This window comes from Engystomops pustulosus, unplaced genomic scaffold (assembly GCF_040894005.1).
Source record: "Engystomops pustulosus unplaced genomic scaffold, aEngPut4.maternal MAT_SCAFFOLD_88, whole genome shotgun sequence".
NCBI classification, from domain to species: domain Eukaryota; kingdom Metazoa; phylum Chordata; class Amphibia; order Anura; family Leptodactylidae; genus Engystomops; species Engystomops pustulosus.
This window is the reverse complement of record NW_027284976.1, coordinates 354,203-419,124: the sequence shown is the minus strand read 5'-3', so window position 1 is coordinate 419,124 and position 64,922 is coordinate 354,203. Positions and strand designations below refer to the sequence as shown.

At 50.6% G+C, this 64,922-nt stretch overlaps 1 protein-coding gene across 2 annotated transcripts; it reads left to right on the top strand.

Moving 5' to 3' along the window:
* Positions 1-21,009: 21,009 nt before the first annotated feature.
* LOC140106921 (helix-loop-helix protein 2-like) lies at positions 21,010-28,533 on the top strand. 2 transcript variants are annotated; one of them, XM_072131559.1, is made up of 2 exons: positions 21,010-21,303; positions 24,308-28,533. In XM_072131559.1, the coding sequence occupies exon 2, from the start codon at positions 24,326-24,328 to the stop codon at positions 24,686-24,688; it is 363 nt and encodes a 120-aa protein (XP_071987660.1). In that variant the 5' UTR covers positions 21,010-21,303; positions 24,308-24,325; the 3' UTR covers positions 24,689-28,533. The 2 variants fall into 2 exon arrangements, with proteins under 2 accessions (XP_071987660.1, XP_071987659.1); XM_072131558.1 differs by lacking the exon at positions 21,010-21,303 and adding an exon at positions 21,429-21,739.
* The last annotated feature ends 36,389 nt before the right edge of the window (positions 28,534-64,922 follow it).

Below are 64,922 nucleotides of genomic sequence, written 5' to 3'. Positions count from 1 at the left end.
TTATGTACACTGACTTCCTGCCAAACCGATCTGATAATTGTCCAAATAAGACGACCCCCACCAGGACCCCTCCGAAGTAGACGGAGCTGGCAGCACCGATCTTGTAAGCCTGAGCACCCACTAGAGACCACTGGGGGAGGAGACACCAGGACAAAAGGTTGTCACAGCTCTGCCCACATCTCACCTCAGCCCGACCCCCGCTGTGCAGCCCCGCCCCCGCTGTGCAGCCCCGCCCCATCTTACTTCAGAGCTGATGGATGTGAAGTTCCCCTCAAATTCCAGGTGTCCATGTTCCCCGGTGATATTGTGGCCTGTAGTTAGGGGGTCATCGTACACCCAGTGATGCGGAGGGGTGACCCCCAGGATGGTAATGAGCACCACCTCTGTGGCCACATAGAGCTGCAAGACAGAGGGGGGCACATACTTATCACCTGTATATGAGGGGGGGCACATACTTCTCACCTGTATATGAGGGGGGGGGCACATACTTCTCACCTGTATATGAGGGGGGGGGCACATACTTCTCACCTGTATATGAGGGGGGGGGCACATACTTCTCACCTGTATATGAGGGGGGGGGCACATACTTCTCACCTGTATATGAGGGGGGGGGGCACATACTTCTCACCTGTATATGAGGGGGGGGGGCACATACTTCTCACCTGTATATGAGGGGGGGGGGCACATACTTCTCACCTGTATATGAGGGGGGGGGGCACATACTTCTCACCTGTATATGAGGGGGGGGGCACATACTTCTCACCTGTATATGAGGGGGGGGGGCACATACTTCTCACCTGTATATGAGGGGGGGGGGCACATACTTATCACCTGTATATGAGGGGGGGGGAACATACTTATCACCTGTATATGAGGGGGGGGGGCACATACTTATCACCTGTATATGAGGGGGGGGGGCACATACTTATCACCTGTATATGAGGGGGGGGGGCACATACTTCTCACCTGTATATGAGGGGGGGGGCACATACTTCTCACCTGTATATGAGGGGGGGCACATACTTCTCACCTGTATATGAGGGGGGGCACATACTTCTCACCTGTATATGAGGGGGGGGGCACATACTTCTCACCTGTATATGAGGGGGGGGGGCACATACTTCTCACCTGTATATGAGGGGGGGGCACATACTTCTCACCTGTATATGAGGGGGGGGCACATACTTATCACCTGTATATGAGGGGGGGGCACATACTTATCACCTGTATATGAGGGGGGGGGCACATACTTCTCACCTGTATATGAGGGGGGGCACATACTTCTCACCTGTATATGAGGGGGGGGCACATACTTATCACCTGTATATGAGGGGGGGGCACATACTTCTCACCTGTATATGAGGGGGGGCACATACTTCTCACCTGTATATGAGGGGGGGGGGCACATACTTCTCACCTGTATATGAGGGGGGGCACATACTTCTCACCTGTATATGAGGGGGGGGCACATACTTCTCACCTGTATATGAGGGGGGGGCACATACTTCTCACCTGTATATGAGGGGGGGGCACATACTTCTGACCTGTATATGAGGGGGGGGCACATACTTCTGACCTGTATATGAGGGGGGGCACATACTTCTCACCTGTATATGAGGGGGGGGCACATACTTATCACCTGTATATGAGGGGGGGGGCACATACTTATCACCTGTATATGAGGGGGGGGGCACATACTTCTCACCTGTATATGAGGGGGGGGGCACATACTTCTCACCTGTATATGAGGGGGGGCACATACTTCTCACCTGTATATGAGGGGGGGCACATACTTCTCACCTGTATATGAGGGGGGGCACATACTTCTCACCTGTATATGAGGGGGGGCACTCACCTGTAATAAGACCCCCAGGAGGAGGCACAGGAACACCTGGTAGACCCCCATCTCCCCCACCAGCTTCAGGGCGTCCTCCACCTCCATGTGTCCCCCGATATCTCCCTGCGCCCCCGACAACTGCAAGACAAGATCACAGAATCCACAGCAGCCCAGAGATATACAGGAGGAGGGGAGGTATATACAGGAGGAGGGGAGGTATATACAGGAGGAGGGGAGGTATATACAGGAGGAGGGCAGTATATACAGGAGGAGGGGAGGTATATACAGGAGGAGGGCAGTATATACAGGAGGAGGGGAGGTATATACAGGAGGAGGGGAGGTATATACAGGAGGAGGGGGGTATATACAGGAGGAGGGGAGGTATATACAGGAGGAGGGGAGGTATATACAGGAGGAGGGGAGGTATATACAGGGGGAGGGCAGTATATACAGGAGGAGGGAGGTATATACAGGAGGAGGGGAGGTATATACAGGAGGAGGGGAGGTATATACAGGAGGAGGGGAGGTATATACAGGAGGAGGAGAGGTATATACAGGAGGAGGAGAGGTATATACAGGAGGAGGGGAGGTATATACAGGAGGAGGGCGGTATATACAGGAGGAGGGGAGGTATATACAGGAGGAGGGGAGGTATATACAGGAGGAGGGGAGGTATATACAGGAGGAGGGGAGGTATATACAGGAGGGGGGGTATATACAGGAGGAGGGCAGTATATACCGAAGGAGGAAGGTATATACAGGAGTAGGGGAGGTATATACAGGAGTAGGGGAGGTATATACAGGAGTAGGGGAGGTATATACAGGAGTAGGGGAGGTATATACAGGAGCAGGGGAGGTATATACAGGAGGAGGGGAGGTATATACAGGAGGAGGGGAGGTATATACAGGAGGAGGGGAGGTATATACAGGAGGAGGGGAGGTATATACAGGAGGAGGGGAGGTATATACAGGAGGAGGGGAGGTATATACAGGAGGAGGGGAGGTAAATACAGGAGGAGGGGAGGTATATACAGGAAGGGAGGTATATACAGGAGGAGGGCAGTATATACAGAAGGAGGAAGGTATATACAGGAGTAGGGGAGGTATATACAGGAGGAGGGAGGTATATACAGGAGGAGGGCGGTATATACAGGAGGAGAGGAGGTATATACAGGAGGAGAGGAGGTATATACAGGAGGAGAGGAGGTATATACAGGAGGAGGGGAGGTATATACAGGAGGAGGGGAGGTATATACAGGAAGAGGGGAGGTATATACAGGAGGAGGGGAGGTATATACAGGAGGAGGGGAGGTATATACAGGAGGAGGGCAGTATATACAGGAGGAGGGGAGGTATATACAGGAGGAGGGGAGGTATATACAGGAGGAGGGCAGTATATACAGGAGAAGGGGAGGTATATACAGGAGGAGGGGAGCTATATACAGGAGGAGGGGAGGTATATACAGGAGGAGGGCGGTATATACAGGAGGAGGGGAGGTATATACAGGAGGAGGGGAGGTATATACAGGAGAAGGGCAGTATATACAGGAGGAGGGGAGGTATATACTGGAGGATGGCGGTAGATTCTGGAGGACGGGAGGTAAATACAGGAGGAGGGCAGTATATACAGGAGGAGGGGAGGTATATACAGGAGGAGGGGAGGTATATACAGGAGGAGGGGAGGTATATACAGGAGGAGGGCAGTATATACAGGAGGAGAGGAGGTATATACAGGAGGAGAGGAGGTATATACAGGAGGAGGGGAGGTATATACAGGAGGAGGGGAGGTATATACAGGAGGAGAGGAGGTATATACAGGAGGAGGGGAGGTATATACAGGAGGAGGGGAGGTATATACAGGAGGAGGGCAGTATATACAGAAGGAGGAAGGTATATACAGGAGGAGGGGAGGTATATACAGGAGGAGGGGAGGTATATACAGGAGGAGGGGAGGTATATACAGGAGGAGGGCAGTATATACAGAAGGAGGAAGGTATATACAGGAGTAGGGGAGGTATATACACGAGGAGGGCAGTATATACAGGAGTAGGAGGCCGTATATACAGGAGGAGGGGAGGTATATACAGGAGGAGGGGAGGTATATACAGGAGGAGGGGAGGTATATACAGGAGGAGGGGAGGTATATACAGGAGGAGGGGAGGTATATACTGGAGGATGGCGGTATATTCTGGAGGACGGGAGGTATATACAGGAGGAGGGCAGTATATATAGGAGGAGGGGAGGTATATACAGGAGGAGGGGAGGTATATACAGGAGGAGGGGAGGTATATACAGGAGGAGGGCAGTATATACAGGAGGAGGGGAGGTATATACAGGAGGAGGGCAGTATATACAGAAGGAGAAAGGTATATACAGGAGGAGGGAGGTATATACAGGAGGAGGGGAGGTATATACAGGAGGAGGGGAGGTATATACAGGAGGAGGGGAGGTATATACAGGAGGAGGGGAGGTATATACAGGAGGAGGGGAGGTATATACAGGAGGAGGGGAGGTATATACAGGAGGAGGGCGGTATATACAGGAGGGGAGGTATATACAGGAGGAGGGCAGTATATACAGAAGGAGGAAGGTATATACAGGAGGAGGGGAGGTATATACAGGAGGAGGGCGGTATATACAGGAGGAGAGGAGGTATATACAGGAGGAGGGCAGTATATACAGGAGGAGGGGAGGTATATACAGGAGGAGGGGAGGTATATACAGGAGGAGGGGAGGTATATACAGGAGGAGGGGAGGTATATACAGGAGTAGGAGGCAGTATATATAGGAGGAGGGGAGGTATATACAGGAGGAGGGGAGGTATATACAGGAGGAGGGGAGGTATATACAGGAGGAGGGGAGGTATATACAGGAGGAGGGGAGGTATATACAGGAGGAGGGGAGGTATATACAGGAGGAGGGGAGGTATATACAGGAGGAGGGCAGTATATACAGGAGGAGAGGAGGTATATACAGGAGGAGAGGAGGTATATACAGGAGGAGGGGAGGTATATACAGGAGGAGGGGAGGTATATACAGGAGGAGAGGAGGTATATACAGGAGGAGGGGAGGTATATACAGGAGGAGGGGAGGTATATACAGGAGGAGGGCAGTATATACAGAAGGAGGAAGGTATATACAGGAGGAGGGGAGGTATATACAGGAGGAGGGGAGGTATATACAGGAGGAGGGGAGGTATATACAGGAGGAGGGCAGTATATACAGAAGGAGGAAGGTATATACAGGAGTAGGGGAGGTATATACACGAGGAGGGCAGTATATACAGGAGTAGGAGGCCGTATATACAGGAGGAGGGGAGGTATATACAGGAGGAGGGGAGGTATATACAGGAGGAGGGGAGGTATATACAGGAGGAGGGGAGGTATATACAGGAGGAGGGGAGGTATATACAGGAGGAGGGGAGGTATATACAGGAGGAGGGGAGGTATATACAGGAGGAGAGGAGGTATATACTGGAGGATGGCGGTATATTCTGGAGGACGGGAGGTATATACAGGAGGAGGGCAGTATATATAGGAGGAGGGGAGGTATATACAGGAGGAGGGGAGGCATATACAGGAGGAGGGCAGTATATACAGAAGGAGGAAGTTATATACAGGAGGAGGGGAGGTATATACAGGAGGAGGGGAGGTATATACAGGAGGAGGGGAGGTATATACAGGAGGAGGGGAGGTATATACAGGAGGAGGGGAGGTATATACAGGAGGAGGGGAGGTATATACAGGAGGAGGGCGGTATATACAGGAGGGGAGGTATATACAGGAGGAGGGCAGTATATACAGAAGGAGGAAGGTATATACAGGAGGAGGGGAGGTATATACAGGAGGAGGGCGGTATATACAGGAGGAGAGGAGGTATATACAGGAGGAGGGCAGTATATACAGGAGGAGGGGAGGTATATACAGGAGGAGGGGAGGTATATACAGGAGGAGGGGAGGTATATACAGGAGGAGGGGAGGTATATACAGGAGGAGGGGAGGTATATACAGGAGTAGGAGGCAGTATATATAGGAGGAGGGGAGGTATATACAGGAGGAGGGGAGGTATATACAGGAGGGGAGGTATATACAGGAGGAGGGCAGTATATACAGAAGGAGGAAGGTATATACAGGAGGAGGGGAGGTATATACAGGAGGAGGGGAGGTATATACAGGAGGAGGGGAGGTATATACAGGAGGAGGGGAGGTATATACAGGAGGAGGGGAGGTATATACAGGAGGAGGGGAGGTATATACAGGAGGAGGGGAGGTATATACAGGAGGGGAGGTATATACAGGAGGAGGGCAGTATATACAGGAGGAGGGCAGTATATACAGAAGGAGGAAGGTATATACAGGAGTAGGGGAGGTATATACAGGAGGAGGGGAGGTATATACAGGAGGAGGGGAGGTATATACAGGAGGAGGGGAGGTATATACAGGAGGAGGGCAGTATATACAGAAGGAGGAAGGTATATACAGGAGTAGGGGAGGTATATACAGGAGGAGGGCAGTATATACAGGAGGAGGGCAGTATATACAGGAGGAGGGGAGGTATATACAGGAGGACGGGAGGTATATACAGGAGGAGGGGAGGTATATACAGGAGGAGGGGAGGTATATACAGGAGGAGGGGAGGTATATACAGGAGGAGGGGAGGTATATACTGGAGGATGGCGGTATATTCTGGAGGACGGGAGGTATATACAGGAGGAGGGCAGTATATACAGGAGGAGGGGAGGTATATACAGGAGGAGGGGAGGTATATACAGGAGGAGGGGAGGTATATACAGGAGGAGGGCAGTATATACAGAAGGAGGAAGGTATATACAGGAGTAGGGGAGGTATATACAGGAGGAGGGGAGGTATATACAGGAGGAGGGCAGTATATACAGGAGGAGGGGAGGTATATACAGGAGGAGGGGAGGTATATACAGGAGGAGGGGAGGTATATACAGGAGGAGGGCAGTATATACAGGAGGAGGGGAGGTATATACAGGAGGAGGGCAGGTATATACAGGAGTAGGGGAGGTATATACAGGAGGAGGGGAGGTATATACAGGAGGAGGGGAGGTATATACAGGAGGAGGGGAGGTATACACAGGAGGAGGGGAGGTATATACAGGAGGAGGGCGGTATATACAGGAGGAGGGCAGTATATACAGAAGGAGGAAGGTATATACAGGAGGAGGGGAGGTATATACAGGAGGAGGGGAGGTATATACAGGAGGAGGGGAGGTATATACAGGAGGAGGGGAGGTATATACAGGAGGAGGGCGGTATATACAGGAGGAGGGCGGTATATACAGGAGGAGAGGAGATATATACAGGAGGAGGGCAGTATATACAGGAGGAGGGGAGGTATATAGAGGAGGAGGGGAGGTATATACAGGAGGAGGGGAGGTATATACAGGAGGAGGGGAGGTATATACAGGAGGAGAGGAGGTATATACAGGAGGAGGGGAGGTATATACAGGAGGAGGGCGGTATATACAGGAGGGGAGGTATATACAGGAGGAGGGCAGTATATACAGAAGGAGGAAGGTATATACAGGAGTAGGGGAGGTATATACAGGAGGAGGGGAGGTATATACAGGAGGAGGGCGGTATATACAGGAGGAGAGGAGGTATATACAGGAGGAGGGCAGTATATACAGGAGGAGGGGAGGTATATACAGGAGGAGGGGAGGTATATACAGGAGGAGGGGAGGTATATACAGGAGGAGGGGGGTATATACAGGAGGAGGGGGGTATATACAGGAGGAGGGGAGGTATATACAGGAGGAGGGGCAGTATATACAGGAGGAGGGGCAGTATATACAGGAGGAGGGGAGGTATATACAGGAGGAGGGGAGGTATATACAGGAGGAGGGGAGGTATATACTGGAGGATGGCGGTATATTCTGGAGGACGGGAGGTATATACAGGAGGAGGGGAGGTATATACAGGAGGAGGGGAGGTATATACAGGAGGAGGGGAGGTATATACAGGAGGAGGGCAGTATATACAGAAGGAGGAAGGTATATACAGGAGGAGGGGAGGTATATACAGGAGGAGGGGAGGTATATACAGGAGGAGGGGAGGTATATACAGGAGGAGGGGAGGTATATACAGGAGGAGGGGAGGTATATACAGGAGGAGGGCGGTATATACAGGAGGGGAGGTATATACAGGAGGAGGGCAGTATATACAGAAGGAGGAAGGTATATACAGGAGTAGGGGAGGTATATACAGGAGGAGGGGAGGTATATACAGGAGGAGGGCGGTATACACAGGAGGAGAGGAGGTATATACAGGAGGGCAGTATATACAGGAGGAGGGGAGGTATATACAGGAGGAGGGGAGGTATATACAGGAGGAGGGGAGGTATATACAGGAGGAGGGCAGTATATACAGGAGGAGAGGAGGTATATACAGGAGGAGGGGAGGTATATACAGGAGGAGGGGAGGTATATACAGGAGGAGGGGAGGTATATACAGGAGGAGGGGAGGTATATACAGGAGGAGAGGAGGTATATACAGGAGGAGGGGAGGTATATACAGGAGGAGGGGAGGTATATACAGGAGGAGGGGAGGTATATACAGGAGGAGGGCAGTATATACAGAAGGAGGAAGGTATATACAGGAGTAGGGGAGGTATATACACGAGGAGGGCAGTATATACAGGAGTAGGAGGCAGTATGATAAAAGTTATATTCCTGTACATGGGGGGCAGTATATAGAGCTGAATACTGGGGTGTATACCGAGGTGTATATAGGGCTGTATAAAGGGATGTATATAGGACTGTATAACGGAGTGTGTATGGAGCTGTACATGGCGCTGTATACCGGGGCGTATATGGGGCTGTATACCGGGGCGTATATGGGGCTGTATACCGGGGAGTATATGGGGCTGTATACCGGGGAGTATATGGGGCTGTATACCGGGGAGTATATGGGGCTGTATACCGGGGAGTATATGGGGCTGTATACCGGGGAGTATATGGGGCTGTATACCGGGGCGTATATGGGGCTGTATACGGGGCTGTATACCGGGGCTGTATACCGGGGCTGTATACCGAGGTGTATATAGGGCTGTATAAAGGGATGTATATAGGACTGTATAACGGAGTGTGTATGGAGCTGTACATGGCGCTGTATACCGGGGCGTATATGGGGCTGTATACCGGGGCGTATATGGGGCTGTATACCGGGGCGTATATGGGGCTGTATACCGGGGCGTATATGGGGCTGTATACCGGGGCGTATATGGGGCTGTATACCGGGGCGTATATGGGGCTGTATACCGGGGCGTATATGGGGCTGTATACCGGGGCGTATATGGGGCTGTATACCGGGGCGTTTATGGGGCTGTATACCGGGGCGTATATGGGGCTGTATACCGGGGCGTATATGGGGCTGTATACCGGGGAGTATATGGGGCTGTATACCGGGGAGTATATGGGGCTGTATACCGGGGAGTATATGGGGCTGTATACCGGGGAGTATATGGGGCTGTATACCGGGGAGTATATGGGGCTGTATACCGGGGAGTATATGGGGCTGTATACCGGGGCGTATATGGGGCTGTATACCGGGGAGTATATGGGGCTGTATACCGGGGCGTATATGGGGCTGTATACCGGGGCGTATATGGGGCTGTATACCGGGGCGTATATGGGGCTGTATACCGGGGCGTATATGGGGCTGTATACCGGGGCGTATATGGGGCTGTATACTGGGGTGTATATGTAGCTGTATACTGGGGTGTATATAGGGCTGTATGTGTAGCTATATACTGGGGTGTATATAGGGCTGTATGTGCAGCTATATACTGAGGTGTATATAGGGCTGTATATGTAGCTGTATACTGGGGTGTATATAGGGATGTATGTGTAGCTGTATATAGGGCTGTATCTGTAGCTATATACTGGGGTGTATATATAGAGCTGTATATGTAGCTGTATATAGGGCTGTATATGTAGCTGTATACCGGGGTGTATATAGGGCTGTATCTGTAGCTATATACTGGGGTGTATATATAGAGCTGTATATAGGGCTGTATGTGTAGCTGTATACTGGGGTGTATATAGGGCTGTATGTGTAGCTGTATACTGGGGTGTATATAGGGCTGTATACTGGGGTGTATATGTAGCTGTATACTGGGGTGTATATAGGGCTGTATACTGGGGTGTATATGTAGCTGTATACTGGGGTGTATATAGGGCTGTATGTGTAGCTATATACTGGGGTGTATATATAGAGCTGTATGTGTAGCTATATACTGGGGTGTATATATAGAGCTGTATGTGTAGCTATATACTGGGGTGTATATATAGAGCTGTATGTGTAGCTATATACTGGGGTGTATATATAGAGCTGTATGTGTAGCTATATACTGGGGTGTATATATAGAGCTGTATGTGTAGCTATATACTGGGGTGTATATATAGAGCTGTATGTGTAGCTATATACTGGGGTGTATATATAGAGCTGTATGTGTAGTTATATACTGAGGTGTATATAGGGCTGTATATGTAGCTGTATACTGGGGTGTATATAGGGATGTATGTGTAGCTGTATATAGGGCTGTATCTGTAGCTATATACTGGGGTGTATATATAGAGCTGTATATGTAGCTGTATATAGGGCTGTATATGTAGCTGTATACCGGGGTGTATATAGGGCTGTATCTGTAGCTATATACTGGGGTGTATATATAGAGCTGTATATAGGGCTGTATGTGTAGCTGTATACTGGGGTGTATATAGGGCTGTATGTGTAGCTGTATACTGGGGTGTATATAGGGCTGTATACCGGGGTGTATATGTAGCTGTATACTGGGGTATATATAGGGCTGTATACTGGGGTGTATATGTAGCTGTATACTGGGGTGTATATAGGGCTGTATGTGTAGCTATATACTGGGGTGTATATATAGAGCTGTATGTGTAGCTATATACTGGGGTGTATATATAGAGCTGTATGTGTAGCTATATACTGGGGTGTATATATAGAGCTGTATGTGTAGCTATATACTGGGGTGTATATATAGAGCTGTATGTGTAGCTATATACTGGGGTGTATATATAGAGCTGTATGTGTAGCTATATACTGGGGTGTATATACAGAGCTGTATGTGTAGCTATATACTGGGGTGTATATATAGAGCTGTATATAGGGCTGTATATGTAGCTGTATACCGGGGTGTATATAGGGCTGTATCTGTAGCTATATACTGGGGTGTATATATAGAGCTGTATATAGGGCTGTATGTGTAGCTGTATACTGGGGTGTATATAGGGCTGTATGTGTAGCTGTATACTGGGGTGTATATAGGGCTGTATACTGGGGTGTATATAGGGCTGTATACTGGGGTGTATATAGGGCTGTATGTGTAGCTATATACTGGGGTGTATATAGGGCTGTATGTGTAGCTATATACTGGGGTGTATATATAGAGCTGTATGTGTAGCTATATACTGGGGTGTATATATAGAGCTGTATATGTAGCTGTATATAGAGCTGTATATAGGGCTGTATGTGTAGCTGTATACTGGGGTGTATATAGGGCTGTATACTGGGGTGTATATGTAGCTGTATACTGGGGTGTATATAGGGCTGTATCTGTAGCTATATACTGGGGTGTATATAGGGCTGTATGTGTAGCTATATACTGGGGTGTATATAGAGCTGTATGTGTAGCTATATACTGGGGTGTATATATAGAGCTGTATGTGTAGCTATATACTGGGGTGTATATATAGAGCTGTATGTGTAGCTATATACTGGGGTGTATATAGGGCTGTATGTGTAGCTGTATATAGGGCTGTATGTGTAGCTGTATACCGGGGTGTATATAGGGCTGTATATGTAGCTGTATACCGGGGTGTATATAGGGCTGTATGTGTAGCTGTATATATAGCTGTATCTGTAGCTATATACCGGGGGAGCTGTATATAGAGCTGTATGTGTAGTTATATACTGGGGTGTATATAGGGCTGTATGTGTAGCTGTATATAGGGCTGTATCTGTAGCTATATACCGGGGGAGCTGTATATAGGGCTGTATATAGAGCTGTATGTGTAGTTATATACTGGGGTGTATATAGGGCTGTATGTGTAGCTATATACTGGGGTGTATATAGGGCTGTATATAGGGCTGTATGTGTAGCTGTATATAGGGCTGTATGTGTAGCTGTATATAGGGCTGTATGTGTAGCTGTATACTGGGGTGTATATAGGGCTGTATGTGTAGCTGTATACTGGGGTGTATATAGGGCTGTATGTGTAGCTGTATACCGGGGTGTATATAGGGCTGTATATAGGGCTGTATGTGTAGCTGTATACTGGGGTGTATATAGGGCTGTATGTGTAGCTGTATATAGGGCTGTATGTGTAGCTGTATACCGGGGGACCTGTATATAGAGCTGTATGTGTAGTTATATACTGGGGTGTATATAGGGCTGTATGTGTAGCTGTATATAGGGCTGTATGTGTAGCTGTATACCGGGGTGTATATAGGGCTGTATGTGTAGCTATATACTGGGGTGTATATAGGGCTGTATGTGTAGCTGTATATAGGGCTGTATGTGTAGCTGTATACCGGGGGAGCTGTATATAGGGCTGTATGTGTAGCTGTATATAGGGCTGTATGTGTAGCTGTATACCGGGGGAGCTGTATATAGGGCTGTATGTGTAGCTGTATATAGGGCTGTATGTGTAGCTGTATATAGGGCTGTATGTGTAGCTGTATATAGGGCTGTATGTGTAGCTGTATACCGGGGTGTATATAGGGCTGTATGTGTAGCTGTATATAGGGCTGTATGTGTAGCTGTATATAGGGCTGTATATGTAGCTGTATACCGGGGGACCTGTATATATGAGGCTCTCGGGGTTCCGGATGTTTTTACCTTCCGGTTTCTCTTCCTCTTCCACGTTGTTCATCTTTCCTGAGTGGGAGGAGCCATTTAATGGGCGGGGACTGTGGAGGCGGGACCAGGAAGTTCTCCTCCTATTAGATGAGGACAACAAAGTAACAGCTGAAAGAGGAAACACTGCAGAGCATCTCACCCCAAACACCTGTGCTGCTGCAGAGCATTCCTCCCGACCTGTCCTCCTTTTCTCCTCCTGCAGAGCATTCCTCCTGACCTGTCCTCCTGCAGAGCATTCCTCCCGTCCTGTCCTCCTCCTCTCCTCCTGCAGAGCATTCCTCCTGACCTCTTCTCCTCCTGCAGAGCATTCCTCCTGACCTGTCCTCCTGCAGAGCATTCCTCCTGACCTGTCCTCCTGCAGAGCATTCCTCCTGACCTCTTCTCCTCCTGCAGAGCATTCCTCCAGACCTGTCCTCCTGCAGAGCATTCCTCCTGACCTGTCCTCCTCCTCTCCTCCTGCAGAGCATTCCTCCTGACCTGTCCTCCTGCAGAGCATTCCTCCTGACCTGTCCTCCTCCTCTCCTCCTGCAGAGCATTCCTCCTGACCTGTCCTCCTCCTCTCCTCCTGCAGAGCATTCCTCCTGACCTGTCCTCCTGCAGAGCATTCCTCCTGACCTGTCCTCCTCCTCTCCTCCTGCAGAGCATTCCTCCTGACCTGTCCTCCTCCTCTCCTCCTGCAGAGCATTCCTCCTGGCCTCTCCTCCTCCTCTCCTTCTGCAGAGCATTCCTCCTGACCTCTCCTCCTCTCCTCCTGCAGAGCATTCCTCCTGACCTGTCTTCTTCTCCTCCTGCAGAGCATTCATCCTGACCTCTCCTCCTGCAGAGCATTCCTCCTGACCTGTCCTCCTCCTCTCCTCCTGCAGAGCATTCCTCCTGACCTGTCCTCCTCCTCTCCTCCTGCAGAGCATTTCTCCTGACCTGTCCTCCTGCAGAGCATTCCTCCTGACCTGTCCTCCTCCTCTCCTCCTGCAGAGCATTCCTCCTGACCTGTCCTCCTGCAGAGCATTCCTCCTGACCTGTCCTCCTCTCCTCCTGCAGAGCATTCCTCCTGACCTGTCCTCCTGCAGAGCATTCCTCCTGACCTGTCCTCCTGCAGAGCATTTCTCCTGACCTGTCCTCCTCCTCTCCTCCTGCAGAGCATTCCTCCTGACCTCTCCTCCTCTCCTCCTGCTGAGCATTCCTCCTGACCTGTCCTCCTGCAGAGCATTCCTCCTGACCTGTCCTCCTGCAGAGCATTCCTCCTGACCTGTCCTCCTCCTCTCCTCCTGCAGAGCATTCCTCCTGACCTGTCCTCCTCCTCTCCTCCTGCAGAGCATTCCTCCTGACCTGTCCTCCTGCAGAGCATTCCTCCTGACCTGTCTTCCTGCAGAGCATTCCTCCTGACTTGTCCTCCTCTCCTCCTGCAGAGCATTCCTCCTGACCTCTCCTTCTTTCCTCCTGCAGAGCATTCCTCCTGACCTGTCCTCCTCTCCTCCTGCAGAGCATTCCTCCTGACCTGTCCTCCTCTCCTCCTGCAGAGCATTCCTCCTGACCTGTCCTCCTCTCCTCCTGCAGAGCATTCCTCCTGACCTCTCCTTCTTTCCTCCTGCAGAGCATTCCTCCTGACCTCTCCTGACCTCTCCTCCTGCAGAGCATTCCTCCTGACCTCTCCTTCTTTCCTCCTGCAGAGCATTCCTCCTGACCTGTCCTCCTCTCCTCCTGCAGAGCATTCCTCCTGACCTGTCCTCCTCTCCTCCTGCAGAGCATTCCTCCTGACCTCTCCTCCTCTCCTCCTGCAGAGCATTCCTCCTGACCTCTCCTCCTCTCCTCCTGCAGAGCATTCCTCCTGACCTCTCCTCCTGCAGAGCATTCCTCCTGACCTCTCCTCCTGCAGAGCATTCCTCCTGACCTGTCCTCCTCCTCTCCTCCTGCAGAGCATTCCTCCTGACCTCTCCTCCTGCAGAGCATTCCTCCTGACCTGTCCTCCTCTCCTCCCGCAGAGCATTCCTCCTGACCTGTCCTCCTCTCCTCCCGCAGAGCATTCCTCCTGACCTCTCCTCCTCTCCTCCTGCAGAGCATTCCTCCTGACCTCTCCTCCTCTCCTCCTGCAGAGCATTCCTCCTGACCTCTCCTCCTCTCCTCCTGCAGAGCATTCCTCCTGACCTGTCCTCCTCCTCTCCTCCTGCAGAGCATTCCTCCTGACCTGTCCTCCTCCTCTCCTCCTGCAGAGCATTCCTCCTGACCTGTCCTCCTGCAGAGCATTCCTCCTGACCTGTCTTCCTGCAGAGCATTCCTCCTGACCTGTCCTCCTCTCCTCCTGCAGAGCATTCCTCCTGACCTGTCCTCCTCCTCTCCTCCTGCAGAGCATTCCTCCTGACCGGTCCTCCTCCTCTCCTCCTGCAGAGCATTCATCCTGACCTCTCCTCCTGCAGAGCATTCCTCCTGACCTGTCCTCCTCCTCTCCTCCTGCAGAGCATTCCTCCTGACCGGTCCTCCTCCTCTCCTCCTGCAGAGCATTCCTCCTGACCTCTCCTCCTCTCCTCCTGCAGAGCATTCCTCCTGACCTCTCCTCCTTTCCTCCTGCAGAGCATTCCTCCTGACCTCTCCTCCTCTCCTCCTGCAGAGCATTCCTCCTGACCTCTCCTCCTGCAGAGCATTCCTCCTGACCTGTCCTCCTCCTGCAGAGCATTCCTCCTGACCTCTCCTCCTCCAGAGCATTCCTCCTGACCTGTCCTCCTCTCCTCCTGCAGAGCATTCCTCCTGACCTGTCCTCCTCCTCTCTTCCTGCAGAGCATTCCTCCTGACCTGTCCTCCTCTCCTCCTACAGAGCATTCCTCCTGACCTGTCCTCCTCTCCTCCTGCAGAGCATTCCTCCTGACCTGTCCTCCTCTCCTCCTGCAGAGCATTCCTCCTGACCTGTCCTCCTCTCCTCCTGCAGAGCATTCCTCCTGACCTGTCCTCCTCTCCTCCTGCAGAGCATTCCTCCTGTGTCTTCTCCTGGGAGTGACATCAGATGGTGACGAGTCCAGTGACTGACTGCTGGAACGAGCAATAGGAGGCATCCACTACGGGAAGGGGCGGAGTCATGTGACGGATGACGGAGCTGCCTGTTACCATGGAGACAAGGTGATGCTTCATGTGACAAATCTGCAGTTTTGGGAGAGACGAAAGACCCCCGATACAGGAGACGTCTCCGAGACCCCCGATACAGGAGACGTCACCGAGACCCCCGATACACGAGACGTCACCGAGACCCCCGATACACGGGACGTCACCGAGACCCCCGATACACGGGACGTCACCGAGACCCCCGATACACGGGACGTCACCGAGACCCCCGATACACGGGACGTCACCGAGACCCCCGATACACGAGACGTCACCGAGACCCCCGATACACGGGACGTCACCGAGACCCCCGATACACGGGACGTCACCGAGACCCCCGATACACGAGACGTCACCGAGACCCCCGATACACGGGACGTCACCGAGACCCCCGATACACGGGACGTCACCGAGACCCCCGATACACGAGACGTCACCGAGACCCCCGATACACGGGACGTCACCGAGACCCCCGATACACGAGACGTCACCGAGACCCCCGATACACGGGACGTCACCGAGACCCCCGATACACGGGACGTCACCGAGACCCCCGATACACGGGACGTCACCGAGACCCCCGATACACGGGACGTCACCGAGACCCCCGATACACGGGACGTCACCGAGACCCCCGATACACGAGACGTCACCGAGACCCCCGATACACGGGACGTCACCGAGACCCCCGATACACGGGACGTCACCGAGACCCCCGATACACGGGACGTCACCGAGACCCCCGATACACGAGACGTCACCGAGACCCCCGATACACGAGACGTCACCGAGATACACGAGACGTCACCGAGACCCTCGATACACGAGACGTCACCGAGATACACGAGACGTCACCGAGACCCCCGATACACGGGACGTCACCGAGACCCCCGATACACGGGACGTCACCGAGACCCCCGATACACGGGACGTCACCGAGACCCCCGATACACGGGACGTCACCGAGACCCCCGATACACGGGACGTCACCGAGACCCCCGATACAGGAGACGTCACCGAGACCCCCGATACACGAGACGTCACCGAGACCCCCGATACACGAGACGTCACCGAGATACACGAGACGTCACCGAGACCCCCGATACACGAGACGTCACCGAGACCCCCGATACACGAGACGTCACCGAGACCCCCGATACACGAGACGTCACCGAGACCCCCGATACACGAGACGTCACCGAGACCCCCGATACACGAGACGTCACCGAGACCCCCGATACACGAGACGTCACCGAGACCCCTGATACACGGGACGTCACCGAGACTTCCTGTGATGTCATGCATGGTCTCCTCCAGTAAGGGGCAGTCTTCCTGTGATGTCATGCATGGTCTCCTCCAGTATTGGGCAGTCTTCCTGTGAGGTCATACATGGTCTCCTCCAGTAGGAGCAGTCTTCCTGTGAGGTCATACATGGTCTCCTCCAGTAGGGGGCAGTCTTCCTGTGATGTCATACATGGTCTCCTCCAGTAGGGGCAGTCTTCCTGTGATGTCATACATGGTCTCCTCCAGTAGGGGGCAGTCTTCCTGTGATGTCATGCATGGTCTCCTCCAGTAGGGGCAGTCTTCCTGTGATGTCATGCATGGTCTCCTCCAGTAGGGGCAGTCTTCCTGTGATGTCACGCATGGTCTCCTCCAGTAGGGGGCAGTCTTCCTGTGATGTCATGCATGGTCTCCTCCAGTAGGGAGCAGTCTTCCTGTGATGTCATGCATGGTCTCCTCCAGTAGGGAGCAGTCTTCCTGTGATGTCATACATTGTCTCCTCCAGTATTGGGCAGTCTTCCTGTGATGTCATACATGGTCTCCTCCAGTAGGGGGCAGTCTTCCTGTGATGTCATACATGGTCTCCTCCAGTAGGGAGCAGTCTTCCTGTGATGTCATACATGGTCTCCTCCAGTAGGGGCAGTCTTCCTGTGATGTCATGCATGGTCTCCTCCAGTAGGGAGCAGTCTTCCTGTGATGTCACACATGGTCTCCTCCAGTAGGGGGCAGTCTTCCTGTGATGTCATACATGGTCTCCTCCAGTAGGGGGCAGTCTTCCTGTGATGTCATGCATGGTCTCCTCCAGTAGGGGGCAGTCTTCCTGTGAGGTCATACATGGTCTCCTCCAGAAGGGGGCAGTCTTCCTGTGATGTCACACATGGTCTCCTCCAGTCCTCCTGTGAGGTCATACATGGTCTCCTCCAGTAGGGGGCAGTCTTTCTGTGATGTCTTACATGGTGTCCTCCAGTAGGGGGCAGTCTTCCTGTGAGGTCATACATGGTCTCCTCCAGTTGGGGGCAGTCTTCCTGTGATGTCATACATGGTCTCCTCCAGTAGGGGGCAGTCTTCCTGTGATGTCATACATGGTCTCCTCCAGTAGGGGGCAGTCTTCCTGTGATGTCATACATGGTCTCCTCCAGTAGGGGGCAGTCTTCCTGTGATTTCACACATGGTCTCCTCCAGTAAGGAGCAGTCTTCCTGTGATGTCATACATGGTCTCCTCCAGTAGGGGCAGTCTTCCTGTTAGGTCATACATGGTCTCCTCCAGTAGGGGGCAGTCTTCCTGTGATGTCATACATGGTCTCCTCCAGTAGGGGGCAGCCTTCCTGTGATGTCACACATGGTCTCCTCCAGTAGGGGGCAGTCTTCCTGTGATGTCATACATGGTCTCCTCCAGTAGGGGGCAGTCTTCCTGTGATGTCATACATGGTCTCCTCCAGTAGGGGCAGTCTTCCTGTTAGGTCATACATGGTCTCCTCCAGTAGGGGGCAGTCTTCCTGTGATGTCATACATGGTCTCCTCCAGTAGGGGGCAGCCTTCCTGTGATGTCACACATGGTCTCCTCCAGTAGGGAGCAGTCTTCCAATGATGTCACACATGGTCTCCTCCAGTAGGGAGCAGTCTTCCTGTGATGTCATACATGGTTTCCTCCAGTAGGGGCAGTCTTCCTGTGAGGTCATACATGGTCTCCTCCAGTAGGAGCATTCTTCCTGTGATGTCATACATGGTCTCCTCCAGTAGGGGCAGTCTTCCTGGTAGGTCATACATGGTCTCCTCCAGTAGGGGGCAGTCTTCCTGTGAGGTCACACATGGTCTCTTCCAGTAGGGGCAGTCTTCCTGTGAGGTCATACATGGTCTCCTCCAGTAGGAGCATTCTTCCTGTGATGTCATACATGGTTTCCTCCAGTAGGGGCAGTCTTCCTGTTAGGTCATACATGGTCTCCTCCAGTAGGGGGCAGTCTTCCTGTGAGGTCACACATGGTCTCTTCCAGTAGGGGCAGTCTTCCTGTGAGGTCATACATGGTCTCCTCCAGTAGGAGCATTCTTCCTGTGATGTCATACATGGTCTCCTCCAGTAGGGGGCAGTCTTCCTGTGAGGTCACACATGTTCTCCTCCAGTAGGGGGCAGTCCTCCTGTGAGGTCATACATGGTCTCCTCCAGTAGGGAGCAGTCTTCCTGTGAGGTCATACATGGTCTCCTCCAGTAGGAGCAGTCTTCCTGTGATGTCATACATGGTCTCCTCCAGTAGGGGGCAGTCTTCCTGTGATGTCATACATGGTCTCCTCCAGTAGGGGGCAGTCTTCCTGTGATGTCATGCATTGTCTCCTCCAGTATTGGGCAGTCTTCCTGTGATGTCATACATGGTCTCCTCCAGTAGGGAGCAGTCTTCCTGTGATGTCATGCATGGTCTCCTCCAGTAGGGGCAGTCTTCCTGTGATGTCATACATGGTCTCCTCCAGTAGGAGCAGTCTTCCTGTGATGTCATACATGGTCTCCTCCAGTAGGAGCAGTCTTCCTGTGATGTCCTACATGGTCTCCTCCAGTAGGGGGCAGTTTTCCTGTGAGGTCATACATGGTCTCCTCCAGTAGGGAGCAGTCTTCCTGTGAGGTCATACATGGTCTCCTCCAGTAGGAGCAGTCTTCCTGTGATGTCATACATGGTCTCCTCCAGTAGGGGGCAGTCTTCCTGTGATGTCATACATGGTCTCCTCCAGTAGGGGGCAGTCTTCCTGTGATGTCATACATGGTCTCCTCCAGTAGGGGGCAGTCTTCCTGTGATGTCATGCATGGTCTCCTCCAGTAGGGGGCAGTCTTCCTGTGATGTCATACATGGTCTCCTCCAGTAGGGGGCAGTCTTCCTGTGATGTCATATATGGTCTCCTCCAGTAGGAGCAGTCTTCCTGTGATGTCATACATGGTCTCCTCCAGTAGGGGGCAGTTTTCCTGTGAGGTCATACATGGTCTCCTCCAGTAGGGGGCAGTTTTCCTGTGAGGTCATACATGGTCTCCTCCAGTAGGGAGCAGTCTTCCTGTGAGGTCATACATGGTCTCCTCCAGTAGGGGGCAGTCTTCCTGTGATGTCATACATGGTCTCCTCCAGTAGGGGGCAGTCTTCCTGTGATGTCATACATGGTCTCCTCCAGTAGGAGCAGTCTACCTGTGATGTCATACATGGTCTCCTCCAGTAGGAGCAGTCTTCCTGTGATGTCATACATGGTCTCCTCCAGTAGGGAGCAGTCTTCCTGTGAGGTCATACATGGTCTCTTCCATTAAGGAGTAGTCTTCCTGTGAGGTCATACATGGTCTCCTCCAGTAGGGAGCAGTCTTCCTGTGAGGTCATACATGGTCTCTTCCATTAAGGAGCAGTCTTCCTGTGAGGTCATACATGGTCTCCTCCAGTAGGGGCAGTCTTCCTGTGATGTCATGCATGGTCTCCTCCAGTAGGGGGCAGTCTTCCTGTGATGTCATACATGGTCTCCTCCAGTAGGGGGCAGTCTTCCTGTGATGTCATACATGGTCTCCTCCAGTAAGGAGCAGTCTTCCTGTGATGTCATACATGGTCTCCTCCAGTAGGGGGCAGTCTTCCTGTGAGGTCATACATGGTCTCCTCCAGTAAGGAGCAGTCTTCCTGTGATGTCATACATGGTCTCCTCCAGTAGGGGCAGTCTTCCTGTGATGTCATACATGGTCTCCTCCAGTAGGAGCAGTCTTCCTGTGATGTCATACATGGTCTCCTCCAGTAGGGAGCAGTCTTTCTGTGATGTCATACATGGTCACCTCCAGTAGGGGGCAGTCTTCCTGTGATGTCATACATGGTCTCCTCCAGTAGGGGGCAGTCCTCCTGTGATGTCATACATGGTCCTTGGTGATGGGTTGTGTCCTGGAGATCCCTCCCCTCGTCCTCCTCTTTGCGTTGTGTAGGTGTCATGGCGTCTTTGGGGCCTTGATCTCCTTAATTTCGGTTGTTATTACTGTCTCCTTGGGCTGTGGTTCTTGACCCAATTCTGATCCTCAGGCTGAAGAGCTGACAATCTATGGTCTCTGCCTCCATCCGCTATGGACATGCTGGGGTAGAGATGGTTAAACCAGAGACCTGCGCAAATTCTACATCCAACATGGCGGCTGGTGGAGGGCAGAGAGCGGGGTAGGAGGAGGCCGCAGCTGTGAGACGCAGCCCGGGGTCACGGTGAGACCTTGTGTATATGGCAGAGACCTCCCTCTATATTAGGGGGGGGGTAGTAGGTCTCAGCTGTGCGGTGCTGCGAGGCGGCGTGGGGGGGGGAGGTCTCAGCTGTGCGGTGCTACGAGGCGGCGGGGGGGGGGGTTATTGGGCTGCGGGCGCCTTCACATCAGGATTGTCCTAGAAGTAGTGACAGATGTCTCCAGCGCTGACCACTGCCGCCCATTAGAGGGGCTTCTCTCCGTGCTGGTGCCCAGGGGACGGGGCTCATCTGCTGTGTCCCTCCCCCTCCTCCTCCATCACCACCTCATCCACAGCTTCTCCATGTCATCTCCTGGACGGCAGGGCAGACGCTCGGCTCCCCGGGACGACTTCCAGGTGAGGTGGTCTCCATCCCGCTGGATCATACCTACATGAATGAGGCCCCCAGGACCATCGCCAGGTGAGTGACCCCAGGGACAGGCCGGGGACAGACGTTCTCATCAATCCATGGTCTGTAATGAGTATGGATGGATCTGCATGAGGCGCCGCCCTTCTGTACCTCATTCAGGGAGGGTAGAGTATGTCAAGGGGTTAAACACTGGTGGGGAGGTCTATTGTGTGACCATCCACGAGACTTCCGTGGTCAGGAGCCTGGTGCGTCCTGGTAAGACACCGCCGAACATAAGGAGCAGCTCCAACCACAGGCAGATGAGCCCAGAGGTGCCGCAAGACCCCCAGGTGATGCCCCCTCCCCACCCCCACAGTAAAGTGTGCTGAATACTCATCACCGGGGGCTGAATACTCATCACCGGGGGCCGAACACTCATCACCGGGGGGCGAACACCCATCACCGGGGGGCGAACACCCATCACCGGGGGGCGAACACCCATCACCGGGGGGCGAACACCCATCACCGGGGGGCGAACACCCATCACCGGGGGGCGAACACCCATCACCGGGGGGCGAACACCCATCACCGGGGGCCGAATACTCATCACCGGGGGCCAAATACTCATGATTTTCAGTTCTTTCGGCTCCTCCTCCAGGATGATGCTACTATTACTAAGCGTAGAGATCACTTACCTCCCCAAGACTCACCTCATATAAGGACCAAACATCAAACTACGGAATGTCAAAGTCCTCAATAAACTTCTTCTTCTTCTTCTCGGTCTCCACTTTTGGCTTTTTGCGGGAACCCAAACCTTGAGCTCCCAGAAGAAGTTGATGGACAACCTCCAGACATTAATGGGAATCCCGCCCCCTCTCCATAGACTTCTCTGTGATGTGACGCCTCAGATCTTCCGTCTTCCCCCTAGCAGGACAGAATTCAGCGGAGAGATGAGACGCCTCCATCAGATGTTCCTCGGGTTCCTGTCCTCTCTTCTTCTAGTCATTTCCATGAGTTTCTGACCATCGGAATAGAAAGTAAACGTGTACATAAATCTCTGATTTTCCTGTAAAAATGTAACCACAACCTATATTAAGAGAAAACAAATCCCACGTCTACCGAGACGCGTCCGAGCTCCTGGACACCATTACACTCTGCGAGGACCTTCAATGCTCGGGTGGCTGAGGTGGTGGATCTTCTACCCTTGGGATTCTGTCCTCCGAGCTCCTGGACGCCGTTACACTCTGCGAGGACCTTCAGTGCTCGGGTGGCTGAGGTGGTGGATCTTCTACCCTTGGGATTCTGTCCTCCGAGCTCCTGGACGCCGTTACACTCTGCGAGGACCTTCAGTGCTCGGGTGGCTGAGGTGGTGGCTCTTCTACCCTTCGGATTCTGTCCTCCGAGCTCCTGGACGCCGTTACACTCTGCGAGGACCTTCAGTGCTCGGGTGGCTGAGGTGGTGGATCTTCTACCCTTCGGATTCTGTCCTCCGAGCTCCTGGACACCGTTACACTCTGCGAGGATCTTCAGTGCTCGGGCGGCTGAGGTGGTGGATCTTCTACCCTTCGGATTCTGTCCTCCGAGCTCCTGGACGCCGTTACACTCTGCGAGGATCTTCAGTGCTCGCGTGGCTGAGGTGGTGGATCTTCTACCCTTCGGATTCTGTCCTCCGAGCTCCTGGACACCGTTACACTCTGCGAGGATCTTCAGTGCTCGGGCGGCTGAGGTGGTGGATCTTCTACCCTTCGGATTCTGTCCTCCGAGCTCCTGGACGCCGTTACACTCTGCGAGGACCTTCAGTGCTCGGGTGGCTGAGGTGGTGGATCTTCTACCCTTCGGATTCTGTCCTCCGAGCTCCTGGACGCCGTTACACTCTGCGAGGACCTTCAGTGCTCGGGTGGCTGAGGTGGTGGATCTTCTACCCTTCGGATTCTGTCCTCCGAGCTCCTGGACGCCGTTACACTCTGCGAGGACCTTCAGTGCTCGGGTGGCTGAGGTGGTGGATCTTCTACCCTTCGGATTCTGTCCTCCGAGCTCCTGGACGCCGTTACACTCTGCGAGGATCTTCAGTGCTCGGGTGGCTGAGGTGGTGGATCTTCTACCCTTCGGATTCTGTCCTCCGAGCTCCTGGACGCCGTTACACTCTGCGAGGATCTTCAATGCTCGGGTGGCTGAGGTGGTGGATCTTCTACCCTTCGGATTCTGTCCTCCGAGCTCCTGGACACCGTTACACTCTGCGAGGATCTTCAATGCTCGGGTGGCTGAGGTGGTGGATCTTCTACCCTTCGGATTCTGTCCTCCGAGCTTCTGGTTGGGATGTGGAGTTGGACGAGTCTAGGAACAGGAGCTTCGGTCCCAGTTGATTTGTACTGGAGCCTCCGCATGACCACAGGTAAGTACTCCTCCCAAGAGGTGGACGGATTCCCCTGGGGACCCAGAGGTCAGGTCCTAGATCCGAGGATCCATCTCAGTCCAGTCATGCTGTGGCCCCAGGACCTCAGAGAGGAGAGAGGCCACATTGGGGGGTGGGGAGTGCGGTTGCTGGGGGGGAGAGCGAGGATCCTTCGATCACTTGAGGGGGGGGGGGGGGATGAGGTCGCACATTGTGTAACGTCTTCTCCTCGTCTTCCTTGGTTCCAGGTGCATTGAGCGTCCAGGATGATGCTGGGTCCAGAGCAGGCGGATTCGGAGCAGCCATCGGGGCACTCGGAGTCGGACTCTGCGGTCAGCGAGACGTTGGGGGGCAGCGTTTCTGAAGCAGAAGGAGAAGCTCGTCGGACTCCACGCCTTCCACCACAATTGAGCCGCGAGGAGAAGAGGAGGAGAAGACGAGCCACGGCAAAGTATAGATCGGCGCATGCGACACGAGAGCGGATCCGCGTGGAGGCCTTCAATGTGGCGTTTACTGAGCTCCGCCGACTTCTGCCCACCCTCCCCCCCGACAAGAAACTGTCAAAGATTGAGATCCTGCGGCTGGCCATCTGCTACATCTCCTACCTCAACCACGTGCTGGACGTCTAGAGGCTGCACATACAGGGGGGGGCATTGTGGGGCATTAACCCCTTGTGCCCAGAGCCCCGGGCAGTAGGTAGCAGTACAAGCAGTGCGCATTCATTCTATAATAACTAGACATTGGACCACAGGTGACGGTTTGTGTTCTGTGTAACAGTGCCCCCGGAGGCACCTGGGTGTATCACGTGTTTGGTAGTCCCCCTCCCCCCATCAGTCAGGTGCGTTCTCCTTCTGAATGGTTCCTGGAAACACAAGCTTTCTGCCCCTTTAGACGGGGTACGGGGGGGCTGCAGGTCCTAGCCGTGGTCTGCTGCCCCCTACAGAAGCACAATAATCCCTTCTACATTCTATAGTCTCCATGATGGAAAGACTCCAACTACAACACGCGGCAGTGAGAGCTACAGTCCTCCAGGGACCGGCCTGATGTCTGCATCCTGACTGATCTCCACTATCACAGGGGTCACACGGGTAATCTGAGGTCATCCTCCTCATGTGGTGATAGATAATCTGAGGTCATCCTCCTCATGTGGTGATAGATAATCTGAGGTCATCCTCCTCATGTGGTGATAGATAATCTGAGGTCATCCTCATGTGGTGATAGATAATCTGGGGTCATCCTCCTCATGTGGTGATAGATAATCTGAGGTCATCCTCCATACTTGGTGATAGATAATCTGAGGTCATCCTCCTCATGTGGTGATAGATAATCTGAGGTCATCCTCCTCATGTGGTGATAGATAATCTAAGGTCATCCTCCATATGTGGTGATAGATAATCTGAGGTCATCCTCCATATGTGGTGATAGATAATCTGGGGTCATCCTCCATATGTGGTGATGGATAATCTGAGGTCATCCTCCTCATGTGGTGATAGATAATCTAAGGTCATCCTCCATATGTGGTGATAGATAATCTGGGGTCATCCTCCATATGTGGTGATGGATAATCTGAGGTCATCCTCCTCATGTGGTGATAGATAATCTGAGGTCATCCTCCTCATGTGGTGATAGATAATCTGAGGTCATCCTCCTCATGTGGTGATAGATAATCTGAGGTCATCCTCCATATGTGGTGATGGATAATCTGAGGTCATCCTCCTCATGTGGTGATAGATAATCTGAGGTCATCCTCCATATGTGGTGATAGATAATCTGGGTTCATCCTCCTCATGTGGTGATAGATAATCTGGGGTCATCCTCCTCATGTGGTGATAGATAATCTAAGGTCATCCTCCATATGTGTTGATAGATAATCTGGGGTCATTCTCTTCATGTGGTGAAAGATAATCTGGGGTCATCCTCCATATGTGGTGATAGATAATCTGGGGTCATCCTCCATATGTGGTGATAGATAATCTGGGGTCATCCTCCATATGTGGTGATAGATAATCTGGGGTCATCCTCCTCATGTGGTGATGGATAATCTGGGGTCATCCTCCTCATGTGGTGATAGATAATCTGGGGTCATCCTCCTCATGTGGTGATAGATAATCTAAGGTCATCCTCCATATGTGGTGATAGATAATCTGGGGTCATTCTCTTCATGTGGTGAAAGATAATCTGGGGTTATCCTCCATATGTGGTGATAGATAATCTGGGGTCATCCTCCATATGTGGTGATAGATAATCTGGGGTCATCCTCCATATGTGGTGATAGATAATCTGGGGTCATCCTCCTCATGTGGTGATGGATAATCTGGGGTCATCCTCCTCATGTGGTGATAGATAATCTGGGGTCATCCTCCTCATGTGGTGATAGATAATCTAAGGTCATCCTCCATATGTGGTGATAGATAATCTGGGGTCATCCTCATGTGGTGATAGATAATCTGGGGTCACCCTCCTCATGTGGTGATAGATAATCTGAGGTCATCCTCATGTGGTGATAGATAATCTGAGGTCATCCTCCATATGTGGTGATAGATAATCTGAGGTCATCCTCATGTGGTGATAGATAATCTGGGGTCACCCTCCTCATGTGGTGATAGATAATCTGGGGTCATCCTCCATATGTGGTGATAGATAATCTGAGGTCATCCTCCTCATGTGGTGATAGATAATCTGAGGTCATCCTCCTCATGTGGTGATAGATAATCTGAGGTCATCCTCCTCATGTGGTGATAGATAATCTGAGGTCATCCTCCATATGTGGTGATGGATAATCTGAGGTCATCCTCCTCATGTGGTGATAGATAATCTGAGGTCATCCTCCATATGTGGTGATAGATAATCTGGGTTCATCCTCCTCATGTGGTGATAGATAATCTGGGGTCATCCTCCTCATGTGGTGATAGATAATCTAAGGTCATCCTCCATATGTGTTGATAGATAATCTGGGGTCATTCTCTTCATGTGGTGAAAGATAATCTGGGGTCATCCTCCATATGTGGTGATAGATAATCTGGGGTCATCCTCCATATGTGGTGATAGATAATCTGGGGTCATCCTCCATATGTGGTGATAGATAATCTGGGGTCATCCTCCTCATGTGGTGATGGATAATCTGGGGTCATCCTCCTCATGTGGTGATAGATAATCTGGGGTCATCCTCCTCATGTGGTGATAGATAATCTAAGGTCATCCTCCATATGTGGTGATAGATAATCTGGGGTCATTCTCTTCATGTGGTGAAAGATAATCTGGGGTTATCCTCCATATGTGGTGATAGATAATCTGGGGTCATCCTCCATATGTGGTGATAGATAATCTGGGGTCATCCTCCATATGTGGTGATAGATAATCTGGGGTCATCCTCCTCATGTGGTGATGGATAATCTGGGGTCATCCTCCTCATGTGGTGATAGATAATCTGGGGTCATCCTCCTCATGTGGTGATAGATAATCTAAGGTCATCCTCCATATGTGGTGATAGATAATCTGGGGTCATTCTCTTCATGTGGTGAAAGATAATCTGAGGTCATCCTCATGTGGTGATAGATAATCTGAGGTCATCCTCCATATGTGGTGATAGATAATCTGAGGTCATCCTCATGTGGTGATAGATAATCTGGGGTCACCCTCCTCATGTGGTGATAGATAATCTGGGGTCATCCTCCATATGTGGTGATAGATAATCTGGGGTCATCCTCCTCATGTGGTGATAGATAATCTGGGGTCATCCTCCTCACGTGTTGATGGATAATCTGAGGTCCTCAGACATGTGTGTGGGGCTCACTGTTCTATTATACTGTGAAGGGGAGGTCCTCTCACATGTGGGTGGAGCTCTGTGTTCTATTATACTGTGCAGGGGAGGTCCTCTAGCATGTGGGTGGAGCTCTGTGTTCTGTTGTGCTGTGCAGGGGAGGTCCTATAACATGGGTGGAGCTCTATGTTCCATTATATTGTGCAGGGGAGGTCCTTTGACATGTGAGTGGAGCTCTCTGTTCCATTATCCTGTGCAGGGGAGGTTCTCTAATATGTGGGTGATGCTCTCAGTGCTATTATTCTGTGCAGGGGAGGTCCTCTGACATATAGGTGTAGCTTTCTGTGGCATTATGCTGTGCAGGGGTAGTCCTAAAACATGTGGGTGGAGCTCTGTTTTCTATCATACTGTGCAGGGGATGTCCTCTAGCATGTGGGTGGAGCTCTGTGTTCTGTTGTGCTTTGCAGGGGCGTTCTTATAACGTGGGTGGAGCTCTATGTTCCCTTATGTTGTGCAGGGGTGGAGTTATGGTCCCCTTTCCTGTATACATGATACGTTATTATTATGATCCAAAGATTTGTGGCTTTCAGGGTTGGTAAATGTATTTGTACGATGCAATATTTTGTAGTGAATCTCTTGCCCTTGTTTCTACCTGATGCCTTTTATTACAGACCTTTATCAGAAAGTCAGTAACGTCGTCAATAAACTTTTTCTGCAAGTAACAAGTCTCCATCATTGTGTCTGATGTGCAGGAGATTATCCTGTAGTAACATGTGGATCTCATGTTTGACCACCTGGTCTATAGTGATGTCATCAGCAGGGGGCGGGGCTGTGACTACCTCTCACACAGGATGTACAGGCAGGGGGCGGGGCTGTGACTACCTCTCACACAGGATATACAGGCAGGGGGCGGGGCTGTGACTACCTCTCACACAGGATATACAGGCAGGGGGCGGGGCTGTGACTACCTCTCACACAGGATATACAGGCAGGGGGCGGGGCTGTGACTACCTCTCACACAGGATATACAGGCAGGGGGCGGGGCTGTGACTGCCTCTCACACAGGATATACAGGCAGGGGGCAGGGGCTGTGACTACCTCTCACACGGGATATACAGGCAGGGGGCGGGGCTGTGACTACCTCTCACACAGGATATACAGGCAGGGGGCGGGGCTGTGACTACCTCTCACACAGGATATACAAGCAGGGGGCGGGGCTGTGACTACCTCTCACACAGGATATACAGGCAGGGGGCGGGGCTGTGACTACCTCTCACACAGGATGTACAGGCAGGGGGCGGGGCTGTGACCACCTCTCACACAGGATATACAGGCAGGGGGCGGGGCTGTGACCGCCTCTCACACAGGATATACAGGCAGGGGGCGGGGCTGTGACTACCTCTCACACAGGATATACAGGCAGGGGGCGGGGCTGTGACTACCTCTCACACAGGATATACAGGCAGGGGGCGGGGCTGTGACTACCTCTCACACAGGATGTACAGGCAGGGGGCGGGGCTGTGACTACCTCTCACACAGGATATACAGGCAGGGGGCGGGGCATCACACAGGATATACAGGCAGGGGGCGGGGCTGTGACTACCTCTCACACAGGATATACAGGCAGGGGGCGGGGCTGTGACTACCTCTCACACAGGATATACAGGCAGGGGGCGGGGCTGTGACTACCTCTCACACAGGATATACAGGCAGGGGGCGGGGCTGTGACTACCTCTCACACAGGATATACAGGCAGTGGTGGAGGGTGTGTGTTGCTAAGCTTCCTGTGGGGAGGAGTCATGGCCTCAGACCCAGGAGGCGGGGAGGGGAGCTGGGCTGGGTCATCTAGGAGAGTCCCTGGCTTGGAGTTGGGCCTACACCCTGCTGCTGGTGAAGGTTCTGGAGAAGACAATGTGACGGCGGCTGCAGCTGTGAGTACCCCAGTCTGTGATAAAGTGATTTATAAGAAGGAGATGGAGATTTCCAGATTACGCGCTGAAATAAAAACTGAAGCAGATTGTAAAATGAAATTAATGAAGTGCGAGCGTCTGGATAACTGTATCAGAGATCTGAATGTTATGAGAGAGAGACATATGAAGGAGATGGGAGCCCCCCATAAAGTACAGAACTGGCCCCCGAACACAAGGAGGGAAACCCGGCTACAGGGGTTAAAGAGGAAGGATGTGATCAGTCACTGCAATGACTGTAACACTGTGTATGATATTGTATCACAGGGGTCCAGGGGGAGGAGCAATGACTATAACACTGTGTATGATATTGTATCACAGGAGTCCAGGGGGAGGAGCAATGACTATAACACTGTGTATGATGTTGTATCACAGGGGTCCAGGGGGAGGAGCAATGACTATAACACTGTGTATGATGTTGTATCACAGGGGTCCAGGGGGAGGAGCAATGACTATAACACTGTGTATGATATTGTATCACAGGGGTCCCGGGGGAGGAGCAATGACTGTAACACTGTGTATGATATTGTATCACAGGGCAACCCAGTGAGTGGCTCAGAGACTATCAAAGGGTTAAAGGTGAAAACAAAATCAATGGCACCTGAAGATCCAGTGTGTTCTGTTCAGGCCCAGAGTGAAGGAGTGACTGTGTCTGCTCCAGAGAGTAAAGTGTTAATGACTCCTCCGGTACACGCCTGTTCACACCTGACCCCAGTGACTGTGGAGAGAGCAGAGACTGCAGGTGGAGATAACCCTGCAGTGACCCCAGTATTACCAGTGACCCCGGTAATAGAGCCTGAGACTACGTGTAATAGACCTCAAGTGGCCTCCCAGCGGTCTGTAGCCCAGGAGGATGATATGGAGGTCACAGACCCAACAGAGGTCGCTAGTGCCAGTGTACAGTCACCGGTAGAGGATACCGGCTCCAGCACACAGGGGCCACCAGCGGAGGGCTCCAGCGCACAAAGGCCGCCAGCGGGGGGCTCCAGCGTGCAAAAGTCACCAGCAGAGGGCTCCAGCGTCCAAAACCCGCCAGCAGAGGGCTCCAGCGTGCAAAAGCTATCAGCGGGAAGCATTAGTTCCAGCACACAGGCTCCAGCAGGGGGCACTAGTTCCAGCACACAGGCTCCAGCAGGGGGCACTAGTTCCAGCACACAGGCTCCAGCAGGGGGCACTAGTTCCAGCACACAGGCTCCAGCAGGGGGCACTAGTTCCAGCACTCAGGCTCCAGCAGGGGGCACTAGTTCCGGCACACAGGCTCCAGCAGGGGGCACTAGTTCCGGCACACAGGCTCCAGCAGGGGGCACTAGTTCCAGCACACAGGCTCCAGCAGGGGGCACTAGTTCCGGCACACAGGCTCCAGTAGGGGGCACTAGTTCCGGCACACAGGCTCCAGCAGGGGGCACGAATCCAGCTGGGGAAGCGGTTTCTGGTGCGCAATTGTCGTGGTCACGGAGATCAAGTGCCCAGAGCACCATAGACTCTAATAGTGGGAGACCGCAGAGACTATTCTCAAGTGTGACAAACCCCGCCCCCCGGAGGAGGAATGCCGTGCGGATTAAATACATCGGTCCTGAGGAGGGGACCCCAACACGACAGTTTATTGGGAAAGATCTTCTGAAAGGATTTATGAAGTTTGATGCATTAGAGGTCTATGCGCTGATCCATGTGCCGACCACGAGGATCTATGACATCAGCTTCAAGCTGCCACGAAGCCTCGACCAATTCTGGGAGATCTATAATGCCACAAGACACAACAGTATCTGGAAGTATCTCCAGGTCATCCAGCTGTCTAAGCCTCTGACCGTGGTGGTGACCGTCCTTCTCCAGTCTGAGGTGGTGGCTCTGGGTGACGTGCTGCACTTGTGGTGGCTCTGGGTGGCGTGCTGCACTGGTGGTGGCTCTGGGGGACGTGCTGCTCTGGTGGTGGCTCTGGGGGACGTGCTGCACTGGTGGTGGCTCTGGGGGACGTGCTGCTCCGGTGGTGGCTCTGGGGGACGTGCTGCTCTGGTGGTGGCTCTGGGCGACGCGCTGCTCTGGTGGTGGCTCTGGGCGACGCGCTGCTCTGGTGGTGGCTCTGGGGGACGTGCTGCACTGGTGGTGGCTCTGGGGGACGTGCTGCACTGGTGGTGGCTCTGGGGGACGTGCTGCTCTGGTGGTGGCTCTGGGGGACGTGCTGCTCTGGTGGTGGCTCTGGGGGACGTGCTGCTCTGGTGGTGGCTCTGGGGGACGTGCTGCTCTGGTGGTGGCTCTGGGGGATGTGCTGCACTGGTGGTGGCACTTGGGGACGTGCTGCACTGGCGGTGGCTCTGGGGGACGTGCTGCACTGGCGGTGGCTCTGGGCGACGTGCTGCACTGGCGGTGGCTCTGGGCGACGTGCTGCACTGGCGGTGGCTCTGGGCGACGTGCTGCACTGGCGGTGGCTCTGGGCGACGTGCTGCACTGGCGGTGGCTCTGGGGGACGTGCTGCACTGGTGGTGGCTCTGGGGGACGTGCTGCACTGGTGGTGGCTCTGGGTGGCGTGCTGCACTGGTGGTGGCTCTGGGGGACGTGCTGCACTGGTGGTGGCTCTGGGGGACGTGCTGCACTGGCTGCGGAGACAATGTCTGGTTCTGGATGAGCCAAATAAGGTCTATGATGAAGAGGGGATCTGGAATGGCGGATATAAGGTCAGAGTGCAGCTGATCCAGGACCGGGGAGTCACCAGACATCTGCCACATGTCTTCTTCTTGGGCTCTGACAGGGGGATATGTTACTATCCCGGGCAGCCAAGACTGTGCCACAGATGTGGGGGCCGGCACATGGCGTATTCCTGCCCTCATGCCAAATGTCCCCTGTGTGGAGAGCTGGGACATCGGAGAGACGTCTGTACAGGACACGTGAGGTGCAATCTCTGCTCGCTTTATGGACATACTTTTCTGGATTGTCCAGACACTCAGCATAATAAGAGCTGTGAGCCGCCAGGTGAGGAGACGGCAAAGGAAGGAGGAGGAGGAGCTATACCTGCAGAAGAGGACCTCAACCAAGAGCACCAGAGCTCAGGGGACCTCACTGTGGGTTCTGGTGCTGGAGTCCAGAGTTCTGGTGACCCTGGATGTCAGGGCTTGAGTGATCCAGTTACAGATCCAATAGAGCAGCAAGTAGAGATGGTGGATGTCCAGCCTGAGGTGTCACCGGTTACTGGAGTGACCTCTGAGGTACCTGAAGATGCCTCCAGCAATTGTCCTAGTGCCGGTACCACCACAGAAGCGATGCAGCCTATGGATGATGATGGTTCAAGGTGGTAAAACGTAAACATGTATCATCTGGACTGGAGTCTGGGAAACATCTTTCTGCAAGAGCATCGCCGGATGTGGAGATCTCTCCTGGGAAATTCCACGTCTTAGGAGAAGGAGTGGGAGATACGTGTGATCCTGACATCCTGGAGCGCGGTGTGGAGGAGCGCGGTGTGGAGGAGCCGGCTGAGGAGAACATTGGCGTGTCCGTATCCACCAAGAGGTGGGGAACAAAAGGACACAGTAGTGGTAGAAGGAAGAAGACCAGGAAATCTAAGTGACCTGCAGGAGTCTGAAGATCGGTATCCTGAATGTGAACAGTCTCAAAACAAAAACAAGACGTCAGGCAATTTATCAGAGATTGTCAGATGAGAACTATGACGTGTACATGATACAGGAGACCAGACTACAGAATAATTCTGAGGTCTTCTTATCTAAGAGAGACTGGACACTGGGGGCCTCGTTCTGGTCTTTTGGGCTAGACAGATATGATGGGGTTGGCATATTGTTCAGGTCCTGGGAGATGAGAATAGATCGGATATTAGAGATCTGTGCGGGGAGATGTTTAATGGTGGATTTTACATGGCAAAATATTAGTTACCGAGCCATAAATATCTACGCTCCGCAATCCCGTAGAGAGCGTCGGGAGATGTTTCAGCAGGTCAAGCCTTATTGTTTCACAGCCAAAGTGTTTATGTTGTGTGGGGATTTTAATTGTGTGTCTAGTAATAGTGAGCGCTCTAGTAATAGTGAGCGCTCTAGTAATAGTGAGCGCTCTAGTAATAGTGACGGCTCTAGTAATAGTGATGGCTCTAGTAATAGTGAGCGCTCTAGTAATAGTGACCGCTCTAGTAATAGTGACCGCTCTAGTAATAGTGACCGATCTAGTAATAGTGATGGCTCTAGTAATAGTGTGCGCTCTAGTAATAGTGACCGCTCTAGTAATAGTGAGCGCTCTAGTAATAGTGAGCGCTCTAGTAATAGTGATGGCTCTAGTAATAGTGATGGCTCTAGTAATAGTGAGCGCTCTAGTAATAGTGATGGCTCTAGTAATAGTGAGCGCTCTAGTAATAGTGATGGCTCTAGTAATAGTGACCGCTCTAGTAATAGTGACGGCTCTAGTAATAGTGACGGCTCTAGTAATAGTGACCGCTCTAGTAATAGTGACCGCTCTAGTAATAGTGACCGCTCTAGTAATAGTGATGGCTCTAGTAATAGTGATGGCTCTAGTAATAGTGACGGCTCTAGTAATAGTGACGGCTCTAGTAATAGTGACGGCTCTAGTAATAGTGAGCGCTCTAGTAATAGTGACGGCTCTAGTAATAGTGATGGCTCTAGTAATAGTGAGCGCTCTAGTAATAGTGACGGCTCTAGTAATAGTGACGGCTCTAGTAATAGTGAGCGCTCTAGTAATAGTGACGGCTCTAGTAATAGTGTGCGCTCTAGTAATAGTGACGGCTCTAGTAAAAGTGTGCGCTCTAGTAATAGTGACCGCTCTAGTAATAGTGACCGCTCTAGTAATAGTGATGGCTCTAGTAATAGTGAGCGCTCTAGTAATAGTGACGGCTCTAGTAATAGTGATGGCTCTAGTAATAGTGATGGCTCTAGTAATAGTAATGGCTCTAGTAATAGTGAGCGCTCTAGTAATAGTGAGCGCTCTAGTAATAGTGACCGCTCTAGTAATAGTGATGGCTCTAGTAATAGTGACCGCTCTAGTAATAGTGAGCGCTCTAGTAATAGTGACCGCTCTAGTAATAGTGAGCGCTCTAGTAATAGTGACCGCTCTAGTAATAGTGATGGCTCTAGTAATAGTGAGCGCTCTAGTAATAGTGATGGCTCTAGTAATAGTGATGGCTCTAGTAATAGTGATGGCTCTAGTAATAGTGATGGCTCTAGTAATAGTGAGCGCTCTAGTAATAGTGAGCGCTCTAGTAATAGTGAGCGCTCTAGTAATAGTGACGGCTCTAGTAATAGTGATGGCTCTAGTAATAGTGTGCGCTCTAGTAATAGTGACCGCTCTAGTAATAGTGACCGCTCTAGTAATAGTGATGGCTCTAGTAATAGTGATGGCTCTAGTAATAGTGAGCGCTCTAGTAATAGTGAGCGCTCTAGTAATAGTGAGCGCTCTAGTAATAGTGACGGCTCTAGTAATAGTGACCGCTCTAGTAATAGTGACCGCTCTAGTAATAGTGACCGCTCTAGTAATAGTGATGGCTCTAGTAATAGTGATGGCTCTAGTAATAGTGATGGCTCTAGTAATAGTGATGGCTCTAGTAATAGTGATGGCTCTAGTAATAGTGATGGCTCTAGTAATAGTGACGGCTCTAGTAATAGTGACGGCTCTAGTAATAGTGACGGCTCTAGTAATAGTGATGGCTCTAGTAATAGTGATGGCTCTAGTAATAGTGAGCGCTCTAGTAATAGTGATGGCTCTAGTAATAGTGACCGCTCTAGTAATAGTGACGGCTCTAGTAATAGTGTGCGCTCTAGTAATAGTGACCGCTCTAGTAATAGTGACCGCTCTAGTAATAGTGACCGCTCTAGTAATAGTGATGGCTCTAGTAATAGTGATGGCTCTAGTAATAGTGACGGCTCTAGTAATAGTGACGGCTCTAGTAATAGTGATGGCTCTAGTAATAGTGATGGCTCTAGTAATAGTGATGGCTCTAGTAATAGTGAGGGCTCTAGTAATAGTGATGGCTCTAGTAATAGTGAGCGCTCTAGTAATAGTGATGGCTCTAGTAATAGTGACCGCTCTAGTAATAGTGACGGCTCTAGTAATAGTGAGCGCTCTAGTAATAGTGATGGCTCTAGTAATAGTGAGCGCTCTAGTAATAGTGATGGCTCTAGTAATAGTGACCGCTCTAGTAATAGTGATGGCTCTAGTAATAGTGTGCGCTCTAGTAATAGTGACCGCTCTAGTAATAGTGAGCGCTCTAGTAATAGTGAGCGCTCTAGTAATAGTGAGCGCTCTAGTAATAGTGAGCGCTCTAGTAATAGTGATGGCTCTAGTAATAGTGATGGCTCTAGTAATAGTGATGGCTCTAGTAATAGTGATGGCTCTAGTAATAGTGTGCGCTCTAGTAATAGTGACCGCTCTAGTAATAGTGACCGCTCTAGTAATAGTGACCGCTCTAGTAATAGTGAGCGCTCTAGTAATAGTGACGGCTCTAGTAATAGTGAGCGCTCTAGTAATAGTGATGGCTCTAGTAATAGTGATGGCTCTAGTAATAGTGAGCGCTCTAGTAATAGTGAGCGCTCTAGTAATAGTGAGCGCTCTAGTAATAGTGAGCGCTCTAGTAATAGTGAGCGCTCTAGTAATAGTGACGGCTCTAGTAATAGTGAGCGCTCTAGTAATAGTGATGGCTCTAGTAATAGTGAGCGCTCTAGTAATAGTGATGGCTCTAGTAATAGTGAGCGCTCTAGTAATAGTGATGGCTCTAGTAATAGTGATGGCTCTAGTAATAGTGATGGCTCTAGTAATAGTGATGGCTCTACTAATAGTGACGGCTCTAGTAATAGTGACGGCTGTAGTAATAGTGACCGCTCTAGTAATAGTGATGGCTCTAGTAATAGTGAGCGCTCTAGTAATAGTGACCGCTCTAGTAATAGTGATGGCTGTAGTAATAGTGACCGCTCTAGTAATAGTGATGGCTCTAGTAATAGTGAGCGCTCTAGTAATAGTGATGGCTCTAGTAATAGTGACCGCTCTAGTAATAGTGATGGCTCTAGTAATAGTGAGCGCTCTAGTAATAGTGACCGCTCTAGTAATAGTGATGGCTCTAGTAATAGTGACCGCTCTAGTAATAGTGACGGCTCTAGTAATAGTGACCGCTCTAGTAATAGTGACCGCTCTAGTAATAGTGACGGCTCTAGTAATAGTGTGCGCTCTAGTAATAGTGACGGCTCTAGTAATAGTGTGCGCTCTAGTAATAGTGACCGCTCTAGTAATAGTGATGGCTCTAGTAATAGTGAGCGCTCTAGTAATAGTGACCGCTCTAGTAATAGTGATGGCTCTAGTAATAGTGACCGCTCTAGTAATAGTGACGGCTCTAGTAATAGTGACCGCTCTAGTAATAGTGACGGCTCTAGTAATAGTGTGCGCTCTAGTAATAGTGACGGCTCTAGTAATAGTGTGCGCTCTAGTAATAGTGACCGCTCTAGTAATAGTGATGGCTCTAGTAATAGTGATGGCTCTAGTAATAGTGATGGCTCTAGTAATAGTGACGGCTCTAGTAATAGTGACCGCTCTAGTAATAGTGATGGCTCTAGTAATAGTGATGGCTCTAGTAATAGTGAGCGCTCTAGTAATAGTGATGGCTCTAGTAATAGTGAGCGCTCTAGTAATAGTGATGGCTCTAGTAATAGTGACCGCTCTAGTAATAGTGACGGCTCTAGTAATAGTGAGCGCTCTAGTAATAGTGATGGCTCTAGTAATAGTGAGCGCTCTAGTAATAGTGATGGCTCTAGTAATAGTGACCGCTCTAGTAATAGTGATGGCTCTAGTAATAGTGTGCGCTCTAGTAATAGTGACCGCTCTAGTAATAGTGATGGCTCTAGTAATAGTGAGCGCTCTAGTAATAGTGAGCGCTCTAGTAATAGTGAGCGCTCTAGTAATAGTGAGCGCTCTAGTAATAGTGATGGCTCTAGTAATAGTGATGGCTCTAGTAATAGTGATGGCTCTAGTAATAGTGATGGCTCTAGTAATAGTGTGCGCTCTAGTAATAGTGACCGCTCTAGTAATAGTGACCGCTCTAGTAATAGTGACCGCTCTAGTAATAGTGAGCGCTCTAGTAATAGTGACGGCTCTAGTAATAGTGAGCGCTCTAGTAATAGTGATGGCTCTAGTAATAGTGATGGCTCTAGTAATAGTGAGCGCTCTAGTAATAGTGAGCGCTCTAGTAATAGTGAGCGCTCTAGTAATAGTGAGCGCTCTAGTAATAGTGAGCGCTCTAGTAATAGTGACGGCTCTAGTAATAGTGAGCGCTCTAGTAATAGTGATGGCTCTAGTAATAGTGAGCGCTCTAGTAATAGTGATGGCTCTAGTAATAGTGAGCGCTCTAGTAATAGTGATGGCTCTAGTAATAGTGATGGCTCTAGTAATAGTGATGGCTCTAGTAATAGTGATGGCTCTAGTAATAGTGATGGCTCTAGTAATAGTGATGGCTCTAGTAATAGTGATGGCTCTAGTAATAGTGACGGCTCTAGTAATAGTGACGGCTGTAGTAATAGTGACCGCTCTAGTAATAGTGATGGCTCTAGTAATAGTGAGCGCTCTAGTAATAGTGACCGCTCTAGTAATAGTGATGGCTGTAGTAATAGTGACCGCTCTAGTAATAGTGACCGCTCTAGTAATAGTGATGGCTCTAGTAATAGTGAGCGCTCTAGTAATAGTGATGGCTCTAGTAATAGTGACCGCTCTAGTAATAGTGATGGCTCTAGTAATAGTGAGCGCTCTAGTAATAGTGATGGCTCTAGTAATAGTGACCGCTCTAGTAATAGTGATGGCTCTAGTAATAGTGACCGCTCTAGTAATAGTGATGGCTCTAGTAATAGTGAGCGCTCTAGTAATAGTGACCGCTCTAGTAATAGTGATGGCTCTAGTAATAGTGACCGCTCTAGTAATAGTGACGGCTCTAGTAATAGTGACCGCTCTAGTAATAGTGACGGCTCTAGTAATAGTGTGCGCTCTAGTAATAGTGACGGCTCTAGTAATAGTGTGCGCTCTAGTAATAGTGACCGCTCTAGTAATAGTGATGGCTCTAGTAATAGTGAGCGCTCTAGTAATAGTGATGGCTCTAGTAATAGTGTGCGCTCTAGTAATAGTGACGGCTCTAGTAATAGTGTGCGCTCTAGTAATAGTGACCGCTCTAGTAATAGTGACCGCTCTAGTAATAGTGATGGCTCTAGTAATAGTGACCGCTCTAGTAATAGTGATGGCTCTAGTAATAGTGACTGCTCTAGTAATAGTGATGGCTCTAGTAATAGTGACCGCTCTAGTAATAGTGACCGCTCTAGTAATAGTGACCGCTCTAGTAATAGTGACCGCTCTAGTAATAGTGATGGCTCTAGTAATAGTGATGGCTCTAGTAATAGTGAGCGCTCTAGTAATAGTGAGCGCTCTAGTAATAGTGACCGCTCTAGTAATAGTGATGGCTCTAGTAATAGTGTGCGCTCTAGTAATAGTGTGCGCTCTAGTAATAGTGACCGCTCTAGTAATAGTGACCGCTCTAGTAATAGTGACGGCTCTAGTAATAGTGACCGCTCTAGTAATAGTGACCGCTCTAGTAATAGTGACCGCTCTAGTAATAGTGTGCGCTCTAGTAATAGTGAGCGCTCTAGTAATAGTGACGGCTCTAGTAATAGTGAGCGCTCTAGTAATAGTGACGGCTCTAGTAATAGTGATGGCTCTAGTAATAGTGACCGCTCTAGTAATAGTGACGGCTCTAGTAATAGTGACGGCTCTAGTAATAGTGACGGCTCTAGTAATAGTGTGCGCTCTAGTAATAGTGACCGCTCTAGTAATAGTGACGGCTCTAGTAATAGTGAGCGCTCTAGTAATAGTGACCGCTCTAGTAATAGTGACCGCTCTAGTAATAGTGATCGCTCTAGTAATAGTGATCGCTCTAGTAATAGTGACCGCTCTAGTAATAGTGATCGCTCTAGTAATAGTGACCGCTCTAGTAATAGTGTGCGCTCTAGTAATAGTGTGCGCTCTAGTAATAGTGTGCGCTCTAGTAATAGTGACGGCTCTAGTAATAGTGACGGCTCTAGTAATAGTGACGGCTCTAGTAATAGTGACCGCTCTAGTAATAGTGTGCGCTCTAGTAATAGTGACCGCTCTAGTAATAGTGTGCGCTCTAGTAATAGTGTGCGCTCTAGTAATAGTGACCGCTCTAGTAATAGTGACGGCTCTAGTAATAGTGACGGCTCTAGTAATAGTGATGGCTCTAGTAATAGTGATGGCTCTAGTAATAGTGATGGCTCTAGTAATAGTGATGGCTCTAGTAATAGTGATGGCTCTAGTAATAGTGACGGCTCTAGTAATAGTGTGCGCTCTAGTAATAGTGACCGCTCTAGTAATAGTGACGGCTCTAGTAATAGTGTGCGCTCTAGTAATAGTGATGGCTCTAGTAATAGTGACCGCTCTAGTAATAGTGTGCGCTCTAGTAATAGTGACCGCTCTAGTAATAGTGACCGCTCTAGTAATAGTGATCGCTCTAGTAATAGTGACGGCTCTAGTAATAGTGACCGCTCTAGTAATAGTGACCGCTCTAGTAATAGTGACCGCTCTAGTAATAGTGACCGCTCTAGTAATAGTGAGCGCTCTAGTAATAGTGACGGCTCTAGTAATAGTGTGCGCTCTAGTAATAGTGACCGCTCTAGTAATAGTGACCGCTCTAGTAATAGTGACCGCTCTAGTAATAGTGATGGCTCTAGTAATAGTGATTGCTCTAGTAATAGTGACCGCTCTAGTAATAGTGACCGCTCTAGTAATAGTGACCGCTCTAGTAATAGTGTGCGCTCTAGTAATAGTGTGCGCTCTAGTAATAGTGAGCGCTCTAGTAATAGTGAGCGCTCTAGTAATAGTGACGGCTCTAGTAATAGTGAGCGCTCTAGTAATAGTGACCGCTCTAGTAATAGTGTGCGCTCTAGTAATAGTGACCGCTCTAGTAATAGTGAGCGCTCTAGTAATAGTGATCGCTCTAGTAATAGTGATCGCTCTAGTAATAGTGACGGCTCTAGTAATAGTGACCGCTCTAGTAATAGTGAGCGCTCTAGTAATAGTGACCGCTCTAGTAATAGTGATCGCTCTAGTAATAGTGACCGCTCTAGTAATAGTGTGCGCTCTAGTAATAGTGACCGCTCTAGTAATAGTGAGCGCTCTAGTAATAGTGTGCGCTCTAGTAATAGTGTGCGCTCTAGTAATAGTGACGGCTCTAGTAATAGTGTGCGCTCTAGTAATAGTGAGCGCTCTAGTAATAGTGACCGCTCTAGTAATAGTGATCGCTCTAGTAATAGTGTGCGCTCTAGTAATAGTGACCGCTCTAGTAATAGTGACCGCTCTAGTAATAGTGTGCGCTCTAGTAATAGTGACGGCTCTAGTAATAGTGACCGCTCTAGTAATAGTGATGGCTCTAGTAATAGTGACGGCTCTAGTAATAGTGACGGCTCTAGTAATAGTGACCGCTCTAGTAATAGTGACCGCTCTAGTAATAGTGTGCGCTCTAGTAATAGTGACCGCTCTAGTAATAGTGATCGCTCTAGTAATAGTGACCGCTCTAGTAATAGTGACCGCTCTAGTACCGTGGATCGGCTGAGATACGATGAGACCTATCTGAATAATATTGTCCAGCAGGCCGGCCTCGTGGATTGTTGTCGGCGTCATTTTCCTGGTAGGACGTGTTATACCTATCATCAGGGCAGGAAGGCCAGTAGGATAGATCGTATATACATAAAGCAGGAGGTCCATAGTTTGGACTGTAAGGTCACCCCTATAGAGTTCTCCGATCATTGTATGGTCAGTGTTGGGTTGGATCTGAGTAACGCTGTGGTGTTCGGGAAAGGCTATTGGAAGCTGAATAGTTTAGTCCTCCATGATATGAGGCTTCGAGAGCAGTTCATGGCCTTCTATGTGGACAGAAGGACGACCGAGTGTATGTTTCCTGATACGGCGGGGTGGTGGGAGTGCATGAAGGGCGATATTACACAGTTTTTTATATCTGCAGCAAGAAGACAGGGAAATGTGAAGTACATGCGATACTGCGCTCTGCGGCGAGCCCTGAGTAAGATGGATTCTAGAATAAATGCTGGGGAGGACATTGATAGTAAGAGGGTCAATCGTATTAAGGAAGAGATGAAGGAGCTGCAGTATGACCGCCTGAAGTCTCTGAAAGCTGAGGGGGAGTTTAATAGTTGGGGGCTGCACACCCCAGACCCCTATGCAGCCTGTAGAAATAGAGTGATCAGTCTGATAGATGCTGAGGGTGAAGAGCAGACGGAGAAAGGTTTGGTGCAGGACATCATTACCACCTATTATAAGAACTTGTATAAAAAGTCTGAGATTAGGGAGCAGGACATAGACCTCTATCTGAGAGGTATCAGCCTGCCGAGGTTAGATCCTACCCAGGCAGAACGGATGTCTCTGCCCATCACAGAAGATGAGGTCAGGAGAAGCACAGAGAAGAGTCCAGGTCTGGATGGACTGACAGGGGAGTTCTATAAGGAGTCCGGATCTGGTGAGGGTGTACAATATCTTCTCTTCTAGGAGGTTGTCAGAATCGCAGTCCTGTTCCATCTTGGTCTTGTTGGCCAAGAAGGGAGATTTAAGAGACTTAAAAAATTGGCGCCCATTGTCTTTATTAAACACAGATTATAAAATTTTGGCAAAAATTCTCTATTATAGGTTGAGTGAAGTTGCAGAGGATCTTGTAATGATGAATCAGAGGTGCGGGGTGAGAGGCCGCTCTATAGAGGATTGTTTGTTGTTGGTTAGAGAGATCATGACGTACAGTAAGTCTCGGAGGGTGGGCACATACATAGTGGGGTTGGATCAGAGGAAAGCCTTTGATAGGGTCCATCACACATACTTGTACCAGGTCTTGTTGGCTTATGGGATCCCGCCTGTGTTTGTGGAGTGGATGCACATTCTGTATAAGGATGCGGTCACTAGGCCGCTGGTCAATGGTCATTTTGCAGATCCATTTGGAGTCTTGTGTGGAGTGCGGCAGGGCTGTCCCCTCAGTCCTCTGCCGGGCCGTCCTCTCGGTCCTCTGCCGGGCTGTCCTCTCAGTCCTCTGCTCTACGTCTTCAGTTTAGACCCTTTCTTGAGAAGGGTCCAGATGAATCCTGATGTTGCAGGTATGAAGGTCCATCTGGGCAGTCATGAGGAGGAGGTGAAGCTTTGTGCTTATGCTCTTGGCAGAGTTGTGAGGCGTTACAGCAGGAAATAGCAATGTATGAACAGGTGTCTAATTCAGCGGTAAATATGGAGAAGAGTGAGGCCTTGTGGATCGGGGAGGAGAGCGACGCTTTCCAGGTCCCCTTTAATATAGTCCTGGGTAAGATTAAGATCCTGGGTGTTGTGTTTGGAGGAGATGATGAAGGAAAAGACAACTGGGTGGAGAAGTTGATCCTGTGTGAGGATAAGGTGAAGCGATGGCTGATGTGGAAGCTCTCGTACCACGACAGGATTGTCCTCATGAAGAGGTTCCTGCTGCCATTGTTTGTCTATATTAGCGTGGTGTTTCCACTTCCAGATAGTTTGCTCCCGAGGCTCACTAATGCTTTCTTCCATTTACTTTGGGGCAATAGAATGAATATTGTGAGAAGGAACGTCACCTACCTGCCCCGCAGGGATGGGGGTCTGGGGATGTTGTGTCCGGAGCTCTTCTTTAATTTGCTTTTCTTGAATAAGAATTTTTCCTTTGTATGTAGCAATGAGGTAAAGCAGTGGGCGCGTCTGTTCAGGCAGCAGATAGGACCATTCCTGAGTATCTGGACGGTGGGTGATCCCATTAAGAGAGTGACAGCACATGATATGAGCGCGGTGTCCTGGTACGGGGTACACGCCATCAGGAAGGTGATGACATGTGAGGAGCGCGGTGTCCTGGTACGGGGTACACGCCATCAGGAAGGTGATGACATGTGAGGAGCGCGGTGTCCTGGTACGGGGTGCACGCCATTAGGAAGGTGATGACATGTCAGGAGCGCGGTGTCCTGGTACGGGGTACACGCCATCAGGAAGGTGATAACGTGTGAGGAGCACGGTGTCCTGGTACAGGGTACACGCCATCAGGAAGGTGATGACATGTGAGGAGCGCAGTGTCCTGGTACGGGGTACACGCCATCAGGAAGGTGATAACATGTGAGGAGCGCAGTGTCCTGGTACGGGGTACACGCCATCAGGAAGGTGATGACATGTGAGGAGCGCGGTGTCCTGGTACGGGGTGCACGCCATCAGGAAGGTGATGACATGTGAGGAGCGCGGTGTCCTGGTACGGGGTGCACGCCATTAGGAAGGTGATAACGTGTGAGGAGCGCGGTGTCCTGGTACAGGGTACACGCCATCAGGAAGGTGATGACATGTGAGGAGCGCAGTGTCCTGGTACGGGGTGCACGCCATTAGGAAGGTGATAACGTGTGAGGAGCGCGGTGTCCTGGTACAGGGTACACGCCATCAGGAAGGTGATGACATGTGAGGAGCGCAGTGTCCTGGTACGGGGTACACGCCATCAGGAAGGTGATGACATGTGAGGAGCGCAGTGTCCTGGTACGGGGTACACGCCATCAGGAAGGTGATGACATGTGAGGAGCGCGGTGTCCTGGTACGGGGTGCACGCCATCAGGAAGGTGATGACATGTGAGGAGCACGGGGTACACGCCATCAGGAAGGTGATAACATGTGAGGAGCACAGTGTCCTGGTACGGGGTACACGCCATCAGGAAGGTGATAACGTGTGAGGAGCACGGTGTCCTGGTACGGGGTACACGCCATCAGGAAGGTGATGACATGTGAGGAGCGCAGTGTCCTGGTACGGGGTACACGCCATTAGGAAGGTGATGACATGTGAGGAGCGCGGTGTCCTGGTACGGGGTACACGCCATCAGGAAGGTGATAACATGTGAGGAGCGCAGTGTCCTGGTACAGGGTACACGCCATCAGGAAGGTGATAACATGTCAGGAGCGCGGTGTCCTGGTACGGGGTGCACGCCATCAGGAAGGTGATAACATGTGAGGAGCGCAGTGTCCTGGTACGGGGTACACGCCATCAGGAAGGTGATAACATGTCAGGAGCGCGGTGTCCTGGTACGGGGTACACGCCATTAGGAAGGTGATGACATGTGAGGAGCGCAGTGTCCTGGTACGGGGTACACGCCATCAGGAAGGTGATAACATGTGAGGAGCGCAGTGTCCTGGTACGGGGTACACGCCATCAGGAAGGTGATAACATGTCAGGAGCGCGGTGTCCTGGTACGAGGTGCACGCCATCAGGAAGGTGATAACATGTCAGGAGCGCGGTGTCCTGGTACGGGGTGCACGCCATCAGGAAGGTGATAACGTGTGAGGAGCACGGTGTCCTGGTACGGGGTGCACGCCATCAGGAAGGTGATAACATGTCAGGAGCGCGGTGTCCTGGTACGGGGTACACGCCATCAGGAAGGTGATAACGTGTGAGGAGTGCGGTGTCCTGGTACGGGATACACGCCATCAGGAAGGTGATAACATGTGAGGAGCGCGGTGTCCTGGTACGGGGTACACGCCATCAGGAAGGTGATGACATGTCAGGAGCGCGGTGTCCTGGTACGGGGTACACGCCATCAGGAAGGTGATAACGTGTGAGGAGTGCGGTGTCCTGGTACGGGATACACGCCATCAGGAAGGTGATAACATGTGAGGAGCGCGGTGTCCTGGTACGGGGTACACGCCATCAGGAAGGTGATGACATGTCAGGAGCGCGGTGTCCTGGTACGGGGTACACGCCATCAGGAAGGTGATAACATGTCAGGAGCGCGGTGTCCTGGTACGGGGTACACGCCATCAGGAAGGTGATAACGTGTGAGGAGCACGGTGTCCTGGTACGGGGTACACGCCATCAGGAAGGTGATGACATGTGAGGAGCGCAGTGTCCTGGTACGGGGTACACGCCATCAGGAAGGTGATGACATGTGAGGAGTGCGGTGTCCTGGTACGGGGTACACGCCATCAGGAAGGTGATAACATGTGAGGAGTGCGGTGTCCTGGTACGGGGTACACGCCATCAGGAAGGTGATAACATGTGAGGAGTGCGGTGTCCTGGTACGGGGTACACGCCATCAGGAAGGTGATAACATGTCAGGAGCGCGGTGTCCTGGTACGGGGTACACGCCATCAGGAAGGTGATAACGTGTGAGGAGCACGGTGTCCTGGTACGCGGTACACGCCATTAGGAAGGTGATAAAGTGGAAGATAACATGTGATGATATGAGGGACATCCCCAGGAAGCTCCTCTACAAGTCTATACTGAGCGCTGACTACAGGGCGGTGGTGGAGCGGAGGAACGCCCCGGGTGCAGACGTTAGGGGGGCAGTGCGGCTGATGGAGGACCATAGGGTGCCCCTTCATATGAAGGATGTTCTGTGGTTGGGTTTTCATGGAAAAATGTATGTAAAGGCGAATGTGAAGATCAGGAATACTTCAGATCGGTCGTGTCCTGGTGAGGAGTGCGGAGCGGAGATAGAGACTATGGAGCACCTGGTGTGTGAGTGTCTCTTCACCAGGCAGCTGTGGGGGGCGCTGTCTCGCCTGTTACGTCTCCCCCATCTAGAAGGGCAGACGTGTGCAGAGGTGATGTACGCTCAGGGCTTATAGTAAGAGCACGTTGTATCATATCAATGCTGTCTGTGTCTATCATCTCTGGGGGGCCATGAGGAGCGAGGAATTATCTGTGGCTACAGTGGTGGGAAACATTATTAGTGCCCTGGCCAGAGGGTATGAGGGGGATAAAAGGGTTAATCCTCAAAACCTGCTGTGGAGGAACGTCCATGTGTCCCCATTGATGATGTAATAGGATGAGGGGCTTATAATTGTCTTGTGCTTATATGTATCAAAATGTATCGTGTGCATAATGTGTATTTGTGTTTTATAAATAGAAATAGAGAAAAAACGGGGTCAAAGAGTTAGACGCGCTACATCCGAGGTGTATTATTGATTATTTTTATTGGAAATGTGACTACGCGTTTCAACGCCGTCTTCATCAGGTCAAACACTGTGGGGTTGCATAGTAAAGAACATAAAATATCATAGTTAGTAGTTAATAGTTAATAGGTTAGTAAACATAAACATAGACATAAACATCAAATGCGAATTTAAAACACAAAAATGAATGTAAAAGGGTTAAAACAAGAGTTAAAGCCAGGGTTAGGATGAAGGGGGTGTGTATGTGTAAAATGTAAACCGGGAGTCTAGTTTGAGATTGGACAGGTATTTGGTCAAATAGTTGGTTAGTAATGAGCATAATGGTAATAGTAGTAAATATATAGATAAATATATGAGATAGATGAGCTAAAGAAGGGTAAATGAAATGGTTGGTGATGAATGAATAGGTGAACATATGGATATATATATAGATAGGTATATGGTAATATAATCGGTGTGTATAGAGGGAAATACCTGCAGTGAGTCCTGCGGTGTCTTAAGGCAGATGCTGTGCTGCCTAAAGGTCCAATCCTGAGGAATGTAATGCAGAATGAGATCGGGGTGAAAAATGATAGCGGTGGGGTCAGATGGAGCTTACTTACCGCTGCGTTCAGTGTGGCGGGGAAGAGGGCTGCGTGCTGTCACCGGCGCGGGATGGACTGAATACGCCCCGGGAAGACACGCGGTTTTTTATTGATTGGTAGGCGGCTGGATCAGGGAGATGTGGGGGCAGTGCGCCTGCGCGGGTTGCGGAGCGGAGATGTGAAATGGGTACGAGGTGAGTACATGCCGGTGGGGTGATGAGATTGTGTGGTTACAGATTCTGTAATGAAATCGTGTGTGTATAAATGAGGATGAAATGGAGATGGGATGGGGTTAAATTAAATGGAGATGTGAGAAAAGTTATTGTTGGGGATTGATGGAAATAAATAAATAAGAAAATAATGAAGAAATAATAATAAATGAAGATATGATAAATAGATGAGTCTTGGCAGACTGCGGTGTATGAGTGGATGAGCATAAATGGATATAATATAGGCTACATGAGTGGATAAATGAACCAAAAATTAAATACAGAGTTAAATGCATAGATGGATAATTAAGTAAATAAATAAATATACATAAAAACATATATATATATAAACAATTGGATGGTTGGTTAGATAAATAATTAGATAGGTAAGTACAGGATACAAGAGTGGACAAAGTAATAAATTGAATTAGTATAATGGAGGCATTAAAAATGACAAAAATGAGCCGAGACAATACAGATAGTTCTTAATAAAGATTAAAAATTAGAAATTAGATTAAAAAGTCATTGTTTGTTGGTTAATTAATTAGTTGATTAATTAGAGTCTTGTTAGGGGGTAGTCAGAGGAGGTCCGTAGTGGAATCCAGAGGAAGGGGAGGTGTGAATATGGGGTTAGAATGATGTTTCGACCATATCATTAAGACCAATTTGTAGATCCAGTATGATTCTCGTTGGCGGAGTTTTTGAAATCTGTTGCTGGTGGTGGAGGGGATCTCTTCTATCGGGGTGATCCTGATGTCGCTAAAGTCCTTGCCGTGTTTGATTTGATTATAATTTACACTATATTTGGTGGAGAAGGTAACTTTGGACCTATTATAATTATCAGAATTTTTCCTTTTGTGAAGAAAGTCAGTTCGATTTTTGTTGCTCCCTATCTGAAAACCCCTTTTGATCATCCATCCTGGATAGTCACGGGCCGCTAGTCTCTGACTCAATATTTTGGCTTGAGATGTAAAATCTTTTTGTTCTGTGCAAGCTCTTTTTAGTCTTGTGAATTCCCCAGTGACTTAATTGTATGTAACGGATGGCTGCTAAATGCATTGAGTAATGTATTACCGGCCGTGGGTTTCCTATACAATGTAGTTATAACCCTTCCCTCGACGGGGCAACCTTTTATAATAGGTCCAAAGTTACCTTTTCCACCAAATATAGTGTAAATTATAATCAAATTATTAACATCCTCCAAAGAAATCTTCCAATTCTATATCAGGATGATAAACTCAATGAGATTTTGAAAGAAGGATGTAACTTTGTGTCGAAAAAAGGATCGACCCTGGGTTCCATCCTTTCACCCAGCTTATTTTCAAGTCACCAATCCAAAGAGAGCAGTTGGCTTAACATTACAGGTTTCCATCGTTGCGGTACTAACCGCTGCAATGTTTGTGTATATACCAAACGTACAGACCACTTTTTATCACATAATACATTGGAGACATTTTATATAAAATCATTCATCAATTGTGATTCAACGTTTGTGATATACGTTATAGAGTGTACCATATGCAATCTACTTTACATAGGATCGACCACACGTAAACTCAAAACAAGAATAGCAGAGCATTTGAGGGACAGTACGAAATCAATACAGACAAATATGTCCGGAGCGTCCAAACACTTTGCCAGTGTACATGCAGGAGTAACCTCCTCACTACGCTTTTACGGCATAGAAAAAATTTTTTCCCCAAAAAGAGGAGGAAATAAAAGAAAAATTCTATTACAAAGGGAAGCCCTATGGATTTTCAAATTGGGCAGCAGGTTCCCTCAGGGTTTGAATTATAGGACAGACCTCACACATTTCTATTGATAATATCACATGGAATGTGAGACTCTAAATCTAATACATTTTAATACTTGTTAAGAGTTCCTGTGTTCCTTCCTCCCTTTCTATATATATATTGTGATTTCTTTCTGCTTCTATATTCCATTCAATTTAGAGTTACCTTATATGTCTTCTGTGCTAGTGTTGTCCTTTAAAGTATAGTTGAAAAAAACAAATCCCCTTTAAGGGTTTTAAAGTGGTGTTACCGGTCTTGATTCTTTGATGTAATACTGTATAGTATATTCGCTCGATTTATACTGTTGTGCAGATATTTCTACAGAATACCGAAGCTTATATGTATCACATGACCGTGAAACGCCCCTTTCGAATAGATCATGTGGTGTATACACGCCCCCCTATGACGTGACACCACATGACCGTAACACGCCTCTCTAGGCGAGACGGTCACGTGGGATGCATACACACCCTCTCATGACGCGCCCTTTCCTTCTGACGTGACACACCACATGACCAATCAACGCCCCCAAACCCTATTGGTGGAATTTTCTTTTAAAAGTTTTACACGATTCAACATATGTTAGCCATGACTAAGAGCTACAACAGCTCGAAACGCGTAGGCGATATGTCTGTTTCATCTACTATGTTTTAATCGACTATCTAATAAAGACTCAAGTTTTATTTGGAAGTGGCGCGATCCCTTCTGTCAATTGTCTTCATTCCACACCTGCAATCCTAGCAGGCAACGCGGTTTGCACTCCTAGCGTGCTGAATGCACGTGAAAATTTCCATTTCCAGACTTTTACAAGCAACCATTTAATTTGAACCAGGTGAGCTGCACAAACTTTATTTTTTCTACTACTTGTATTACTTATAGTACACAGGTGATATTATAGTAGTTGTACAGTGTGTGGTGTGAGGTGAAGTATTACTTATAGTACACAGGTGACATTATAGTAGTTGTACAGTGTGTGGTGTGAGGGGAGTATTACTTATAGTACACAGGTGATATTATAGAAGTTGTACAGTGTGTGGTGTGAGGTGAAGTATTACTTATAGTACACAGGTGATATTATAGTAGTTGTACAGTGTGTGGTGTGAGGGGAGTATTACTTATAGTACACAGGTGATATTATAGTAGTTATACAGTGTGTGGTGTGAGGTGAAGTATTACTTATAGTACACAGGTGACATTATAGTAGTTGTACAGTGTGTGGTGTGAGGTGAAGTATTACTTATAGTACACAGGTGACATTATAGTTGATGTACAGTGTGTGGTGTGAGGGGCAGTATTACTTATAGTACACAGGTGACATTATAGTAGTTATACAGTGTGTGGTGTGAGGTGAAGTATTACTTATAGTACACAGGTGACATTATAGTAGTTGTACAGTGTGTGGTGTGAGGGGAGTATTACTTATAGTACACAGGTGATATTATAGTAGTTGTACAGTGTGTGGTATGAGGGGAGTATTACTTATAGTACATAGGTGATATTATAGTAGTTGTACAGTGTGTGGTGTGAGGGGCAGTATTACTTATAGTACACAGGTGATATTATAGTAGTTGTACAGTGTGTGGTGTGAGGGGAGTATTACTTATAGTACACAGGTGACATTATAGTAGTTGTACAGTGTGTGGTGTGAGGGGAGTATTACTTATAGTACACAGGTGACATTATAGTAGTTGTACAGTGTGTGGTGTGAGGGGACTATTACTTATAGTACACAGGTGACATTATAGTAGTTGTACAGTGTGTGGTGTGAGGGGGAGTATTACTTATAGTACAGAGGTGACATTATAGTAGTTGTACAGTGTGTGGTGTGAGAGGAGTATTACTTATAGTACACAGGAGAAATTATAGTAGTTGTACAGTGTGTGGTGTGAAGGGGAGTATTACTTATAGTACACAGGTGACATTATATTAGTTGTACAGTGTGTGGTATAAGGGGAGTATTACTTATAGTACATAGGTGATATTATAGTAGTTGTACAGTGTGTGGTGTGAGGGGCAGTATTACTTATAGTACACAGGTGACATTATAGTAGTTGTACAGTGTGTGGTGTGAGGGGGAGTATTACTTATATTACACAGGTGATATTATAGTAGTTGTACAGTGTGTGGTGTGAGGGGAGTATTACTTATAGTACACAGGTGACATATTAGTTGTACAGTGTGTGGTGTAAGGGGGAGTATTACTTATAGTACTCAGGTGACATTATATTAGTTGTACAGTGTGTGGTGTGAGGGGAGTATTACTTATAGTACACAGGTGATATTATAGTAGTTGTACAGTGTGTGGTGTGAGGGGAGTATTACTTATAGTACAGGTGTGACATTATAGTAGTTGTACAGTGTGTGGTGTGAGGGGGAGTATTACTTATAGTACACAGGTGACATTATAGTAGTTGTACAGTGTGTGGTGTGAGGGGGAGTATTACTTATAGTACACAGGTGACATTATAGAAGTTGTACAGTGTGTGGTGTAAGGGGGAGTATTACTTATAGTACACATGTGAAATTATAGTAGATGTACAGTGTGTGGTGTGAGGGGAGTATTACTTATAGTACAGGTGTGACATTATAGTAGTTGTACAGTGTGTGGTGTGAGGGGAGTATTACTTATAGTACACAGGTGACATTATAGTAGTTGTACAGTGTGTGGTGTGAGGGGGAGTATTACTTATAGTACACAGGTGACATTATAGTAGTTGTACAGTGTGTAGTGTGAGGGGAGTATTACTTATAGTACACAGGTGACATTATAGTAGTTATACAGTGTGTGGTGTGAGGGGGAGTATTACTTATAGTACACAGGTGATATTATAGTAGTTGTACAGTGTGTGGTGTGAGGGGCAGTATTACTTATAGTACACATGTGAAATTATAGTAGATGTACAGTGTGTGGTGTGAGGGGAGTATTACTTATAGTACACAGGTGATATTATAGTAGTTGTACAGTGTGTGGTGTGAGGGGGAGTATTACTTATAGTACACAGGTGACATTATAGTAGTTGTACAGTGTGTGGTGTGAGGGGGAGTATTACTTATAGTACACAGGTGACATTATAGAAGTTGTACAGTGTGTGGTGTGAAGGGGAATATTACTTATAGTACACAGGTGACATTATAGTAGTTGTACAGTGTGTGGTGTAAGGGGGAGTATTACTTATAGTACTCAGGTGACATTATATTAGTTGTACAGTGTGTGGTGTGAGGGGAGTATTACTTATAGTACACAGGTGACATTATAGTAGTTGTACAGTGTGTGGTGTAAGGGGGAGTATTACTTATAGTACACATGTGAAATTATAGTAGATGTACAGTGTGTGGTGTGAGGGGAGTATTACTTATAGTACACATGTGACATTATAGTAGTTGTACAGTGTGTGGTGTGAGGGGAGTATTACTTTTAGTACATATGTGATATTATAGTAGTTGTACAGTGTGTGGTGTGAGGGGCAGTATTACTTATAGTACACAGGTGATATTATAGTAGTTGTACAGTGTGTGGTGTGAGGGGAGTATTACTTATAGTTACACAGGTGACATATTAGTTGTACAGTGTGTGGTGTAAGGGGGAGTATTACTTATAGTACTCAGGTGACATTATAGTAGTTGTACAGTGTGTGGTGTGAGGGGGAGTATTACTTATAGTACACAGGTGATATTATAGAAGTTGTACAGTGTGTGGTGTGAAGGGGAATATTACTTATAGTACACAGGTGACATTATAGTAGTTGTACAGTGTGTGGTGTAAGGGGGAGTATTACTTATAGTACTCAGGTGACATTATATTAGTTGTACAGTGTGTGGTGTGAGGGGAGTATTACTTATAGTACACAGGTGACATTATAGTAGTTGTACAGTGTGTGGTGTAAGGGGGAGTATTACTTATAGTACACATGTGAAATTATAGTAGATGTACAGTGTGTGGTGTGAGGGGAGTATTACTTATAGTACACAGGTGACATTATAGTAGTTGTACAGTGTGTGGTGTGAGGGGGAGTATTACTTATAGTACACAGGTGACATTATAGTAGTTGTACAGTGTGTGGTGTGAGGGGGAGTATTACTTATAGTACACAGGTGACATTATAGAAGTTGTACAGTGTGTGGTGTGAAGGGGAATATTACTTATAGTACACAGGTGACATTATAGTAGTTGTACAGTGTGTGGTGTAAGGGGGAGTATTACTTATAGTACACAAGTGATATTATAGTAGTTGTACAATGTGTGTTGTGAGGGGCAGTATTACTTATAGTTACATAGGTGACATTATAGTAGTTGTACAGTGTGTGGTGTGAGGGGGAGTATTACTTATAGTACACAGGTGACATAGTGGATGTACAGTGTGTGGTGTGAGGGGCAGTATTACTTATAGTACACAGGTGACATTATAGTAGTTGTACAGTGTGTGGTGTGAGGAGGAGTATTACTTATAGCACACAGGTGATATTATAGTAGTTGTACAGTGTGTGGTGAGAGGGGCAGTATTACTTATAGTTACATAGGTGACATTATAGTAGTTGTACAGTGTGTGGTGTGAGGGGGAGTATTACTTATAGTACACAGGTGACATAGTGGATGTACAGTGTGTGGTGAGAGGGGAGTATTACTTATAGTACATAGGTGATATTATAGTAGTTGTACAGTGTGTGGTGAGAGGGGAGTATTACTTATAGTACATAGGTGATATTATAGTAGTTGTACAGTGTGTGGTGAGAGGGGAGTATTACTTATAGTACATAGGTGATATTATAGTAGTTGTACAGTGTGTGGTGAGAGGGGAGTATTACTTATAAAACTTTTTTCGGCTTTTTCTTCTCTATGTAGGAGAATAATGGAAATCACATATTTATGGTAGGTGGAAGCCCTTCCGTTCACCATCTCTACCACGTCCATGCATCAAGGTTTCCTATCGTCTTTCTTTCACTAGTATAATGTAGTAAATAACAGACTGCAGCTTTTCATGCATGCAAGTAAATGGTGGGGGCCCCATAAGAAATATAGCTTCAGGGATTAGAGAACTCTTGCTGTGTAGAGGTGAAACTTCTCCAGCAGGTCCTCCTCCACTCTGGGGCTGCTGCGTGGAGGTGAAGCTTCTCCAGCAGGTCCTCCTCTACTCTAGGGCTGGTGTGTAGAGGTGAAGCTTCTCCAGCAGGTCCTCCTGTCCTCTAAGGCTGTATGCAGAGGTGAAGCTTCTCCAGCAGGTCCTTCTCTCCTCTGTGGCTGCTGTGCGGAGGTGAAGCTTCTCCAGCAGATCCTCCTCTCCTCTGGTGCTGGTGTGCGGAGGTGAAGCTTCTCCAGCAGGTCCTCCTCTAAGGCTGTATGCAGAGGTGAAGCTTCTCCAGCAGGTCCTCCTCTTCTCTATGGCTGCTTTGTAGAGGTGAAGCTTCTCCAGCAGCTCCTCCTCTCCTCTGGGGCTGCTGTGTAAAGGTGAAGCTTCTCCAGCAGGTCCTCCTCTCCTCTGGGGCTGCTGTGTGGAGGTGAGGCTTCTCCCGCAGGTCCTCCTCTCCTCTGGGGCTGCTGTGTGGAGGTGAGGCTTCTCCAGCATGTCCTCTTCTCCTATGGGGCTGCTGTGTAAAGGTGAAGCTTCTCCAGCACATCCTCCTTTCCTCTGGGGCTGCTGTGCGGAGGTGAAGCTTCTCCAACAGGTCCTCCTCTCCTCTGGGGCTGCTGTGCGGAGGTGGAGCTTCTCCAGCAGGTCCTCCTCTCCCCTGGGGCTGCTGTGTGGAGGTGAAACTTCTCCAGCAGGTCCTCCTCTCCTCTGGGGTTTCTGTGTGGAGGTGAAGCGTCTCCAGCAGGTCCTCCTCTCCTCTGGGGTTTCTGTGTGGAGGTGAAGCGTCTCCAGCAGGTCCACCTCTCCTCTGGGGCTGCTGTGCGGAGGTGAAGCTTCTCCAGCAGGTCCTCCTCTACTCTAGGGCTGGTGTGTAGAGGTGAAGCTTCTCCAGCAGGTCCTCCTTTAAGGCTGTATGCAGAGGTGAAGCTTCTCCAGCAGGTCCTCCTTTAAGGCTGTATGCAGAGGTGAAGCTTCTCCAGCAGGTCCTTCTCTCCTCTGTGGCTGCTGTGCGGAGGTGAAGCTTCTCCAGCAGATCCTCCTCTCCTCTGGTGCTGGTGTGCGGAGGTGAAGCTTCTCTAGCAGGTCCTCCTCTAAGGCTGTATGTAGAGGTGAAGCTTCTCATGCAGGTCCTCCTCTATTCTGGGACTGCTTTGTAGAGGTAAAGCTTCTCCAGTAGGTCCTCCTCTCCTCTGGGCCTGCTATGTGGAGTTGAAGCTTCTCCAGCAGGTCCTCCTCCTTCTGGGGCTGCTTTGCGGAGGTGAAGCTTCTCCAGCAGGTCCTCCTCCCTCTGGGGCTGCTGTGCGGAGGTGAAGCTTCTCCAGCAGGTCCTCCTCTCCTCCAGGGCTGCTGTGTGGAGTTGAAGCTTCTCCAGCAGGTCCTCCTCCCTCTGAGGCTGCTGTTTGGAGTTGAAGCTTCTCCAGCAGGTCCTCCTCTAAGGCTGTATGCAGAGGTGAAGCTTCTCCAGCAGGTCCTCCTCTATTCTGGGACTGCTTTGTAGAGGTAAAGCTTCTCCAGTAGGTCCTCCTCTCCTCTGGGCCTGCTATGTGGAGTTGAAGCTTCTCCAGCAGGTCCTCCTCCTTCTGGGGCTGCTTTGCGGAGGTGAAGCTTCTCCAGCAGGTCCTCCTCCCTCTGGGGCTGCTGTGCGGAGGTGAAGCTTCTCCAGCAGGTCCTCCTCTCCTCCAGGGCTGCTGTGTGGAGTTGAAGCTTCTCCAGCAGGTCCTCCTCCCTCTGAGGCTGCTGTTTGGAGTTGAAGCTTCTCCAGCAGGTCCTCCTCTAAAGCTGTATGCAGAGGTGAAGCTTCTCCAGCAGGTCCTCCTCTATTCTGGGACTGCTGTGTAGAGGTGAAGCTTCTCCAGCAGGTCCTCCACTTTACTGGGGCTGCTGAGTAGAGGTGAAGCTTCTCCAGCAGGTCCTCCTCTCCTCTGGGGCTGCTGTGTGCAGTAGAAGCTTCGCCAGCAGATCCTCCTCCCTCTGGGGCTGCTGTGCGGAGGTGAAGCTTCTCCAGCAGGTCCTCCTCTCCTCTGGGGCTGCTGTCTAGAGGTGAAGCTTCTCCAGCAGGTCCTCCTTTCCTCTGTGGCTGCTGTGCGGAGGTGAAGCTTCTCCAGCAGCTCCTCCTCTCCTCTAAGGCTCTATGTAGAGGTGAAGCTTCTGCAGCAGGTCCTCCTCTCCTCTATGGCTTTATGAAGAGGTGAAGCTTCTCCAGCAGGTCCTCCTCTCCTCTGGGGTTTCTGTGCGGAGGTGAAGCTTCTCCAGCAGGTCCTCCTCTCTTCTGGGGCTGCTTTGCGGAGGTGAAGCTTCTCCAGCAGGTCCTCCTCTCCTATGGGGTTTTGGTGTGGAGGTGAAGCTTCTCCCGCAGCTTCTCCTCTCCTCTGGGGCTGCTTTGCGGAGGTGAAGCTTCTCCAGCAGGTCCTCCTCTCCTCTGGGGCTGCTGTGTAGAGGTGAAGCTTCTCCAGCAGGTCCTCCTCTCCTCTGGGGCTGCTGTGTAGAGGTGAAGCTTCTCCAGCAGGTCCTCATTTCCTTTATGGCTGCTGTGAGGAGGTGAAGCTTCTCCTGCAGCTCCTCGTTTCCTCTAAGGCTGTATGCAAAGGTGAAGCTTCTCCGGCAGGACCTCCTCTCCTCTGGGGTTTCTGTGTGGAGGTGAAGCTTCTCCAGCAGGTATTTCTCTCCTCTGGGCCTGCTGTGTAGAAGTGAAGCTTCTCCAGCAGGTCCTCCTCTCCTCTGGGGCTGCTGTGCAGAGGTGAAGCTTCTCCAGCAGCTCCTCCTCTCCTCTAAGGCTATATGCAGAGGTGAAGCTTCTCCAGCAGGTCCTCCTGTCCTCTAAGGCTGTATGCAGAGGTGAAGCTTCTCCAGCAGGTTCTCCTCTCCTCTGGGCCTGTTGTGTGGAGGTGAAGCTTCTACAGCAAGTCATCCTCTTCTCTGGGGCTGCTGTGAGGAGTTGAAGCTTCTCCAGCAGGTCTTCCTCTCCTCTGGGGCTGCTATGAAGAGGTGAAGCTTCGCCTGCAGGTCCTCCTCTTCTCTGGGGCTGCTGTGTGGAGTTGAAGCTTCTCCAGCAGGTCCTCCTCACTTCTGGGGCTGCTGTGTAGAGGTGAAGCTTCTCCAGCAGGTCCTAATTTCCTTTATGGCTGCTGTGCGGAGGTGAAGCTTCTCCTGCAGCTCCTCGTCTCCTCTAAGGCTGTATGCAAAGGTGAAGCTTCTCCGGCAGGACCTCCTCTCCTCTGGGGTTTCTGTGTGGAGGTGAAGCTTCTCCAGCAGGTCTTTCTCTCCTCTGGGCCTGCTGTGTAGAGGTGAAGCTTCTCCAGCAGGTCCTCCTCTCCTCTGGGGCTGCTGTGCAGAGGTGAAGCTTCTCCAGCAGCTCCTCCTCTCCTCTAAGGCTATATGCAGAGGTGAAGCTTCTCCAGCAGGTCCTCCTGTCCTCTAAGGCTGTATGCAGAGGTGAAGCTTCTCCAGCAGGTTCTCCTCTCCTCTGGGCCTGTTGTGTGGAGGTGAAGCTTCTCCAGCAAGTCATCCTCTTCTCTGGGGCTGCTGTGAGGAGTTGAAGCTTCTCCAGCAGGTCTTCCTCTCCTCTGGGGCTGCTATGAAGAGGTGAAGCTTCTCATGCAGGTCCTCCTCTTCTCTGGGGCTGCTGTGTGGAGTTGAAGCTTCTCCAGCAGGTCCTCCTCCCTCTGAGGCTGCTGTGTGGAGTTGAAGCTTCTCCAGCAGGTCCTCCTCTATTCTGGGACTGCTGTGTAGAGGTGAAGCTTCTCCAGCAGGTCCTCCACTTTACTGGGGCTGCTGAATAGAGGTGAAGCTTCTCCAGTAGGTCCTCCTCTCATCTGGGCCTGCTGTGTGGAGTTGAAGCTTCTCCAGCAGGTCCTCCTCCCCCTGGGGCTGCTGTGCGGAAGTGAAGCTTCTCCAGCAGCTCCTCCTCTCCTCTGGGGCTGCTGTGTGCAGTTGAAGCTTTGCCAGCAGGTCCTCCTCCCTCTGGGGCTGCTGTGTGGAGGTGAAGCTTCTCCAGCAGGTTCTTCCTTTCCTCTGGGGCTGCTGTCTAGAGGTGAAGCTTCTCCAGCAGGTCCTCCTCTCCTCTATGGCTGTATGAAGAAGTGAAGCTTCTCCAGCAGGTCCTCCTCTCCTCTGGGGTTTCTGTGTGGAGGTGAAGCTTCTCCAGCAGGTCCTCCTCTCTTCTGGGGCTGCTTTGCGGAGGTGAAGCTTCTCCAGCAGGTCCTCCTCTCCTATGGGGTTTTGGTGTGGAGGTGAAGCTTCTCCAGCAGCTTCTCCTCTCCTCTGGGGCTGCTTTGCGGAGGTGAAGCTTCTCCAGCAGGCCCTCCTCTCCTTTGGGGCTGCTGTGCGGAGATGAAGCTTCTCCAGCAGGTCCTCCTCTCCTCTGGGGCTGCTGTGTAGAGGTGAAGCTTCTCCAGCAGGTCCTCATTTCCTTTATGGCTGCTGTGCGGAGGTGAAGCTTCTCCTGCAGCTCCTCGTCTCCTCTAAGGTTGTATGCAAAGGTGAAGCTTCTCCGGCAGGACCTCCTCTCCTCTGGGGTTTCTGTGTGGAGGTGAAGCTTCTCCAGCAGGTCTTTCTCTCCTCTGGGCCTGCTGTGTAGAGGTGAAGCTTCTCCAGCAGGTCCTCCTCTCCTCTGGGGCTGCTGTGCAGAGGTGAAGCTTCTCCAGCAGCTCCTTCTCTCCTCTAAGGCTATATGCAGAGGTGAAGCTTCTCCAGCAGGTCCTCCTGTCCTCTAAGGCTGTATGCAGAGGTGAAGCTTCTCCAGCAGGTTCTCCTCTCCTCTGGGCCTGTTGTGTGGAGGTGAAGCTTCTCCAGCAAGTCATCCTCTTCTCTGGGGCTGCTGTGAGGAGTTGAAGCTTCTCCAGCAGGTCTTCCTCTCCTCTGGGGCTGCTATGAAGAGGTGAAGCTTCTCCTGCAGGTCCTCCTCTTCTCTGGGGCTGCTGTGTGGAGTTGAAGCTTCTCCAGCAGGTCCTCCTCTAAGGCTGTATGCAGAGGTGAAGCTTCTCCAGCAGGTCCTCCTCTATTCTGGGACTGCTGTGTAGAGGTGAAGCTTCTCCAGCAGGTCCTCCACTTTACTGGTGCTGCTGAGTAGAGGTGAAGCTTCTCCAGTAGGTCCTCCTCTCATCTGGGCCTGCTGCGTGGAGTTGAAGCTTTGCCAGCAGGTCCTCCTCCCTCTGGGGCTGCTGTGCGGAGGTGAAGCTTCTCCAGCAGGTCCTCCTCTCCTCTGGGGCTGCTGTCTAGAGGTGAAGCTTCTCCAGCAGGTCCTCCTTTCCTCTGTGGCTGCTGTGCGGAGGTGAAGCTTCTCCAGCAGCTCCTCCTCTCCTCTAAGGCTGTATGCAGAGGTCAAGCTTCTCCAGCAGGTCCTCCTCTCCTCTAAGGCTCTATGTAGAGGTGAAGCTTCTCCAGCAGGTCCTCCTCTCCTCTATGGCTGTATGAAGAGGTGAAGCTTCTCCAGCAGGTCCTCCTCTCCTCTGGGGTTTCTGTGTGGAGGTGAAGCTTCTCCAGCAGGTCCTCCTCTCTTCTGGGGCTGCTTTGCGGAGGTGAAGCTTCTCCAGCAGGTCCTCCTCTCCTATGGGGTTTTGGTGTGGAGGTGAAGCTTCTCCAGCAGCTTCTCCTCTCCTCTGGGGCTGCTTTGCGGAGGTGAAGCTTCTCCAGCAGGCCCTCCTCTCCTTTGGGGCTGCTGTGCAGAGATGAAGCTTCTCCAGCAGGTCCTCCTCTCTTCTGGGGCTGCTGTGTAGAGGTGAAGCTTCTCCAGCAGGTCCTCATTTCCTTTATGGCTGCTGTGCGGAGGTGAAGCTTCTCCTGCAGCTCCTCGTCTCCTCTAAGGCTGTATGCAAAGGTGAAGCTTCTCCGGCAGGACCTCCTCTCCTCTTGGGTTTCTGTGTGGAGGTGAAGCTTCTCCAGCAGGTCTTTCTCTCCTCTGGGCCTGCTGTGTAGAGGTGAAGCTTCTCCAGCAGGTCCTCCTCTCCTCTGGGGCTGCTGTGCAGAGGTGAAGCTTCTCCAGCAGGTTCTCCTCTCCTCTGGGCCTGTTGTGTGGAGGTGAAGCTTCTCCAGCAAGTCATCCTCTTCTCTGGGGCTGCTGTGTGGAGTTGAAGCTTCTCCAGCAGGCCTTCCTATCCTCTGGGGCTGCTATGAAGAGGTGAAGCTTCTCCTGCAGGTCCTCCTCCTCTCTGGGGCTGCTGTGCGGAGGTGAAGCTTCTCCAGCAGGTCCTCCTATCCTCTTGGGCTGCTGTGTGGAGGTGAAGCTTCTCCAGCAGGTCCTCCTCTCCTCTGGGGCTGCTATGTAGAGGTAAAGCTTCTCCAGCAGGTCCTCTTCTCCTCTGGGGCTGCTTTGCGGAGGTAAAGCTTCTCCAGCAGGTCCTCCTCTCCTCTGGGGCTGCTGTGTAGAGGTGAAGCTTCTCCAGCAGGTCCTCCTCTCCTCTGGGGCTGCTGTGTGGAAGTGAAGCTTCTCCAGCAGGTCCTCCTCTCCTCTGGGGCTGCTGTGTAGAGGTGAAGCTTCTCCAGCAGGTCCTCCTCTCCTCTGGGCCTGCTGTGTGCAGTTGAAGCTTCTCCATCAGCTCCTCCACTCCTCTACGGGCTGCTGTGTAGAGGAGAAGCTTCTCCATCAGCTCCTCCACTCCTCTACGGGCTGCTGTGTAGAGGTGAAGCTTCTCCATCAGCTCCTCCACTCCTCTACGGGCTGCTGTGTAGAGGAGAAGCTTCTCCAGCAGGTCCTCCTCTCCTCTGGGGCTGCTGTGTGGAGGTGAAGCTTCTCCAGCAGGTCCTTTTCTCCTCTGGGGCTGCTGTGTAGAGGTGAAGCTTCTCCAGCAGGTCCTCCTCTCCTCTGGGGCTGCTGTGTGGAAGTGAAGCTTCTCCAGCAGGTCCTCCTCTCCTCTGGGGCTGCTGTGTAGAGGTGAAGCTACTCCAGCAGGTCCTCCTCTCCTCTGGGCCTGCTGTGTGCAGTTGAAGCTTCTCCATCAGCTCCTCCACTCCTCTACGGGCTGCTGTGTAGAGGAGAAGCTTCTCCAGCAGGTCCTCCTCTCCTCTGGGGCTGCTGTGTGGAGGTGAAGCTTCTCCAGCAGGTCCTCCTCTCTTCTGGGGCTGCTGTGTGGAGGTGAAGCTTCTCCAGCAGGTCCTTTTCTCCTCTGGGGCTGCTGTGTAGAGGTGAAGCTTCTCCAGCAGGTCCTTTTCTCCTCTGGGGCTGCTGTGTAGAGGTGAAGCTTCTCCAGCAGGTCCTCTTCTAAGGCTTTATGCAGAGGTAAAGCTTCTCCAGCAGGTCCTCCTCTCTTCTGGGGCTGCTGTGTGGAGGTGAAGCTTCTTCAGCAGGTCCTCCTCTCCTCTGGTGCTGGTGTGCGGAGGTGAAGCTTCTCCAGCAGGTCTTCCTCTATTCTGGGACTGCTGTGTAGAGGTGAAGCTTCTCCAGCAGGTCCTACACTTTTCTGGGGCTGCTCTGTAGAGGTGAAGCTTCTCCAGCAGGTCCTCTTCTCCTCTAGGGCTGCTGTGTGGAGTTGAAGCTTCTCCAGCAGGTTCTCCCTCTGGGGCTGCCGTGCAGAAGTGAAGCTTCCCCAGCAGGTCCTCCTCTCCTCTGGGGCTGCTGTGTGGAGTTGAAGCTTCTCCAGCAGGTCCTCCTCCCCCTTGGGCTGCTGTGCGGAGGTGAAGCTTCTCCAGCAGGTCCTCCTCTCCTCTGGGGCTGCTGTGTAGAGGTGAAGCTTCTGCAGCAGGTCCTCCTTTCCTCTGTGGCTGCTGTGCAAAGGTGAAGCTTCTCCAGCAGCTCCTCTTCTCCTCTAAGGCTGTATGCAGAGGTGAAGCTTCTCCAGCAGGTCCTCCTCTCCTCTAAGGCTGTATGCAGAGGTGAAACTTCTCCAGCAGGTCTTCCTCTCCTCTAAAGCTGTATGAAGAGGTGAAGCTTCTCCAGCAGGTCCCCCTCTCCTCTGGGGCTGCTTTGCGGAGGTGAAGCTTCTCCAGCAGGTCCTCCTCTCCTCTTGGCCTGCTGTGTGCAGTTGAAGCTTCTCCAGCAGCTTCTCCTCTCCTCTAGGCCTGCTGTGCGGAGATGAAGCTTCTCCAGCAGGTCATCCCCTCCTCTGGGGCTGCTCTGTAGAGGTGAAGCTTCTCCAGCAGGTCCTCATTTCCTTTACGGCTGCTCTGCGGAGGTGAAGCTTCTCCTGCAGCTTCTCCTCTCCTCTGGGGCTGCTGTGTAGAGGTGAAGCTTCTCCAGCAGGTCTTCCTCTCTTCTGGGGCTGCTGTGTGGAGATGAAGCTTTGCCAGCAGGTCCTCCTCTCCTCTGGGGCTGCTGTGTAGAGGTGAAGCTTCTCCATCAGGTCCTTCTCTCCACTGGGGCTGCTGTGTGGAGGTGAAGCTTCTCCAGCAGCTCCTCGTCTCCTCTAAGGCTGTATGCAAAGGTGAAGCTTCTCCGGCAGGTCCTCCTCTCCTCTAGGGTTTCTGTGTGGAGGTGAAGATTCTCCAGCAGGTCTTTCTCTCCTCTGGGCCTGCTGTGTAGAGGTGAAGCTTCTCCAGCAGCTCCTCCTCTCCTCTAAGGCTATATGCAGAGGTGAAGCTTCTCCAGCAGGTCCTCCTGTCCTCTAAGGCTGTATGCAGAGGTGAAGCTTCTCCAGCAGGTTCTCCTCTCCTCTGGGCCTGTTGTGTGGAGGTGAAGCTTCTCCAGCAAGTCAACATCTACTCTGGGGCTGCTGTGTGGAGTTGAAGCTTCTCCAGCAGGTCTTCCTCTCCTCTGGGGCTGCTATGAAGAGGTGAAGCTTCTCCTGCAGGTCCTTCTCTTCTCTGGGGCTGCTGTGCGGAGGTGAAGCTTCTCCAGCAGGTCCTCCTATCCTCTTGGGCTGCTGTGTGGAGGTCAAGCTTCTACAGCAGGTCCTCCTCTCCTCTGGGGCTGCTGTGCAGAGGTGAAGCTTCTCCAGCAGGTCCTCCTCTCCTCTGGGGCTGCTGTGTAGAGGTAAAGCTTCTCCAGCAGGTCCTCTTCTCCTCTGGGGCTGCTTTGCGGAGGTAAAACTTCTCCAGCAGGTCTTCCTCTCCTCTAAAGCTGTATGAAGAGGTGAAGCTTCTCCAGCAGGTCCCCCTCTCCTCTGGGGCTGCTTTGCGGAGGTGAAGCTTCTCCAGCAGGTCCTCCTCTCCTCTTGGCCTGCTGTGTGCAGTTGAAGCTTCTCCAGCAGCTTCTCCTCTCCTCTAGGCCTGCTGTGCGGAGATGAAGCTTCTCCAGCAGGTCATCCCCTCCTCTGGGGCTGCTCTGTAGAGGTGAAGCTTCTCCAGCAGGTCCGCATTTCCTTTACGGCTGCTCTGCGGAGGTGAAGCTTCTCCTGCAGCTTCTCCTCTCCTCTGGGGCTGCTGTGTAGAGGTGAAGCTTCTCCAGCAGGTCTTCCTCTCTTCTGGGGCTGCTGTGTGGAGATGAAGCTTTGCCAGCAGGTCCTCCTCTCCTCTGGGGCTGCTGTGTAGAGGTGAAGCTTCTCCATCAGGTCCTTCTCTCCACTGGGGCTGCTGTGTGGAGGTGAAGCTTCTCCAGCAGCTCCTCGTCTCCTCTAAGGCTGTATGCAAAGGTGAAGCTTCTCCGGCAGGTCCTCCTCTCCTCTAGGGTTTCTGTGTGGAGGTGAAGATTCTCCAGCAGGTCTTTCTCTCCTCTGGGCCTGCTGTGTAGAGGTGAAGCTTCTCCAGCAGCTCCTCCTCTCCTCTAAGGCTATATGCAGAGGTGAAGCTTCTCCAGCAGGTCCTCCTGTCCTCTAAGGCTGTATGCAGAGGTGAAGCTTCTCCAGCAGGTTCTCCTCTCCTCTGGGCCTGTTGTGTGGAGGTGAAGCTTCTCCAGCAAGTCATCCTCTTCTCTGGGGCTGCTGTGTGGAGTTGAAGCTTCTCCAGCAGGTCTTCCTCTCCTCTGGGGCTGCTATGAAGAGGTGAAGCTTCTCCTGCAGGTCCTTCTCTTCTCTGGGGCTGCTGTGCGGAGGTGAAGCTTCTCCAGCAGGTCCTCCTATCCTCTTGGGCTGCTGTGTGGAGGTCAAGCTTCTACAGCAGGTCCTCCTCTCCTCTGGGGCTGCTGTGCAGAGGTGAAGCTTCTCCAGCAGGTCCTCCTCTCCTCTGGGGCTGCTGTGTAGAGGTAAAGCTTCTCCAGCAGGTCCTCTTCTCCTCTGGGGCTGCTTTGCGGAGGTAAAGCTTCTCCAGCAGGTCCGCCTCTCCTCTGGAGCTGCTGTGTAGAGGTGAAGCTTCTCCAGCAGGTCCTCCTCTCCTCTGGGGCTGCTGTGTGGAAGTGAAGCTTCTCCAGCAGGTCCTCCTCTCCTCTGGGGCTGCTGTGTGGAGGTGAAGCTTCTCCAGCAGGTCCTTTTCTCCTCTGGGGCTGCTGTGTGGAGGTGAAGCTTCTCCAGCAGGTCCTCCTCTCTTCTGGGGCTGCTGTGTGGAGGTGAAGCTTCTCCAGCAGGTCCTTTTCTCCACTGGGGCTGCTGTGTAGAGGTGAAGCTTCTCCAGCAGGTCCTCTTCTCCTCTGGGGCTGCTGTGCGGAGGTGAACCTTCTCCAGCAGGTCCTCTTCTAAGGCTTTATGCAGAGGTAAAGCTTCTCCAGCAGGTCCTCCCCTCTTCTGGGGCT

Bases quoted from the DNA above. Each gene is read 5' to 3' on its own strand.
- LOC140106921 (XM_072131559.1), top strand. From the start codon at position 24,326: ATGATGCTGGGTCCAGAGCAGGCGGATTCGGAGCAGCCATCGGGGCAC.